At 40.6% G+C, this 72,089-nt stretch overlaps 2 protein-coding genes across 3 annotated transcripts; one reads left to right on the forward strand and one right to left on the reverse strand.

Annotated features, from left to right (window-relative positions):
* Positions 1-6,010: 6,010 nt before the first annotated feature.
* ZDHHC7 (zinc finger, DHHC-type containing 7) lies at positions 6,011-21,307 on the forward strand. The gene is made up of 7 exons (XM_010013865.1): positions 6,011-6,099; positions 9,709-10,031; positions 12,759-12,883; positions 17,804-17,900; positions 18,347-18,428; positions 19,601-19,731; positions 20,793-21,307. The coding sequence occupies exons 2-7, from the start codon at positions 9,726-9,728 to the stop codon at positions 20,967-20,969; spliced, it is 918 nt and encodes a 305-aa protein (XP_010012167.1). The 5' UTR covers positions 6,011-6,099; positions 9,709-9,725; the 3' UTR covers positions 20,970-21,307.
* Positions 21,308-27,325: 6,018 nt separating this feature from the next.
* On the reverse strand, positions 27,326-51,026 carry LOC104400925 (hepatocyte nuclear factor 4-beta-like). 2 transcript variants are annotated; one of them, XM_010013866.1, is made up of 11 exons: positions 50,857-51,026; positions 50,542-50,545; positions 43,980-44,180; positions 42,027-42,121; positions 34,312-34,418; positions 33,051-33,206; positions 32,494-32,581; positions 31,544-31,696; positions 29,555-29,791; positions 28,811-28,924; positions 27,326-27,791 (listed from the first exon to the last, which is right to left on the reverse strand). In XM_010013866.1, exons 1-11 carry the CDS (start codon positions 50,969-50,971, stop codon positions 27,655-27,657), a joined length of 1,407 nt encoding a protein of 468 aa, XP_010012168.1. In that variant the 5' UTR covers positions 50,972-51,026; the 3' UTR covers positions 27,326-27,654. The 2 variants fall into 2 exon arrangements, with proteins under 2 accessions (XP_010012168.1, XP_010012170.1); XM_010013868.1 differs by lacking the exon at positions 50,542-50,545 and having other exon boundaries at positions 27,655-27,791; positions 43,980-44,151; positions 50,857-50,971.
* Between the last annotated feature and the right edge of the window lie 21,063 nt (positions 51,027-72,089).

Consider the following 72,089-nt stretch of genomic DNA (forward strand, 5'->3'; position numbering starts at 1 on the left):
TTTACTATACTACACATAGGGTTGTATAATGGTGTTGGGATGCTGAATTACAGTGATGTAAGTGTTCGCTTTGCTGAAGACATAATTAGGTTGAAGCCACTGTGGCTGTTCATATTAGCAGATCTTTTGAAGTCGGTGCTCTCTGATTTTGAAAATTTGCAGATAAAGTAGAGCCCTACTGATTTATTAGTAGGTGAAACCGGTGTGAGATTTTAGTGGGCTTAGATTGGAGTTAAATAGCTGAAAACTGTTTGTTGCTGAAAGAATCTGATAATACTTTTTATATCTAAAACTTTCTTGGTTTTGCTCTGGTACAGTGCATTTTGTATCATATATATCTGATGTATTTCTTTCTTATGCCTTTTATGAAGACATAGAACTTTAAGGAATTTTGCAGCAGCTGAAAGACTGACAGTGAAGAATATAGAGGAAGAGTGAGGTTTTAAATGTGTCTGATGTGATGAACCATTGAAACAAAGGCTTTAACACTCTTTTAATAGATATTGAAAATTGCTGGTGAAAGTAGTTGAATTTTGATCTGACATTACTTTTTGGAACCTGGAAGAATCACATGTGGATGTGGATATAACAACTGACAGAAAAATGTGCTTGCCAGCTTGATATCACAGTGCAGTGAGTATGTGTGATACCCAAGCTATCCTCAGTTCAGTGTGAGGCTATATCACATAGCTATATGGGGTATAATTAAAGCACATTTAGCTTTAAGTAAAATAAATAAAAATATGATAAATCATATTAATGATAGATATTATTTATATTTATACAAATATAATTAATATACTTTAGTAATAAGCTTTAAATGAGTATTGTTGGTTTTATTAAACATAATAAATATATATGCTTTCAATTAAAGCAAAAAACTAGAATTAAAAATTTATACTCTAAAGTAGAATGTGATTCACCCAGTTGCCCTTGGCAAAGGAATAAAACTTTTTCTACTTAACTATACTGATATTGGTTTAGGTATCTAGCTTTCTGGATTCTAATCTGAACTGGAATCTGTGGCCCTATTCCAAAAGAGGTAAGATACAAAGCCCAGCCATAGATTGTGTTCATGTCCTTCTCTCAGATGAAGGTTGTTCTTTAGCTCAGAAGTGCTCTGTCCTTGCTGTTGGAGCTCAGTGAATTCTTTGTGTATCAAATGTAGTCAAGGGGAAGAATTTCTTATCAGAAAGATACCATGCTGAACAGTGCTTGTGGAAAAGTGATTTGGTATCAGAAATCTACTGTTTATTTCTGATAGCAGACCTCTTAAATATTTTTTAAAAGTACATGTTCTGAAGACACATCTAGATGTTTTTTTCCTTTCATTTTGTGTAACATGTTTTACTTTGAATACTCATTGTGGGTTTTGAGAATGTTTATAAATACGCTATTGCCACAAAGACTTAAGTAATTAAAAGACCAGCTTCTGTGTAAGACATTCGTACTTATGCTTAAGTACTTCTTCTATGTACCCTTTTTCTGAGATTATTTAGAAGCAGCATATCCCCTTTTCAAAGCTGAGAAGAAACAATTCCAGTGTTTTTCTGTGACCTGACACTTGCTGTGTAATAAGAGACTGACATAAGGAGAATCATTACAATAGCTTGAAACTCGACTGTATTGGAGATGTACGTACTGAAGATTGTCTCTTGAATGTGTTGGCAGGTGTTTGCATATAAACAGCATCACATGAGTTATGTGTTTCCACTGTAATGTGTCATCGTGCTTGCTGTAGAGCAGATAAGGGTCAGTACAAAGAAGGACTATGAGGCATGAACAAGAAATACATGAGATATATACTATATTTAGTATATTATACATATGCCATATTTATTGTACAAAACCTATTAAGTTAGAGCAAAAGCAACAAGGATTTAGAGAGATGGTGAGCTATGCCACTGAAGGCATGTGATAGATCTGGGGATAAGTTAACACCACTTTGGGGTTGTATCATGGGTTGCCATCACAAGCTATTTCAACTGCTCCTTTCCAGAGCTGCCTGTGCTGTGTTACATATGTCCCAGATTCTTGAAATTGGGCATATCTCTTTGTAATTTCAGATAGCAGAAGTTGAGTCTGTCAGGGCTAAATTGGAAGTGTAGCTGAGGAACTGGTTCTTCTGAATACTTGTTACCCTGTCCTCTCTTACGCACATTATGGTTGCTGAGAAGCCCTAGCAGAGGGCTCCTCATGCAGAGCTGGGCTGCTGCTGGGGCTGAGCTAAAGGGTTTTCAGTGCATTCACTGGTTGATGTAGTTATTAGAGTCATTTTATTTGTCGTGAGGTTGTTTGCTAGACTAGTCACTGAGAAGAAGTTGAGACAAACCAGAGGTTACTTATTAAATGGCTTTGCAATTTGGATTGCATATATCTGTAATAAAAAGTAGTTTATTCACCTAAATTAGGCATGATTATGTCTGGACATTATCTGGTGGATATTTATCTGTCAGCATTGAATGGTCCAAATTGTCCATAGTATTGGATGCAGTAGTAGGTGTGCCCTTGTGCTTTACTTAAAATTTCTGTGGTTATTGAAGTTAATGTTCACACTGTAATCTTTTAATGGAACTACAGTTTGGTGATTTTGATTTGCCACCAATGCTGTTCTTTCTAGGTAGAATTTAAATCCATCATGTGTAAGTGCTGTGAGATTATTATTCTAGTGTGCAATATCTGTTAATGTCCCTGCGATTATTGACCTATCAGTGTGCAATCAAAAACGTTGGAGTAATCTTTATCTACATCATATCTGAAATATAAGGATTCTTATGAATCTGTCCACTGTATTGCATGAAGGAAAAAGTGACCAAAACAGATTTAGGCTTTGACAGCTGATGGATTTTTAGCCGGCATATAAATTCTTGTCTATATATCTCTTAATAAAAAAATTAAAATAAAATTTTGCTACAACAATGTTTTTCCTTTCTTCCTCAAAAAATAGCAGGGAAAAGAACTGTGCTTAACCCCGAGGTGCCCTTTTTGTTTAATTGACAGTGCTGGGGCCTCACGATACAATAGTTGTGTTATATCATTTGTCTTCCTAATGCCCTTGGTAACCTTCCTCCAGTAAACTTAGGGAAGGGAGAGGTTTACTGTTGCAGTGGATCATTAGCCCCATTGGAAAACTAAAAACATCTTAGATGCAGCCATTTTACAAGACATCTTTCCAGTGATCATGAGTTTTGTAAAGTAACTTCTTCGAAAGTTTGACGTTTGGGGTTTTTATGTGTGTGTGTATATATATATATGTGTGTGTGTATATATATATATATAGTTTCAATAATACATCTGCATTTGGGCCTGCATTTCATTAACAGGGAGGTGGAGGTCAGATGAGACATTCTCAACCTGAGAATTTCAAATAACCCCTAAAAGTGGAACTGCATTGGATCAGGTTTAATACAATCACCTGTGCAAACAGATGATGTTTTGCGTGAAACATTGGGTAATTAAATAATTAAAAGGACATTAAATAATTAAAAGTTCAAATTAAAAGCAGTTGCTTGGCATATTAGATGTTGAAGTGTAATGCTTTGTCTTGGAGGCTTGTACTTTAAGAATACAACAAAGACTCAATGTAAATTTGGTTAGGACAGGCATTGAAGCAAATAAATGACTAGTTTAGAGGAAAGCTGTGAGAATCTCAGTGGGGATGCTTAGCTCTTCATGAAGTCTAAATGCTTTTCAAACATTAAAAAAAATGAAGGGGACCAAGGTGCGGGGTAATGGTGTAGGCAGCTGGAGAGGAGAACAACGAGCAGGAGCGGGAGAAATTACATGAGAGTGACTAAATCTATTATTCTCACAAAAGCTGAACTGTGGCACTTCCACATAAACCAGTAACCAATGAGGCCATGGTGAAATTTGCTGCTGAAATTTCGCACAGAATTTAGGATTACGGAGCCGACTGAAAAAATCATGTTCCTGTCTTCTCAGTAAATTCTCTGTAACAATTTGGAATGATTACTCTGACTTGTAATATTTCACCTGCGGAGGCTTAGCGTGTCATCTTCTATTGCTTGTCATCTTCAACTCGAAGAATGGGTGGATGACACTGCAAATTAATGTGATACACTCAACTTCTCTTTTTCTGTGTGTTTCTACTTAGCTTCCACTAAATGCCATGTCAGTGACAAGTTAATGATTGTGGATTTCAAAATGTTGTGAAAACTGGTTTAACAGAAGTATAAAAGCTTATTTATAAAGCAAAAAAGAAAGCAGTCTGTAGCTTAATGCAATTATATGTGCATAATCAGTGTTTGCGTTATCGTGTAGGCTTGCAATAGAATATATGAGTTTGTTTAAATAAGACAAGGGGTTTCTCATTTTCAGGGGAAGTCTGCGTTGATATAATTCCCATTGAATTGGGGAAATTTGAAAATATATAGTGAAGAACTCCAACAGTAATGTTGTTTTGGAATACCTTTTTCTAACAAGCTAGTTTTGGATGCTTTCATTTACAAGTAGTAAGTGGTGGTGCATTTTTTGTAGTTGTTAAATGTCAAAATACTTATGTTTCTCTCAAAATACATTAATTTTAATTAACCTTCCAAGTGAAAGAGTAAATCTTCCATGTCACAAAGCTTATTTTGAATACCAGAAAATAAAACAACTGAAGAAATAAACCTAGGTACTTTAGCCAGCTTTAACCAGACACAAATTCCAAGTTCTTACTCTAAGCTATAAAACAAAGCAAGAAAATCTTCCTTGGTCATGTATGGCAGATTTAATTGCCAGGCCGATGTTATGGTTTGCAGCAGTAGCACTAGGTGAGACAACAGCAATGGCACTCAATGTCGTTTGCATACAGCAGGGCTCCCAACTTAATTTGGCAGAAACCAGTGCAGCAGCACTTTCTGTGCATCATGTGTGTGGTCACAAACTTTTCCAGTCAGAAATTCAGGCCCACACCTTTTCTGTTCTCTTCCCCAGATAGAAATCTAACTCAAGGTTTTGTGCTGGATTCCCACTCCAAATGCCTTGTGGTGATTTCCAAAAGTTAACTTCTAAAATTTTCAATCTTTGAAGTACCTCGTTTTCTAACTAAAGTAAGTTCATTCTCTTCTTCTTTCACTATGAAAAAGAAATCTTCTACACTTTTAAGACTACTGATGCGCACTTACTTTGCACAGTCTGTGTTGGATTTGAGTATTATGTCCTAGTGAAAAGGAAGGGCTGTGATTCAAGATAAGGGAACGTTTGTATTGTCAAATTAAGTAGGGTTAGAACAGCTTATGCTAGCATTTCGGTTGTCTGGTGATTATTTGTCTATATGGTGGAATTCTAGCAAAGAGAACTTTCTAAGTGTATATTCTTTTTGGCATAGTTGTGGGCCATTTTCTTTTATATGCATTTTCTTTTATACGCATTTTCTTTTATACGCATTTTCTTTTATACGCATTTTCTTTTATACGCATTTTCTTTTATACTCATTTTCTTTTATACTCATTTTCTTTTATACTCATTTTCTTTTATACACATTTTCTTTTATATGCATTTTCTTTTATATGCATTTTTTTTTATATATTCATTTGAGATAAACCATTTTTTTCCTGTCTTACCTTACAATTATAAAAATAGTGGTAGGCATGTATATTTGTTATTAATACCCTGCTACCAAAAACCTTGCTGTAAGTTCGTACGACAATCAAATAAGATTATTACTTTTTTCATACTCTATCTCACAGACATACAGGCATGGGAAACAGGAAAAAGAAGTTGGTCTTTGGATTCATTACTTTGTAATGCTGAAATCTGGATACGTAACAAAAACAGTGAACAAGACGTATATGAAATTACTTGAAACACTGTTTAAAGTGGTGTTGTTTTGTTCTTTGATAACTTAATCTAGAAGATTTTTTCTTCTTGGTCAAAAGCTTGTTTGCTGTATGTACATGCAGCATATTTCAAAGTGCTACTACCTATGTATATTATTTGTGCTTAATGCTATTTTCCTAATGAAACAAGAGTGCTTTACTGATCAGTTTGTTGATGATATCTTTTCAGATTACATCAGATATGACTATGTGAATAGCCTAGGATAGCTGGAAGGAAGGACGTGATGTCAGAATAACATACAAAAACATTTGTAAGGTATGTGGGGGTTTTTCTGTTGTGCTAAAAATTTTCTGGTTCTCTTTAGTACAGTTAAACAAAATGAGACCACTAATTTTATGCCATTTTATTTGTATGCAAAGGAGTTGCTTGCAGAATTGATCTAAAAATTCACATTTGTTGTGATTTATTTCTTATTTTCAGAATTATGTAAGGTAACTTGTTGATTTGAGCAGCTGAAAACTTGCCCTAATTGAAAAATAATTATTTTCTTTTTTTCTTCTGAGGTATTGCACCTTAGCTGGGAAGAATTCCAAATTTGTGTTCTATAAGAAGTTTCAGAATTGGGAGGTTGGTTTCAAGTCATTGATTCCTCTCAGACACTTGAAAACATCTGGGTAATGCTGCTTACCTCTTTAGAAGAAGTTTGGCTTTTTACAGCCTTTACTGGGTATTTTGTGTGTCTGGTAACTTTGTTTGGCTGTTAGCTCCTCATATACTTCAAGGTTTAGTTGAAAGTTTATTGTAGATACTTTTTTTGGTGGGTACTTTTGTGAGAGAAAAAGTAAGACAAAAGCTTTTGTTAGAAGTTTTATATGCCCATTTTTGATGAAATAATAGCTGCATGTTCCAGCTGCTAAGTACGTAAGCTTCCTGAAACTGGAATTTTCTTTTACAAGTCTTCACCACAAGGAGTGGTTGATGTCACAAAGTGCTATTGAAATGAATTGGCATAGATTGTAATTTTAACCGTAAACATTTACCAAGATTAGGATAACTCAAAGTGGCTGAAAAGTGGGCCTTATCCAGGTTAAGATAAGCATTAATTGCTTTTAAGGGAGATTAATTCTTTCCTAAGGTATTTTCCTAGTGTGTAACCACCTTCCTCCATGGCTTAGCTGCATTCTAGTAAGAGAGGGGACTTTAGTGTAACCCAAAACAACAACAACAAAAATGAAAAAAATTCTTACCCCCGCGAAAAGCAAAAACCCCCAATGTTTGGATAGAAAACACAGTGTAGCTCATAGGAGTTTTAATACTGCATTGTTAGTGACCAGATCTAAGCACCAATGCTGTATTTCAGTTTATTCTGTTTCAGAGCCAGAAAATGTAGCCCACACTTAACTATGTTCTATGAGCATCTTGGTTATTTTAACTGTTGCTCTGGGATCTCTACACTGCAATCTGCATGTCCTTGTTTTCATTTCTAGTCTCTTGGATTATTCCTGCTTAGTTCTAGCATTAAAGCTTAAGCATCAGAAGGATTTACTGGGCAGAAGGTATTTGTCTGATTCCCGTTAGATAGGACCAAAGAGTTTTTAAAGGGTTTAGAAATACACAGCTTCATCTGCAAATGATCTTAGTGTAAGAGGCTCTTTACCTGGTAATGGACACTTTGACCATTTTAGACTAACAGAGTGATCCTATATTCAAGGTCTCGGGATGTAAACTGAAGTGCCATAATTCCTACCAGTCATACGTAGGCTGCCTTAATAAGAAATAAAAATGCTGCTGTCATAAATCAATATAAATGCTTTCAAGTTTCCCTCAAACGTGGCCTTTAGTTGCATGAATCAATATGAATTTTAGAACACAGTATACTTCTAAAGTAACAGGTTATTCTTGATGCATAATGTTAAAGCTTTATTTTGTCTCCCTTTTGTTGATAACACTTCAATTCTTCCCTATCTTTGCTTGTTAGAGATGTCTGGAAAATAGTGCTGTTTTCATGAAAACTATCAAGTTTTTAAGGTTTCAGACTTGGTTTTGTTCCATGTTGGAACAACAACAAAGTCCTAGAAGGGTTTTCATGAAATTAAATCAATGTGTTCTTTGAAACTCTGATTCATATTATCCATTGTCATGCTAATTTAACCACTACCATTGGTTTCCCTGAAGTTTGGTCTGATCAGAATAAGTATTGTAAGTTGTCCAATGTATCTTTGTATCAGGTTTGGTTTTTTTTCCAACACAATAGCGCTTTTGTCAACAAATGTAGTTGCTTACTAACTTGCAGTGGTTTTTGTTGTGAACAATGTACTAAACAGCTTTATTTCCATTCTGCATTTCCTTCTGCTCTTCCCAGGGCTGCTGGAGCAGTATGAAAAGCCAACAGCCTGGTGCCATTACTTGCTGTTTTCTGAGAGGCAGGAGCTGTAATTTAATGAAAGCTTTGCCATTTTAGTTTGAGATAAAAGAGATTACATTTTAAACAGAAGAGGAAGAATGGTTTACAGGCACAACAAAATGGAAATGAAACTGTTCTAAAATCACTATGTCAAGCATTGAAGTTGCATGATTGTGGTGGGTTGACCCTGTCTGGGTGCCAGGTGCCCACCAAAGCTTCCCCTTCACTTCCCACCTCAGCTGGACGGAGGGGGAGAAAAATACAACTGAAGGCTTATAGGTAGAGAGAGGTCACTCACCAGTTACCATCACAGGCAAAACAGACTCATTTTAGGGAAATTAATTTAATTTAGTACCAATCAAATCAGAGTAGGATAATGAGAAATAAAAACTTAAAAGCACCTTCCCCCTACTCTTCCCTTCTTCCTGGCCTCAACTTTACAGCCTGTTTCTCTACCCTTCTCCCCACCAGTGGCTTGTGGGGGTTGTGGTCAGTTCATCTCATGTGGTCTGTGTGGATCCTTCCTCCTCAGGGGAGGACTTCTTACACTCTTCCCCTGCTCTAGCTCGGTGCCTCTCACAGGAGATAGTCTTCCACAAACTTCTCCAGTGTGAGTCCTTCCCATGGACTGCAGTTCTTTATGAACTACTCCAGCATGGGTCCCTTCCATTGGGTGTAGTCCTTCAGGAGCAGTCTCCTCTTGCAGGGTCACAAGTCTTGCCAGCAAACCTGCTCCACTGTGGGCTCCTCTCTCCACAGGGCCACAGGTTTTGCCAGGACCCTGCTCCAGCACAGGCATCCCATGGGGACGCAGCCTCCTTAGTGCCTTCCCCTGCTCCAGTGTAGGATCCTGCACAGGCTGCAGGTGGATATCTGCTTTTCCATGGACCTCCATGGGCTATGGGGCCCAGGCTGCCTCACCGTGGGCTGCACCACGGGCTGCAGGGGAACCTCTGCTCTGGTCCCTGGAGCACCTCCTCCCCTCCTTTCTCACAGTGTCTGCAGAACTGTTTCTCTCACATATTCTCACTCCTTTCTCTGGCTGCAGTTCCACAGGGTTTTTTTTAACCCCCTTCTTAGCTATGTTATCCCAGAGGTGCTACCACTGTCGCTGGCGGGCTTGGCCTTGGCCAGTGGTTCGCCCATCTTAGAGCTGGCTGCATTGGCTATGTTGGACATAAGGGAAGCTTCTAGCAGCTTCTCCCAGCAGCCATCCCTCTAGGCCCCCTGCTACCCAAACCTTGCCGTGCAAACCCAAGTGATAAAATATTCTAGTATTATAAAACTCAGAAATTGGCTTACAAAATTGTATATGAAACTTTGTAAATTAGTATCTTTTGATTACAGAAATATTTTATCTTTATGTAGTCATAGAATTGTTCAGGTTTTGATTTAAAAATATAATCTCAGTAATCTATTTTCAACTAGTGTATGTTTTATCTTACAGAAATAATAAACAAGAGCAGCCTGTATTTCCAGTTTCCTGAAGTATAATAGTGGTATATCTTTGCTTCCTGCAGGGCAAGGCCAGAAAACCATGCAGTCATCAGGGCACAGATTCCGCGATGTTGAGCACCACCCGCTTCTTGCTGAAAATGACAGCTATGATTCCTCTTCCTCAGAGGCTGACATGGCAGAGAGGGTTTGGTTCATCCGAGATGGCTGTGGTATGGTCTGTGCTATAATGACATGGCTTCTGGTTGTCTATGCAGACTTCGTAGTGACTTTTGTCATGTTGCTGCCTTCCAAAGACTTTTGGTACTCAGTGATCAACGGTGTTCTCTTTAACTGCTTGGCAGTACTAGCTTTGTCATCGCATCTGAGAACTATGCTAACTGATCCAGTAAGTATGCAATTGTTCCTTCACATTGAATTGTTCTCTCATGTAGCTCATTGTCTGCAGAGATGTGGACAAATGGTATCAGTTGTCTCCTGCTAGGAAAAGCAGTGTTAGATTCAAAACCCTCAAGGTGAAGGGATGGTATCTGTACTTCTCCTGTTGTTCCATTGAAACCTTGAATAATTTTTGACTTGAGGAGCAGGCAGTATAAGATAACGTAAGAGGGAGAGGTAGGGTCACGAGAAATTTAGTTTATTTGTAAAATATTAACCGAGGTTCTGAAGAAGCCAATAAAGGTTTAGTCTTTTCTTTCCAAATTTTTCTTACTTTTGTTTGTCAGATATATTCTCAAAACTTCACAAGAAGTTGTGTTGAATTCTTTGAGATGTGTATTACATTTATGGCACGAGAGAACTTCTAGAGGTAGACATGCTGAAAAGCCTCAGTCACGTATTGGCATGAAGAAAGAACTATTGTCCAACATGATTCTGTGATTATTGTGTTTAAGTACGTGGAGTCAGTGGGAGGGGAGATTTAAGTTGAACCCATGCTGGAAGAGTGTAGGTGTGAAAGGTCTTGAAAGCACTCATTTCTTACAATTTACACTCTTCAGTTCAAGAGTTCAGGAGATGAAATTGTTTATTTTGTATTAAAATCTATTAGTCTCTGAAGGGAATAAATCTGGGAAGAATGGCGTGGGGGGAAACACTTCTGTTTTCTACAGATCTTTGAGTTGGTAACAGTGTATACAGAAGTTCTGGGAGTGTTCAAAAAGATCATCAGGGTGTTGTAGTTAATGGTTTCCTAGGTCTTTGATGTAGTTCTGAGCCCACACCCAGTGATGAAATGTGCCGACTTCTACAGACTGCAACAGCTAAGAAAGTTAATGATTTAAGGATACATTGCTTAAGAATTTGTCCTGGTAAAACTGTGTGTCTTCCTACACCTACGTTCTTCATGGATGAAACATAATAGAAATTGAAATGAATCACTGCCTTTTTTTTTACCACTCTTTTCCTGGTGACTCCTGGAATGGAAGACATGATCATGTGATAGAAAGTAAGATTGAAGGAAAGAAGGAATAAACTGCCTCAAAACACATATGAATTATGTAACTATTAAAATAATTTTTTTTTTCTTATTGAAAGGAATTGGTGACTCTCAGACAGTGTGAAAGATGGTTTTGAAATAGAGCATATTTTTATCAGCAAAATGACAAAAGTTGTCTTTAGTGACAGGTGGATGTGAGATGTTTTATAAATGCAGGTATACCTGGAAGAAGATAAATTTGTCCTTTTGAAGTTCTCTCTGAGATAATTTACCATGTTTACACCGAAGTATTCACTTCAATGAGAACATTCATGTTGCAAAAAGCACTTCAGCAATACAGTGTGAGAGTTTAAGAAACTCTCTTTGAGTTTGTGCCCTTACAGAGGCCAGCTGGCTCGAGCATGTAGCACCACTTAGCCAAAGAGTTCATCTAGGGCAGAACTTGGGCTGTGTCTCAGGCAATACAAACACGAGATTGTTATTCCAGGCCGTACACAACAAAAACTTTCTGCCAAAGTAGAGGGGTGTTTTGCAATTGAATTTGAAGTGCCTCCTGTTTTTTTAATTCTGTCTTAAAAACTTTCTTACGGTGTCTCTGTAAATTCATGGTGTTGCCAGTGGGCTCTTTGTGAATGAGAAATAGAGTGTTGCAGATGATTTAAGCCAACCTGGAGAAGATTCTCTCTGTGTCATGTAGGTGCTGGCCCGGAGGAGTTGGTACAGAAACCCCATTGCACTTTGATTTCGCATTCCAGTTTATTTTACAATCACTTCCTGTCACAGATAAGCCTTTAGCACTATATATAAGTAAGGTGACACTGGTAATGTCCATTATTTTCTTCTTCCTAATCCAGAGTTAGATTCTGATCTCGCAAGGCTCTCAGTTGGTACTGTTACTGAAGGAAGCAGTCATGCCTGCTGTTCCTGTCTGTTCATCGTCTTCCTCATTGTGTTGAAACAGCTCTAATGCAGCTCTGTGGTGAACAGCTCAGTGACCTTATCACTATAAAATAATTTGTTTTCCTGATGTGTTATTTTTCTTTTGGATCAGTTCTTGCAACTGTTTACCATGTAGCTACACAAACTTCCACAGCAGCAGAAGGCAGCAAGCGACGCTAGATGTAGAATAAAGAAGTCAGTGGTGGTTCATGCTGACAGTGTCCAAGCTAAAAGCTTAAGTATAAAGTTAAAAAAGGTGACTATTGGTTCTCAAAAACCGGTATACACAGAGCTAAATCTTGGGTTTAGAGATTTGAAATAATCTTTTAAGTAGTTGTTGATTTAACTTTTGTGGATGTCTTGGCCTAATAATCAAACATCACAACAATTAACATATGCTTCTGTAAGAAAGTATGTCTTCTTGCCAGCAAATATTGTACCCATAGGGCTTGTATCTACATGTAAAGATATTTTATGTATGCTGGTGACAGTAGATTCTATCAGAATTATGCTAATAGTTGGCCACAGATGAGTCTTGCTGAAATGAAAGTGAATTTGAGGTCAAGCAGAGGTAATATATTCATTTGGAAATGATTCTGGCTTATAGCAGACTAGCGTTGAATAAATGACCTTATTTCAGCAATTATGCTGAGATTACTGTTATAAAGTCTATAAAATGTATTTTTAAACACTCTTAGAACATTTAAGAAGCTTTTTCTCCTTTAACTGAAATTATTTCAGGGGGCTGTACCCAAAGGAAATGCCACTAAAGAATACATGGATAATTTGCAATTGAAACCAGGAGAGGTGATCTACAAATGTCCAAAGTGCTGTAGTATCAAACCTGAACGTGCACACCATTGCAGGTATGCCATAGTTTTAAAGCAGTTATGCATATTGAGTCTTTGAATAAGATTCCTGACATTTGTGTTATTTTTTTCCCCACAAGTTGCTTTTGGTATCCAGTAAACTTTCAAATTCATACACTGCAGAGTATTTTATAAATGTAATGTACTATGGCCAAAAATGAATGTGGGTGAGAGGGAAAAAGCAAGATACTCAAGAGCTTTTAAAAATAACCATACTGTGGTGTTTTAAATAGTTTTAGTTCTGTGAATATTTTTTCCTGAGCATCGTTGTAATTATTGTGCCATACTGTTGATAATGCAGGGTGAGGGAGAAACACAAGGAAATTTCTTTTAGAAGCTCATTTAAGAAATGTCTCCTGCAAACCAAATTAAAAAAATACAGATGAGATTTAAACTATCGCTTTAATTTGTGTCTTCTTGTCTTCATCGTGTGTCATTTGAAGTTACATGTGAATTGTCAGATTATTTTACCAAAGTGATATGAATAATTGTTTAAATGCATTTCTGCTTATTGAAGATTCATTTTAATAAGGACAGAAGCAGTGATAATTTGAACTAAAGAAAGAGATAGTGAATATATACTATAATTCTAATTCTCAATCTTTGGAGTTTTCAGGCACTGTGGATATGCATTTGTAGTGTTTATTATGTGAGCTGAGAATAGATATGCCTGCATAAATAAGACTTATGTAAATATGTAAATGTTTCTGGTGGCTCTCTAGGTGTAAGGAGTGATATGTATTGAATTGTGTGGCGTGTTTCTCTGAGTTAGTGCCTATCAAAAGAACAGAGTGAAGTCTTGTCAGGACTCAAATTATTCTGTAAATTTGTGGTTTCTAAATTAAATGTCTCAGTGTATGTCACTTATCTTTGTGAACATTATGGCTGCAGAGCTATTTCCATTATAAATACACAGCCACTGAAATCTTGTTGTTTTCTCAGATGTGAGTGGGCTTTTGTATCTGGAGTGTGAAGGGAAAAGTTCCATGTATAAATAGTCGGTATAGAATTATCTTCAGCTAGTTTGTGTTGTAGGTTAGCTTTTGCATGGATGCAGGTACCAGGCCTTCGTTCCTGTGCAGTGAGTTTGGTTCTGGCTGGTTTTACTAGCTCCAGTAGAGCATTACATGAAGACAGCTGTACCCATTGCTTGCTGGGCCTGGGGGTAGAAGCAGCGCAGCTGCTTTCTTGTGGCAAAATATAAGCTGTTAATCTCTGGGGACCCCAGACAGCTTTGTGCAGTCTGTTCATTGGCATTGTGTTCATGGGAAGCAGTAATGGGACACCCGAGAGCCTCTGCTGACTGTAGATTGGATCTTGCAAGTTTTCTCATCTTGAATTTAGGCTGGTTCCTATGGGACTTTGCAGGTCTCTTTGTGTTTTCCATATCTTTGGTCCTGATAGGATTTACTAATTTGGAAGTAGTCTTAAATTAAGACATCTTACGTTGAGCTCGGCATATGAGCAGACAAGCTGAAGTATTGGAAAGCTGGGCTGTGATCTCGTGGGCAATGTTTATCTGTTAGACCTGGAGCTAGCAACTATATAGATTTTGGATAAGTCTTGCAGTCGTTTGGGTACCTTTGGGCCATCATCCTTAGCAGGCTCTGTGTTATATTGGATGTTTCAGTAGCCTGTGATCTCAGTTAAGGTGGTGTTGATGGAAAAAATATTTTTTTGTGGCAGAACTAAGTAGGGACTTCAGGTACATAGTTTATAGCAAGAGTTTGGATGACATTTATTGTTAAAGCAGGGCACGAATGGGTAGTGTCTACAATGAAGGAAATCTGAGATACTTTCAAAGGATTTGTTTTCAGTAACCAGTGGCTTAGGGACCTAGCTTTGAACTTCTTGTGAATTGTTTTACTTTTTATGCTGTGGTAAAATACACTGTGAGGTGTTCCATGTAAGGGCAAAGGGTGCATTTTGGTGCTTGTGTATTGCATAACTGCCTTCATAGAACATCTGAAAGAGAAGGCCAGAGCCTGAAAGTGTATCTGTGGTAAGCCTGCTGTCATGTTTTTCTCAGTAGTTGGATATCTGGTTTAATTGTCTTTCTTTCTTTTAATCTGATTCTTTGCCATGGACTTAGCACTAAAGTAGTTTACTGAATAGAAAAAAGGTTTGTTTGATTATACTGCCAACTTTTTATTGGCTTACAAACCCATTCCAAGGACATTAAAAGTTTGGTCTAGTCCCAAGTAGTCAAAGTGGCAATTTGCTGATGGAAGAGTCTTGAAAATGGAAATTGAAGCTGATTCCTGTTGGGAAATACTTACACTCAAAGCTACAGTGTTTTGAGTAGTAAATTATTAACAGAAGAGACTCTTATGATGTAGTTATGAAAATTGTTGTGCAACACTGCAGCAGAGTTTCTTTTGTGAAGAAAAATAGTTTCATAATACACATTAGTGATGGCAGAAAGAACAAGAAGCTTTTATTTACAGCTAAGTAACTAGCCTCAGTGAAATATGTTAAACTGAGATTTTAGTAAGCAGTTAACGTTTTCAACATAAGGAAGAGGCTTATCCTGAGTGAATGCTATCTCATTTTCACTGAAGGAGCACAGCTGTCATTATTTCTAGCCTATTCTGAGTGCCTGCATTCGTGTGTGGAGAGCTGTTACCCAGAAACAAGTCACTGAGGTGTTTGCATCAATCTTCCTATGAATTTCTGTTATCCAGACCAGTTTCTCTTAAGCGATTAGCTGTGTCTTTCTGAATGTTACCTTTGGCATTCAAATCTGTAACTGCATCTGCTGTTGCCTGAGTGCATTCAGCAGCAGTGCCAAGCTGGAGAAAACTGTTCTTCATCCACAGTTCTCACTACCATATTGCTCCTTCCTCTTGTGTAAGGCGTGTGTTCGTACACAGTGACATTACCCAGCTTGCAGCTAATAGAATGACTTCCCCAAACTCTCGCCACATAAACATCTGTGTTTGGACAAGGAAGGGACTAGAATACAAGTGACTGGGGTAGGAAGAAGGCAGAACCACTGTGTTAAGCATTGCTGTGTGTTTGTTGGCTGGAAGTGTTTGTTGAATCGTGGTGTAAGATTAGAAAGGAAGGCAGGGTTCCAGACATCTGATGTCTTGGAGAGCTCTGTGTGGGCTTGTGTGAAATACTGAATGAGCAAAAGTGAGTCCTGCCCACCTCACATCTTCCAGTGTTTGCCTTGATTGAGTCTGGGTATGATTTTACTCAGTATTTCACATTAATATTCTTTTCAGAGTGATAGCGTGTATTATATGTTACATTTAGAGGCTTGCATGGTTGTGGTTGCTGGAGTTAGCTCACCTTCCCACAGAGGTTGGGATATTAATGAGAGGCTGAACTTTCAGGCAGCAGTCTGTGAAATGAGAATCTTTTGGTGAACCTTCTGAATGCCTTCTCTTCAATGATACCTGTTTCTTCTGCACTAGAGAAGAGAATAAGTGTGGTGTTTAGTTACGGTGTTTGGTTTTTCGTGTGTAACTGGCACTACTAGTTAAATTACTAGCTAATTTAACTACTTTAATTACTAGTGAAAAAGTAATTTGCATCTGAGGAAGAATTGTCTTTACCATCCATAAAACAAGAGGCACTGGGAATGTAGGGGCTGGGTTATGATAGCTCACGGCAAAGTGAGCTTCTGAGGAGCAGTGAGATACTCGGGATTCTCCCATATAATCTGAACAGGAGTATGTTCTGTCTCTTGCTGAATTACCTTAAAATCATGCCTATATGACGACTTAAAAATTATTTTATACCTTAGAGCATTTATTTCCCCACACAAACACCCCTCTCTTCTCTTCAGTGACAATCATCTGGCTTTGTTTCAAGGCTTGTCACTGCAGCACTCATGGATACCATGCATAAATAAGCATGCATTAAAACTTCAAAGGATTTTAAATAATAGTGCCTGCATTTTTTAGGCTTATTTGCCTTTGTAACTGCAAAATGAAAATGATTAATATTTTGGATTTTCTTCAGGAAAATCTGGAATATTTTCTATGTGGCTATCTCAAGCACAAAGCTAGGAAAATTCAATATCAGCATTACTTAAGCTGAAGAACTTAAAGAACTTCAACACATGTTGCGACTGTTTTGTTTCTCTTGTATAACTTTGGCTGCAGATGCACCTGAATATAAGAGGAAAGAGCCCTCTGGTGCTGTATGGCCTAGCACATTTAAAATGCAGTTAATGAAGTATTTGACTTGTGGAAATAACCTTGGCTCAAAACTGGGCAGCACCAAAGCAATTAGTTGCAGAACCAGCAAGGAACAGCAGTGTTTCAATATTCATTATAAGAAGGCAAAGAATGTGTGCTGCTTACAGTTTCAATATTTTTGTTTTATGTTGAGGAGGTGAGGAGTGGCATTGTAAGCTGTTGTATAGTTGAGATTTTGCTGGCATATGTTTACAGTTGTATGGCCAGTTGAAACCTCAATTTCTCTCTGAAGATGTGAATTTCTTTTTTTTTTTTTTTTTTTTAAATGTGATTCACAAACTGAATTTATGACTTAAAAGTCTGCAACATTGAAATAATTACTTTGTTTGAAAAACAAAAAATCTTCAGAGGGGAAGATTGTACTGAATCTAGAAAGAACTAAAACTTCTTTCATGCAGTGCTACAAGTGTCTAAAACAAGTTACTGGATTCACTTGATTGTGCTTTTGGATAAGCAATGATTCTCATTTTAATACTGTTTTTTCTTATATGAAGAAAATCTTATATACACAGTCAGTTCTGCAACAACCAAAACCTGAATTGTGAGTGAGCAAACAGTTTCTTTAAAGAAATGCAAATATAATAATCCTTAGCAGTTTGTCAAGAAAGAATTCAGCAGATCATCTTGCAACCACTGGATACCCTTGTTGCAACATTAAAATGTGAAATACTGTTCCTCAACAGAAGTCTCTTTTTCTATCCTTCAGTATTTGCAAACGATGTATTCGAAAGATGGATCACCACTGCCCATGGGTGAATAATTGTGTGGGGGAGAAAAATCAGAGATTTTTTGTTCTGTTTACGGTAAGTGAAAACAACAGCTTGATTTCAGTACAAATATACCGTGATTATAACAATTTTGGTTGTGTTTAGAAGAGAGTAATGGCTTAAGGGCACAATTGGGTTTTGATTTTGTTTTCTTCTGTGGAAGATATTCTCCAAGAAGTTATGTCTACTCATACTCATTTTAATCTTGTAAGGTGTTGCTATTTTAAACTATCTTAATTTTGTTGTGTTTTACATAATAATTGGTGAAATGGTACTATGTTTAGGACGCTAATCCTTACACTTTCATTGTTACCCATGTTTTTAGATTCAAGCTTAATTAGAATTTGGTTGTACATCATTGTGTTGAATTAAAAATTGAAATAGAAAGTATATTTGCTGTGCAGTTGTGAAGGCTGGCTGAAAGCAATGTCTGCTTTACTACCTGGCAGCAGTAAAAAGTAAGCATTTTCTCTTATTTCCAGATGTATATAGCCCTAATTTCAGCTCATGCGCTCATACTGTGTGGGTTTCAGTTTTTCTCCTGTGTCCGAGGGCAGTGGACTGGTAAGCAAATACTTAACTTTCACTCTCGTAATATAGCAGATACTAAGGAAAAGTTACACCTATTTCAGTCCCATGTATGAAATATTGTAGGACTCCAGTCTTTTTAAAGTGAGGTCCTGAAAATATTTCATACTTGTTTGTGTTTACCCATCTCTATCTCTTTTTGGTTCCCTTTATTTTAGACATTCACTGTAAGAGCTGTTTCTGCATAGTAAAAGATTTACTACCTCTGTAATAGGAAGTAAGCAGATAGCTGGTCCTCTGCCACCTCAGTGCTATATTACCTGAAGCTGCCAGCTGGGCTTTGTGTGTCGCAGCACAGTTCCGTGAACAACAGATTTTCTTCCTCATTTTGTTACTGGAGCCAACTGCGGGGCTTCTGTAGAAAAGATATTTCCTAGATTGTCCCAGTTGTTTGCTTAGGCCCCTGACTTGGCATTTCTTAATGTTCCAGTGTGCTAGAGCTCGTTCTGACCTTGTGCTTTTGCCAGAAGGTGGTTGATCATATGTTCTTCCTAGTACCTGGAAAACCAGGGGAATCCATGTGACTTTTTTCTGCTGAATATTCCATTAAATGGATGGAATCTTAGTCCTTTTTTTCACTTGAAACATTCTACTTTCTTTATACTATCCCATTTCTTCTTTGTTTAACTGTAATCAGTTGATTAGTTATCTCCCGAGATGTAAGTTTAAGTCAGAATCAGCTTACTTTGTGTGGGGAAGTAAAAAAATATAACAGCAACTGCAGCAAAATGGAACATCTGTATTAACTACCAAGTCAGAGCTGGCAGTGTTGGTGGTTTTTACAGTGTTTGTTATGCATGAAACTTCAAGCTGCTCTCATCTTTATATACATGCAGTTCTGAGTACTTAAATTGTCTCATGTGCAAACATTTATTTGATATCCTTGAAATACTGAGACAGGATTGCAGCAATGCAGTACCATATGCTTTATAGGAAGCAAAAAGTGTTACTTCCATAAAATTCTTTATTTCCTTGGGCAGCAAATAAAGCTGCTGCGGTGGCTAGAAATTAGAAGTTTGTGTTAACTGTGAAGTACTCTTTCAAGTGTCAGATATTTAGCTTTTATTGCTGTTTGTTGAAGAGATGTCTTAGTGTGAACATGCTCTATAGACTTTTATTTATTGTAACTACATATATCATTTTCACAGAATGCAGTGACTTCTCCCCACCTGTAACTGTGATCCTGATGATCTTCTTGTGCCTTGAGGGTTTTCTGTTTCTCACTTTCACTGCAGTCATGTTTGGCACCCAAATCCACTCAATATGCAATGATGAAACGGTAAAGACCTCTACTTTCATATGCTGTAACAGTTATTCTAGGAAGATGTGATTAGACAGTATTTGATTTGATGAGGGGAGGCTGTTGCTTTGGAAAAAACCTCAAATCTTCATTTATTTTATTTTTTTCCTGCAGTTTTAAGGATTGAAATGCTTTTTGGGGTTTGCTTTCTAGCAGGAGTTCTTACATTATTTGCTTTTCTGACCTAAATTTTGTAATTAGGTTTTCAATCACAAACACTGCACAGATTTTGGCCTCAGTTTGGGCTTTACTTCTCATCTGTCACAAACTCCAGATACCTGCCATGAGAAATACCTGCTCTTCTCAGGCTTGCACTTAAACTAGCTATGTTGTATCAACCCTTCAGGCTTTCCTCTACTTTGATACACTTTGTATTAGAGTATCACCATAGTTTGTACCTTTGGCTCCCCTGCCCTGCATTGTTAAGCCTTGAAAGGATGTTTTGTGATGGGTAATTGACTGGAAACAGAAGGAATTTGAATCTTGTGACTGCTCAGAATTTTCTCACCTGAGGCTGTTTAAAAGTGTATTTCTGTACTGAAAAGTCACTGTGAAAAAACAATTGGTAAATATCAAGCCTTCATTAGTGGGAAGTACAAGAAATGATCGTCAAAATAATGCATTTGGGAGAGTAAGCCTAGCTTCAGTAATTGCAGTACAAGAGCCTTCTTGGAAGCCTTATTGTCTCATTTCATTAACTGAGGAAACAACTTCTAGTGTAGGTATACTGTGTGCAGATCCTCTACTGTAACATCAGCTTTTCTGGTCATTCTGTCTTTTAGTTTGAAGAGGTAGAGGTAGACCAGCCTTCTTGTACACATTTTATGTTCTAAGTCTTCTGCCCTGTTCCTAGAGGGGTAAATCAGCCACTTATTGTTCCTTACTAAGTAAGTAACAGTAACAAACTACTCAGCTCACAGTTCAATGTATAGCTAATACATTGAAGGAAAGCCAAATGGTCATTAATTTCAGTAAGTGCTATTAGACTTTGCTAAACTGTGGACCTAACAATGTGTCGCTCCGTGTGTGTTTATAAACAGGAGATTGAACGACTGAAGAGTGAAAAGCCAACATGGGAGCGGAGACTACGTTGGGAAGGAATGAAATCTGTTTTTGGGGGTCAGCCTTCACTCCTGTGGATCAATCCTTTTGCGGGATTTCGAATCAGGCAACTTCTACTGAGAGCAAAGAAAGGAGGACCCGAGTTTTCTGTTTGAGTCTAATTATGCTGGAACTTAGAAGAATACTATATAATATTTATTTTGGGGCCAGAGAAGGCTGTCTACATATAATCTCTGACCATGTGAAACTGATATCAGACATTTGCTTGTAGCAAGCAGAGTTTTATACGTTTATCATCACAGACATCTCATTAACTTTCAGAGACGTGAACTGGATCTATAATGGTCTTAACAGCAAGATTACAAAGGAAAATCACGTGGTCACACTAAAGAAGCCAAATGTTGTCATGCTACTGTAATTTATTTTGAGATTTAATTTTTGTTAAACCCTTTTCATTTGATAAATGGGGGATTACCTGTGTGTTTTTATAAAAAGTATGTACTTAGGTGCAGTTGTCAATCATAAGGAGGAGCATTATGGTGAAAGTTGCTCTCAAATGAGACCTAGCCTTCTAAATCCAGTTTTCAGGGAATAGTGGTTTGCTCAGATTTAATTTATATTTCAGCTTGTCCTAATAAACAGAGCTTGTGTCCCACTTCAGGCACACATTCCTCACATGCAACTGATTCAAAGGACAGGTGCACACAACAGCATAACACATAAAGAAGCACTCTTACACCCCTGCCAAATGTCTTCCCAGGCTTACAAAAAGATGTCTTGTGTTTGGCAGTATTAATCACATACAATGTTTAGGTAAGCTCTAAATCTTCAGTAAACGCCACTTTTGACTAATGGCTGTGGTCCAAATTCTGCCCTCAGATATGCATCTCTAATTCTTAATGCATTGATTCTAGAGGAACTTAAATGTAGATGTTTGGGGATTATATCTAGTCTTCTGCAGGGATGAGTGGGACCAGTGACTGTATCCTCTTCTGTGATATTAAAATGAATGTACTGCAGATTGGAGTTAATTCACAGGAAACAGTTGTCTTTGTAAGGTCTTGCTCAGTCTTTTTTTATATTGTACAGATGTACAAAACAAAAGCTGTTAATTTAATGATCCCTTAAACAAAGACATCAGAGGACATCAGAGGAAAGAGGAATGTACTTTCTCAAGTACAACAGATCTTAAATGTAGAAAGATCTGCAGTCTTGGGTGACATGGTTTAGTGTGTGGTGTCCCTGCTCACGGCAGAGAGGTTGGAACTAGATGATCTTAAGGTCCTTTCCAACTCTAACTATTCTATGATTCTATGATTCCAACCAAAACTAGGAAGAAATGAGAGCAATATATATCTAGAACTGCTTTATGTGGGCCTGACAAACAACAGTAGTGCTAAGAAATGTTTATAAATCTTCATGTACTGAAATACAACCTGCAAGTAATGAAATTCAGCTAAAAGTGGATTCTTTAAAAATTACATTTAGACTATTTTTTGTATTATTGTTAATCTGTTCTGTAAATTACAATATAAATTATAAATCAGGAGCCTTGATGCATAGCTTGAAATTGTGCCTAGAAAGTAAATAGCTCCCTGTTCTGGGACTTGCCTTAAAATTGTTCTGTTCTTGCTTTTGCTCTGCCAGTAGCACTGATGATCTGTCCCACCTCAAGCAGTTCAATGTGCTGAAGAATCTTGCATTATAAAGTTTATGTACTACAGAACCTATAATTCCTTTTTTCAGTGACCTGCTTCTTCATTTCTTTGTAACTGTTTGTGTCTTCTTGATTCCAGGTTCATCAGTTTTTATACCATTGGGTGGGTGAAATTACTAAGGGATCAATTTCTTATCTGTGGCCCTGAGAACAAAACAGTGCAACACTATGTAATATGTTCACTCTGCCTGGGCGGGTTGATGTGTAAGACTGGAGAATTCCTAGGCAGAAAACGATCAAAACTATGTCTCATGTAGCTGAGAGGGAAGTTGGAAGTTCCCAAGAATCTTTGCATATTCAGTTGCACATTTGGAAAGATTGGGAAGAAGTCTGGCTTTGTCATGAGGCTCTTAATGTGTATATTGTTTAATAAAATATCCTGATGAAGATCAGAAAATATCACTTCAAGCAGTCGAACCCTGTGACTTAGCAAGTGTGTGCGTGTGAAATCAGGTTTACTTGGCTTTTCGAACCCTTGTTACATTGTAATTTTTTTAATGTAAACCAAAAATAAAGTAATGAATTGAAGTCTTAGTTGATAAAATTCAGCTCTATGTGTCACCTTTTTTTGCACATGTATATGTACACATATTTAGCTTACAGCAACTTCAGGGTGGTGGTCTTGCCTCGTAATTTATATGTACCTGTATATCAAGCAACATGATAATGCTCAAAGTTCAAGATACTGCTCTGGTTCTTAAGGATTTTAAGCTATGCTGACTGCTTACCTACTCTTAGGCTACTAACTTCTTGTTAGTAGCTGTTTGAGGCAAGTGGGATAACACACAGCGAATACTTCACGTTTGAAAGCTCTGAACAGAGTATCTCAGCTTTGCACTTTTGAGGGATCTGGGTACAATACAGGTTTGGATTCCCCGGTTTCTCTGTTTCCACTAGTTCTGCAGCTTCAGATACAAGGACAGCCACCTATGCAGCCTACGGAGCAGCAGTGTTCACATAGCTGTTGACAGAAAAACTGACCCAGCAAGGGTGAGGGCGAGGAGGAAACAAGGTTTACAAAGGCAGTAAAGGGTGGAGAGGCTGGAAGCAGCTCATTTCCCATTTGTAATAATTCTAAGAAGTCCTTTGGTACCTTTCCAGTGTATAATGTCATGCTTTGGTACACTGCTGTTTCTTTGAGGAAATTACCTCCAAATACATGAAGATAAATGTTGTGCCACTGCTGCTTGTATTTTTCAGCAAGTTAATGATTTGATTATATTTGTATGCCAAAACAGTTAGGCTCTGCTTTGTTTACATATATTTTGGGGAAGAGCTTGTTTACTCTCCAGAAAGAACAGATGTCTCTGCAGATGGATCCTGCTTATTTATCTCCTTTTTGTTTTCTTGTTTAATTTCTAGTAGTAATGTCACGTTGTTTCATGAACTCTTTCTGAAGTATTAGACTGCAGTAGTGGCAAGTGGAAATTCATTTATGGACTTCTTCGTGCCTATCCTGTGCGGAAGTGTTGTGTTTCTATGATTGTTCTCACTTCCTTCTGTTGGCACTGTATTCATGTGTGAATGTATTCGATGCTGTTGGAGAGAGAAAGTGACATAAGAGGTTTTGATATACAGAAATTGGACTGTAAAATGGTTTTTGAATCTGTTAATAAGACTAAAATGAAATGCCACCAGGATTACAGCTCTATATTTTCCTAAGTGTTATTCCTGTGAACAGAATGCAAAGCGCTCTGTGGTTGAATATGGATTGGTGCTTCTTGGTTGATGAAATCGTTACATGTTTTTGCTTGCGTCACCCATTTTTTTTTTGTGTTCTGAATATCTTCATGGAGAAATACTATCATCCATCCATGGCAATGTTCAAGGTCAGGTTGGACGGGGCTTGGAGTCAACTTGGTCTATTGGAAGGTGTCCTTGTCTGTAAAATCATAGAATGGTTTGGGTTGGAAAGGACCTTAAGATCATCCAGTTACAACCCCCTGCCATGAGCAGGGACACCTCACACTAGACCATGTCACCCAAGGCTCTGTCCAACCTGGCCTTGAACACTGCCAGGGATGGAGCATGCATCACCTCTTTGGACAACCTGTGCAAGGACCTCACCACCCTCACAGTAAAGAACTTCTTCCTTATATCTAACCTGAACTTCCCCTGTTTCAGTTTAAACCCGTCACCCCTTGTCACTACAGTCACTGTTGAAGAGTCCCTCTCCAGCATCCTTGTAAACCCCCTTCAGACACTATGGCAGGGGGTTGGAACTGGATGAGCTTTAAGGTCACTTCCAACCCAGCCCATTCTATGATTCAGTTTTTGAAGTATTGCCTGACTATATTGCAGCAGCATATATGCTACTATAATGCACATTACTCGTGTCAGACCGAAATAGAGCTCTGGAAAATAGCCAGCACAAATCAAAGCAATCACAATCTAAGTTTCTTAGTAATACAAGTGAAACTTTGCACCTCTGAAGTACTTAAGCAATTTCTCTTAATACTGTAGTGCAGGATAAAGGTAATGTAAGACCTAGATTCAATGTTAATAAAGCCAACTGTTAGAACTGGTGAGGAAATTGATGACTTAAAGAGGTAAAACTTTATTACCTGAGATGCACAATTTATGTTGTTCTGACAAAGCAGCTAGCATCTAGCCAGAAAACTAAAATATATTGAAATGGTGGCTTTTAATCTTTTATTTTAACAAAATCAGGATTCCAGCAAAGCAGAATTATAGTAAAATAGTTACTTTCAAGGTATGTTTGTGTAAGAATATTGGTTTAATTTCAAGTGAGATTGACAGAGGGAAGCCAGAAAGAGATTTTTTGCTATGAATCTGTTATGGTCCTTAACACAGGCCCCTTGTAAGACAGTAAATTATTCTTGCTGTGAACCTTCACCAGGCTAGCTGAACACTCAAGGCTGAATCACAATGTTATTTTCCTCTATCAGATAATATCTTAGATTGATAGCACACCAGTCTCAAGTGAAAGCTGGGCTTCGCAGCCACAGGTGATTCATTTTTTTAATGAAAAATAAATCCCGAAGGTATTTGCAGTGGATTTAATCATTAGAGAAACTTGAAAATTTAATTTTGATTTAAAGAAAAAAGGCAAACTGTCCATATGAAATATGAGAATATGCATTTTTATTTCCATCCTAAATTTATTTTCTTACCATTAATGAGTATAAATGTACATTTAATTTCTAGAAAAGTAGCCTACATGATGGAGGAACCGGAATTAATGTTAGCTAACTACTATTGCATCTGTCATGCAGCAGGAAGGCTTGCAGTGGAACCTGGTTTCCAGATATAGCTGTACCAAATCAAAGTTATCAGCTTATAATGCCGGATCAAATTCATCATAGCCAGTAGAAGAATAAAGCATTGTGATCCTAGGTGAAATTCAACCCAGTCTTCAGGGCTTTTCATATCTCTCTTGTGCCATAGAATGGCAACTCTAAAACGTCTCCCCATTGAATGAAATAGAAAGCATTTGCCTTCTGATGAAAGTTCATATCCCCTTTCCAACTTCTCTTTCAATCAATAGGATTGCATGTCAATAGAGTCCTCCAGCTGAGGATCTCAAAGTTCTTCACAAGCAGTAATCAAAGAAGCTTCACAAAGCAGTAGCTGGGCACAGTCATCTCATTTTTGCCATGAACAGGGATGCACATGGGCTGATGGATTTGTGGAATGTGGCAGGACTAAGAATTCTCCATCATGTCCTACTGTTCAGTAAGGCTGCTCCTAATCCCTCAAGCGCTGTCTGATGGAGGTCTCTGGACTTCTATACAAGTAAGGTATAAAGTAAAGGTAGCTCCTAATCCCTCAAGCGCTGTCTGATGGAGGTCTCTGGACTTCTATACAAGTAAGGTATAAAGTAAAGGTAGCTCCTAATCCCTCAAGCGCTGTCTGATGGAGGTCTCTGGACTTCTATACAAGTAAGGTATAAGGTAAAGGTAGCGTTGTAGAAGTTTAGCAGTCTAATAAAGTCTAATGCATTCAAATAAAGACCCTAACACGGTGATTGCACTTTAGGCACATTGGAGGTTGTTAGACTCTTGTGCTTTTAAGGTTTTTTTTTTAAGTATAATTTTAAGTAATTGTAACACGGTTATTAGTTTGTCACCTACCACTGATAAAGTTTTACATTAAAACCTTATGTCTTAAATAAAAACAGTATTTTTATAAGTGTTTTTTTAGGAGACCTGCTGCTTCCTTTTTTGGCTAACTTAGAAGTTTAGGTTGCAGACATTACAAAGATACATAAACTACAGCAAAAATCATATTTATGTACTGGGAAATAAGGGGTTTTTTCCTTGCATTTTTGTTACTACTCTTGCTTCTTCCATATATGTTTACAGTAAAAGTTTACAGAAGAGACAAAGCAGTGATTTGGTAAGTCAATAGCTTCCTGAGCTTCTGGCCAGTTGTGGGTTTTACCAGAGCCAGCAGCCACAGGCTGATACAGAGATCCTTGCTTCTATCCTGGAGCTGCATTAGATGCACACACAGAGTAGAGGTTACATCAGATGGCTCACAACTGGACTCTATGTATATTGGAAATCATAGAAGATTACAGAAATGTTGGAAAAAAATAAATGACCAACATTAGATGTGGAACAAAATACATCTACTTGGTATAAGAAACCATTGGCCTGGTAAGGGTTAAGATATTCTTCCTAAAGCTTAACATGCAGCAGGAGAATGGGAGTGTAATTAAATTTTTAATGGGAATAGACCTTTTCATACTGACAATTTAAGATAGACTGCACTCAGTAATGATTATCAGGAGCTGTGTAAGGCATTTGGTTTTACAAAGATAGTGGCTGAAGGCTTTAAAAGGGTCATGATCACACCAAGTTAGGTGGTAACAAATGCAGCCAGAAGCTCTGCTCCAAACAGGTTATAGTCTTGGTCCTACTGACAAAAGCATTAGTCCAAATCCCTTATGAAATTAGGGTGATGGTGGTGGGAAGACCGGTGGTGAGACTCCTGCTGCAGTCTGGCACCTGGTGCTTGACTCATGGATGGGAAAGAGCGTGACTGACAGATCCGGGTACAGGCAGGGGATAGCTGTGCTTTGCCTCTGAAAGAGAAAGGGCCCATTTCACTTTCAGCATGGTTTCCACATTGCTCCCAGCTTCTCCTTCCACCTCTCCCTATAGAATCTCCTGCTTGGTTATCACTGTCTGAGGCAGGAGCTGTGCTACAGCGTTGGGTCCTGCACTAGAGCCTAGTTTATAGTCTTCACTGCCTGTACTTGTAGAAGGAGATGGAAGGGATGTTTCAGGAGATGCTGTGGGAGAGAAAAGAAACAGAATTAACAGGGACTTGGATGCTGTTCAATAGAGCAGTGCCCAAATAAAATCACAAAACTATCCTGCAAACCAAGGAGCAGGAGCTTGTAGGGATGGGGCAGGGGGATCCATCCCAAATTCAGGCATGTTCCAGCATATTCTTCCTTTCTGGTCTGTGATGAGGCACAGGGTGGACTGGTAAGCGCATACCAACTCTTAGCATTTTGTACCTAGGGAAATTCCCCTCACTGCTTTTCAATCCTTTCTCTCCTCATCACAGGAGAGCTCTATTTGCTGGCCACTCTACCTCATTTACAGAACACAGTGTCCCTCTAACCTCCCTTGCTGTAAGGCATCTTAAAAAAAAATCAAACCAAAAAGCTAAAATACATGATACCAACATTTATATGGGTGAGAAATGGCAAATTTGCTGCAAGCGATAGGACCGTAACTGGCAGAAGGCAACTGTGTGTGCCAGACATGGTGATTACATGGGAATGATTGTTGAACTGCAACTCATATTCTACTTTATTCTTTTTTAATTGCATGGTCCATTTGCTGCTACAGTGGATAAATGCCTTAACCAATAGCCATTGCCTAGCAGCAGTGCCTGGAGTGGTTGAAGATGGTCTTGTATTCTGGTCATATTGTTCTGTTTGACAGCAACCAAGATGCTTTACATAGGGAAACCCTCGCCACTAATAACCATCTGTGCTGCTTTGTGGCATTTCCCAGTGCTGCCCACATTCATAGAAACGCACCGTCATCAATCTTGATCTCTTTCTTTTTTAAACTTGTGGTGTGTAGTAGCATCTCCAAATCCCTCTGGATCATGCTATCGTGAAAATCTCGGCTTCCCTTTAGAACCATGTAAAGGAGTCAGCAAAGTGGGCCATGAACTCTGACTCAAGTGTAATGCTTAAACATATAAATAAACTTGAAGGTATTTTTCTTAACTGCTTCTCCTATCCAGTACCTTCATTATGCTGACACTAGTAGCATATAAATGGACACGTACGGTCTGGAGCAGTGTGAATCACAGAGCTCATGTTGCTTGGGAGGACGTGTCCTGGCAGCGATTCCAGGTTGAGGTTGGGAGGTCCTGACTGGTACTGAAGGTCAATGGAGGTTCCTGCAGTGGAAGTGGGAAAGACATCATTCTTCGTGTAGTTATAGAGAAGCCAGATGCTCTGGGCCAAACATCTTTTATGCAGAGAATGTGGAAGACTCCTGTGGAGGTTGTCCTGGCTTGACTCTGCTTCCTTCCTGCTCTCAGCATCCTCACTGGCTAGGGACAACCTCCCGGAATGGCTGGGGTTTCATCTGGTTTTCAGTTTCAGAACAACTGCACTGTTATCTGTCTCTGTGTGTCCCCCAGTTACTGCTTTTATCAGGGTTTCCCATAAAGTTACAACTTTTACATATTGCTAAGAAAAAAATGTGTTGTCTTCTTGCAAAAGTTTGGTAGGGTGCCTAAAAGTCAAGTGTCCACTGGCATGGAGCACCACAGAGTGTACCCGCTGACTGATCCTGGGTCAGATTTTCAGAGTCAGGCTGGAAAGAAAAGGCTTGGGAATTAAATTGGAGTGAGAAGAACCAATATTCAAGCTATAGTTCAACCTGAGCTTTCACTTCCCTCCTCCCAAAACCAGGTTCTCTGTACCATATGTCCTCCAGAGAAGGACACAAACCCAGACATCAAGCCCTGTAAACGGCTTTGAAACAGGACAACTTTGCTGTTGTTTCTCAGCAGGGTTCATACCTCCCAGCAGCATCTCCTGCAGCAAGCTGTCGATCCTGGCCACCCCAAAGAGCTTCATGAACTGGACTTGCTCTATCATCTGCCAGGTGATGCTCTGCAGCGGTGGCAGCAGGAGGAGGATGTCGCTGAACCGGCCTCGGGAGTCGTACTGGCGGTCATTGATGTAGTCTTCTAGGTTGACTTGGACCTGGAAGCGCATGTTCTTCACCTTTGCGGGCTCACTCAGGCCCTTACAGTCTGGGAGGAGGAAAAAGGAAGGTAATTGCTGGCCTGTGTAACCAGAAAGTGTTGCCCTGTCAGTCAGGCTCTGCAGAGGGGAAAGGGTGAGATGGCAGTGATTCCCTGACAATTATCTGTCAGTCTCCAAGTTTGTCTGACAGATCGGCATTAGGCTGCCACTACTGTATATCTCACATGGAATAGGGAAACAGTAAGAGGAATTTGTGGGAGAAAAGTCATTTGAGGGGAAATTGAGGTGACACAGTAAGAAAATAAGATCTTGCTTCAGATGGGTACATCTGGCTATTGCCATTAGTGAAGAGGAAGGATTTAGGACTTGACCCATATCTGTCCTTCCAAGGAAATGGCCTGGAATTTTCCCCTGAAAAGAGTCCCAACCATTGCCACTAAATCCAGGCAGGTTTAGTGCCTATATGGTGTAAATACACCCTCTGCAGCATCAGATTCTTATCTTGATTTCCTGTCTTTGACCTGTCAAATCTGTTTCTCATGCACCACTGGTCCAGCTTTGCCTAAGCAAGAATGTGCGCTCAGAGTAGGATGAAGTGCTGGGATTTACAGCATTCCACTCTCCTGCTATCTAAAACTGAGATTTCTGGCTCACTGGACCATTTTCTTCACTTCCTAAAAGAATCCACAAGCACCACATTTTCGGGATCATCATGAGAAGAGATTAGGTAAAGTGGTTATCAAGTTAGTGTATGTCAGCATGTAACTCTATAGACATGCCTACTTGTTAACATGAATTAATTTCTCTTCTGTAGAGCTTTGCACTTTTTCCTTTCAGATGTAATCCCAGCGCCTCACTGTTGCAATGATCTAAAGCTTTGCTGAGATACTGATCAGCCGAGAAGGTAATTTGTCAGACTCAATTTGATCATACCACCCTTACTCAGGTTTACAGCAGACTCTTTGGCGAACCAGAGTTCATGATGTTTGTAAAACTCCGATGACTTGATTTCAAACCAGGGAACACAATAAAAAATAACTAATGGAAAAGACTTTTATTTCTCCGTGCTAATATATGTCAAAGACAAAAAAGCTTTGTTCTGGACTTGGGGTTGTTCCCCCATCTCTTCTCCAAACTACAATACATACTCAAGGGACTCCAAGAAGTGGCTGTGTGTGCTGCAAGCATGTAGAAACAGGGAAGTCGGGGGGGAACCTGGGCTGAGACAGAAACCCTCGTGCTTCTGGAATGAGAATACAGCATATGAGAATATGCCTCTGTGTGCTTCCCTATTCCCCATCCTGTACGGATCAGCCCTGCCCTTGGTCAGTACTGGCTGCCAGCAAGATCCATTAACAGACATCCTTGGTATCTTTGGGTAGTCTGAACAGTCCAGCTTTCTATGGCTTTTAAGGCTGCTTTCTCTGATGGATGCTCCACACTGCTGCTCAGTTGACTCACTTCACTTATGCATAATTCAGTATAGGCATGTATGTCCTTAATAGTCATCTGCTTCATTTCAGACTGATGGGCTTTCCTGAAGCTAAGCTACGGGAGGAGCAAAACTCCTTTAGGGTCTGCAGAGTCTTGCACATGGGTCTGGCTGGAATTGCTTGCTAAATAGCAAAATGTTCAGGAATAGCTCACTTCTAACATGTCCTTACTGCACTACTAAGCATTGCTCATTACAGCAGAGGCAGGGTGAAATGTAGAGCTGCTGCCAAGAGGTTTTCCTGGTTATTGAGGAGCCCTCAACTCCTGCTCAAGCCTCATGCTTGGCAATCAGGAATGAAACTTACCTGGATCAAAGAAGATGATGGCTTTGAGACAAGCATACTCATTGTCATCGATCTGGATGTCCCGCAAGGGCTTCACCAACTCATCCAAGATTCTGGTGGCCACACGAGCGATTTCCAGTTCTGGGCAGTGCATTGGAATGATGAAGTCATTCCCTGAGGAGACAAGAGAAATCCTTTGTCACATTTTCGCTCTAGCTCTGCAGACACAATCACATCCAGAAGTTACCACAAGGCATGTTGCCATAGTCCCAGTGCCCATGTGCAGCAGATTTCCAGTGTGCAGCTTCATACTTGAGATTCACAAGTGAGAAGCAAGCCATGAATCTCATCCTTCGGTCCTTATTTATCTCATTTGCACGTCATGCACCCACACTGTACTCAAAGCCTGCTCCACGTTCTGCTCTGGTTTACCCTGTTATACCTAGCATCTGTTTGCAAGTGGTGTGGCATCTTTATTTTTGGCATGTGTTTTTTTAAATGAAGTTCTCCCTCCCTCTTTTCTCTAAAGTGTGGCTTTCCAGGCCAGAATTCTCATTTTCACAAGAATAATCCTGCCTGTGTTTCTGGTGGTAGAAAGGAAATACCTATTTGCACTATCATTTTTAATAGACCTTTCTGCTAAGATTTTAAGCACCAATACCCAAAATACCCCATTGCCTGTGTCCTGGCAATTTCAGTTACAAAAAACAAAGGCAACTCAGTTTGAGATGCCATTTAAATACTCGTGGGTTTCTCACCCACAATTCCAAGGCAGTAAGGGAACTGTTGTATATGTCCCAGTGAACTTGGTTGCTCATTTTATACTTCTCCAAAGACCTTTTCAAGCACTTCAGTCTCAGGACAGATGAACAGACCATGCCCAGGAGTGCAGAGAGGTTTGCAGACAGGCAGAATACTTGGCAATAACTTGATTGTGTGAATTATAAAAGGAGTGCACTTCATTACATTACCTAATAGCAGAAAATCAGTGTACGGTATGGACCGCTTGGCTACCCCGAGGAGAAGGTGTTCCCCCGCATGGGCTCTGAGCAAGGCAACCTGGAGGTGGCACAAAAGAAAGAAATGTACAGATAACATACAATTAGGAGTAATTAGAAGTTATTAGTATATTATATTATTAGTATAGCTTCACTTTTCAGAAATGCCACATTCATGGCAAACTAAGTAAAAAGTTGTTTTCAAGTGAAAGAACAAAGAGGGGCATGAGAGCTTACGAGATAAACGGCTTTTATATTCAATTATCAGGTACTAATAAAGGGAAAATTAGTCTTTTTTGACTGGGTCCTTGTGCAGACTGGAGTGATTGACTATTATATTTTGGGGGACTTTAGCTACTTGACTTATTTTTAATCAGTCCCTTGTCCTTTGTTATTATTTCTCTCCCAATAGTTTATTGCTCTGCATAGGGTGATCTATACATTAATGTCAGATTCTCCGGCTGAAAGGTCTGGCTGGCAATTCCCGTTGAAGGCAGTGGCTTTGCAGGGATTAAGCATTTGCATTGTACCTGGTCATCCAGTGGGAGCTCACAGAACGCTGGGATGTATTTTGCCCATTCAACCAACACCAGAAGCTGCTGTTTCATAGATTCAGACACATCGTTGATGGTAGCCACTTTCTTCATGGCAATGTCCGTGCTGTGCACTGGACTCAGTGATGAATACTGAAAGAGAAGTGACCCAGTTACACTGAGAACAGATCAGTGCTTTCTTGCCATCCTGTAGAGCAACAATTCATTGATAACAGGGGAGCTTTCACAGATGGTCACCTCATCAGGTCATTGAAAAGAAAGACATTTGGCACTGTGGTTGCACACTTACATGCTCAGCAGTGCATCATCCCCAACGTACAGCCCTCAGTGAAGCTTCCACGAGGTGGTGCTCGGTCCCAACAGACACCCCTCCCTCCTCCGCCTCCTTCCCTACTCTCCGGGCTGGCTCAGGATAAAATCTGATTGATATTCCCATTCCTAGCAGTAGCCAGCAGCACTGGGTCTCAGCTTTCCATCGACCACTTGAGCCAGCCAAATGCATGACATGCATCCAGCCTTTCTTCCCCCAAGTTGCTGTCTGGGACACGAAACACCCATTTCAACCTCTAAAGAGCTGCGTGGCGGGGAGAGGGTTAAAACAGTACTTCTTGAAAAGGAAGTGGACGCATTGCTGCATGTAGTGTGCAACATCTGGACTGAGTGTTTCAGTGGAGAAATGATATTTGCATAAGAATTTAAAGGACTCTCAGGGTGAAACTTATTGTGGAACATGAAGTGAGAAAACAATCAGCATTAGCCGAAGCTCAGCAATTTTATTATCTATATTTTTCTACCCTAACACTATTGCCCTGCTAAAGCTACAAGAAAAGACATAATCAACCTTATCAGGAACAATATGTTCTGAGCAGGACGGAGTGTGCAGCAAGGAGGGATAAACTGCTGTATGAAATGCAATCAGGTTTTAGGGCGCAGCAACAATTTAGGCTGGGGCAGAGGGGACCCAGGGTCTGCAACATCCCTCAGACTTTCAGGTTTGCATCTCACTTGCCAAAGGCTTCATCTGCTTCTTGCAGGACATGTTGCCTTGATGAGGCACTGATGATTTTTACTGCTGGTTTTGGCTATCTCTAAGGCATTTTCTTCCCTGTGGCTTTGTGCAAGAGCCATCCAAGGGCAGAAAAAGATCCAGTTCTGGTTGGTTTGGTGACTTTGTAACTGCATATGGGACAGCTGAAGGTGATGTACTTGTTTGGAGGGCTGTCCCTGCATTTCATACCTGCTGTGCCATGGCCTCTGCCTGAGTGAGCACATTGATGGAGAGCGAGCTGTTGTCCTCATAGCTGCTCCTTCGAATGCTGATCCTGTCACGCTCATTCTGCACAGCTGAAATGAAAGTGAGCAGTGGTTGTGTTAGCAAGAAATGCCCCACACAACCCATGGCTGCTGTAACTTGTGGTCCCCAAACAGCAGTGGATGGAGTTTCAGTGCCCATGAGAGCATCCGCTCTTGTTGGATGCTGGAATAAGATTAAGCAAGCCCCAGAGGAGGGGAAAAGGCCACCAGAGAGGGAGAAGACAAAGCACAGGAGCAACAAAGGGAGATCAAGCCATTTGGCAGTCTGAGCAACCCTTATGGGATGTCAGCTTGTCCCACTGGGTTTGATGCAGTTCAGGGGGACTTCGGGGATGTAATGTAGACACTTTTCACTTGGCCATGCACCCACACTGCTGGAGTCCTGGCCTCTGATACTCTCTTTGCCATGTCTGAATGGAGGACTCCCCTCCTGCACTCCTGGTACTGCAGGATGCTCTTGAGGTTGCATCTCATCTTACCACAGCACTGGAGAAAACCATCCTCTGATCCCACCTCAAAGCAGCGTGGACGTGTCCTCTGCTCCTGAGGCATCAAAGAACATCTCCACCACTCACAGCAACCGAGAAGAGTCATCTCATGAAGGAAGCTCCAGAGAAAGGAAGCTTAAATTCACTGATTCCCCTTAAAACTATTCCCTCAGCCTTGCCTATCATGCTGCTGATTTCAATGAGTGTGCAATCCTGAGGCACTGCTGGCACCCAGCGGATGGAACAAACCAAAGCCAGGGTCTGGCTCCAGCTCTGTTGGCACTCTGTGCAAAACACTGCTGCAAATCAGCTCTGAGTGTCCTGACTGTCCGTAACAGTGATAAAACACTCCTTGGACACACCACAGTGACCACAGCCCAGTGATCATCAGCCCTGGGCCTTTTGCAAATAGAAAGATATGACCATGCCATGGTGAATTAGATAAAAGAAATGCTCACTTTTTGAGGCCCATTCCATCCTTTAAACCATCTTTCCCCCGAAGCACAAGCTACATGTAGCTCCATGCTCCATCAACCCTTCATGTTGAACATAAGGGATTTATTGCACTTTGACAGCTTATTTTTGCAACTCAAGCTCCAAGAGCCGATGACTCCACTGCAGTCACGAAGTAAAACAGCAGCAGAGAAAAAGTAGGATTGGTTCAACCTAGTTTTCAGTGTTAGATTCTCCAGTAAGCGCTGCTGCACCCCTCCAGCAGCCAACAAGGCCATAGGGGGCTGGATGAAGGAACCCAAATGGAGACTCAGCATTTTCCTGACAGCTTATATGTCTTGCCTATGTACAGTTAGGAAAGGCAATCACCAGGTCCTTAAAGAGGAGGGAACAGGAAGATGTACCATGTGGCGATAACGCAGCACATCCCTCCTTCTTCATACAGCAATTCCAGCCTCCTTTTCAATTTATTTAGGGGGAATGACTCAGACATAGCTGTCAAACTCATTCTGCTTTAACCCACTGGAGGTGAAACAATGTGGTTTTGACCCAAAAGTGGCCACTGGAGATCTCTCCAACAACCTTTTTCATTTCTGCAGAGTCATCAAAACCATTTCGCCATTGCTCTATTGTGACTTTGCCTGGCTGATGGGCCTTGCTCATCACTCTTCTCGTGGGGCAAGTTTCTCTGAGTTCATGCAAAGGAGGAGACGTGGGCACCGTTTTGCTGGGAAGGTGGTTTTTTGTCAGCTCATGTCCAACCACTGATCTGTTTTCCTAACTGGCCTCTGAGAGGCCAACAAAGTCAAAGGGCAGAAAACAAGCAACAGTGACAAAAATCGATACCCCCTGTTATCGGCAGGAGCACAGGGTTTATTTTCCAGGATTTGGGGCTCAGCCTTGCAGTCTATGGGGACCCATTCACTGCTGAGCTGGTCCAGGCATCAAAGCCAGTTGGCACCCCATGATCAGCCTTGCCTGAATGGCTGCAAGAGGCTGGATGGATGCAAGATATACATATTACTGGAGTCTTTTCACGCTATGGATACTATGGAGAGGCAATTACACATCAGTTTAGAGAAAAAAAAACACTACAGCCCTTGGAAGGCTCTACTAACCTGCCTTAGGTGTCAGCATACATTACCCTGTGCATGGGGGGCTGATGGGAAAGGCTGTTCACCCACCAGGGATCTCCAGCACTCTGAAGATGAAGGTGGTTATAGGAACCATAATCTATGATTAACCTTCAGAATAGATTAAACCTTCACATCTTTTTAGGTGCACTAGAAAGACAGCATCCAGCATTGAGGAGGAACAAGCCCGCTCAAATCAATGTCATCACTGATATCCTTGGAAAGTCCCCACCTAACCTTCTATGCCTGGTTTCATATCAGATGCTCCACCACATAGCTGTCCTGGGGCAATAGGACTCTTTTTGCTCACTTACAAGAAAAGGTACAAATTTTGCTTTACCAGCTGAGTTACACATCTTATTTAGGTAAATCCTATGAACCCAGACAGACCTGGTCTTAGTCCCCAGTGACAGACACCTTTAAGAAGCCTCAGCCTGTTTTTCTTCTGGGTCCTTTTATGGCACATATTTCAGTGCTTCCCTCATGCTCTGATAAGCTCAATCTTCAAGTGTAAGTGGATGGTACAGACCGACTTTCTCAAGGTGATTTGAGTGTTATCATTGAAAGTACCCAAGATGTGATGGAATTAGATACAAAAGGGAGTTAATGTTTCACCTGCCACAGAATTAATCTATTACTGTGTGGTTATTATATTGCTATATTTATTGTCTTTGTAAAAAGGAAGGGATAGGTCACTCCTGGTGAGGCATCAGGAGTGCTCGGGGGGTGTGCTGGCACTGAGGGTGCTCAGGCTCAGATGTGATCTTGGCTTTGCAGTCAATAAAACCCAGCAAACTTGTAGGAAGGACAAAAATCCCAGTGTTTCCCAGGGACTATTTCCAGTATGTGCCTGTCAAAAGCTTTGCTCCCCCTTTTTTCCTGTAATCCTGTAATCCTCACAGCTCTCCAGCTCCCAAAGCCAGTAAACACCACAAAAGTCTGCTGCAGCTCTGCAAGAGAGGACGTCAGTGGGAGAAAGTCCCCACGATGCTGCTGGTCAGGGACAGTATGACCCTGACCTATACTTTCCTCTGGGAAAAGGGGAGAGAGGATGAGATAATGCCCCCGTCTCCCTCCAGGGAATTGTCAATGGCTGAGGCATGTCCTGACTGTGGGAAGTGGATGGGAAAACAAACATATTCTCCATTTGACATGGAGGAACCATTGGAGGGGTTTTGTTATTGAGGGCAAGGCAAGGCCCTTTTTGCCATGAGCGTGGATGGCCCTTTTTGCCATCAAGAATGCTGGCAGCCACCAGGTTACAGAGCGCACACGGCAGCTCTTGAGCAAACAGCAGTGTGTTTGCAGGATTGCAACAAACCCCTGTTTCCGAAACATTTTGTCCTTGCTGCCTTGCCACATCAGTACAAAACCTGTGATGAGGAAGCTCCAGGGAGTCCAATAAATACGGGCAATAGCACTGATTGGAAGAGGACAGCAGCAAACCAGTAACTTTCCACAGCAACTGCAGAGGTTAAAGCCCTGCCTACGTGGGAATTACCATTTCTATTATTACTCCACTAAAAACATCCTCATTTAACACCAGTGGAGTTGGAAATGTGTTAATAAATAGCACAAAGAGAAAGCAGGAGGAGGCAAGTGCCCCAGCATGGTGCTGGCATTCACCAGTACTCTGTTTCTGTCTGTAAATCTGTAGGTTTACTACTTCTGCTGCCTGGTTAATTTATATGCACAAATAGTCTTTTTTCCCCAAGCTACCTCTGATTTTGGAGGTGTGGTTTATTTTATTTGCAAATAAATCCCAATGGTACATGCACATTTAATGCTTTCCTGGGCTTTTGGCTCAGTTTATGACTATCACAAAGTAGGGAAGATCCTTTATCTTTTTCATTCATCTTTGCAATAAACTGCGGTCCCAGCCTTCTGAAAGCTGGCAGAAGAGATGTGCAAATAAAAGGTATGAAGCGAGATAGAGGTTCTGTGATACCCTAATAAAACTGTCCTATAAACCTGCCCAATTTAAATATAAATTAAAAAATAGCCTCAAATCCTCCTACTATGTTGTGTCAGTAAGTGATACAGTAATTCTTTTTACTTCTGCATAGAAGTTAGGGAGTCTATGTACATTTACAAATTACATTAAGGGGGATGAAAGGTTAAATATTAACCCCTCTTTTTTCATCAGCTAACTGGATCCTGACAGTGCAATGCTGGCATTTCAAAAGGCTTCTACGTTTTCTGATGCACAACTCCATGTAAGTAGATGACCTGGCTCACTTGAAAAATCACACGCTGCTAATTTACTCAGAGTTAAATGTCATCTCAGTAAGAAGGTAAAAATGCTGTTTTCTTTGGGTGTTTAACTATCTGGTCCACTCCTCGTCCACTAATGCTGTAGTGACCAAAAACCTGTCTGGTAACATTGTGCAAAAGAATAGAAATCGGAACTTCTCCTGTGCAAAGAGAGAAAATACGAGAGAACAGAGAGAAATCTTCCAAAACACCTAAACCCCACTGAGATGCAGTCCCATTCGTAACCACAAAAGAGTAAAAGAGCAAATCTCCTATCAAAATCTTAAATCCTGATCATAGTGGCCTTTCAGGAGTTAAGAATGGCTTTGTGTTCAAGCAAGCCTTTTCCTCTGTCCTCATCCCAACTTTAATGATTGTTTACTTATAGTTATTAAAGTGAATTATTGATACCAAAAATGTAATTGGGATGGGAGTTTTTCCAAACTAGCACATTTCCAGGAAATCTGGGAACTGGACTTTCCACAAGACTAAAATTTTGGTCCTTTTGTGCTCTTGCTGACATTGATGGAATCTGGATCCCATCTCAATGCACAAGCCTGGAGGCATAGCCCTCATGCATGGGACAGTCCTGGTCCTTTCCAAAAGCAGGATCAAATTGAGACTGTACAAACAAGACAACCTAAAGGACTCTACTGATGCTTTCCTCAAGAACCTCCACCCCGCTGCTTCAAACCCATTGTGCACCTACAGCTCGGCTGCACTGCTCTCCCAGTTGAGACCCTGACGCAGACCCTGCTATCCCTATGGACAGCCAGTTTAAAGCTAGCTCAGGTGTCTGTGTCATACTGCTTTTTCTTTGCAGAACTTTCCCTTCTACCAGGCTATACAACATAGCTCCTCACCATTTCTTATCTACTAGAGTTGTTTCCAAAATGGAAAAAAAAATAAAAAAGGAAAAATCCACGTGTCACATCATGTCTTACAACACAGGAGATTGGAAAAAAGTATCACTCTGGGTCCAAAATTCCAGTTTATCAGTCGGTTTTGCTGGGGAACAGCAAGTTTCCAGTATTGCACATACACCCGTTGAGCAGTGGGTCAGTGGCGTGCTGGCCATGGGGAGCCTGTGAGGGTGACACAGCCCTGCTTACCCCACCCCAGGTGTATTGTCACACACAGGCTGGGAAAAGGATCGTTTCCAGCTTCTTCCCCTCTACTGTGAATGAACAATGCTATTACCACACCCTGGAAAGTCTGATTGCTATCATATGGGCTGGCTGGAAAGTGGTGCGCCAGAGAAAGAGAGTGCCGAACCCTTGCGTGCCAGTGCTGGGACAACGGGATATGGCAAGTGTGGATGTCACAGCTGTGGTCTCCCAACATGAACTGGTGCATTTGTATCCACCTAATACTGTCCTATCCCAAGACATGTCTTCCTTTTTCCCTAATGCTTCGCAATACTGTTTAATATTAATCTAAAACCACCCTAAAGCAAATATCTGTGTTCTTTTTGTGCACACAATTGTGCAAGAAGATTTCTTTCACAGTCCTGCACACGTGCTTTGGATATAGTTCTGGTCAGCTAAGCTGATTTCTGCAAAGCAGTTGCTCAAGGTGCTTTAAAATCTTCCTTACCAAACACATGAGCAGTTTGTGAGCACACGACCTGGCTGTGCACTCATAAAAAAGTTTCAAAGAATGTGACTATGTGGAGCTTGACATGAGTCATCTTCCATTGAATGCAATCAATAATGAAGGCAGGAGCCAAGATTTTATAACTTTAACCATAAAAACAATAAAAATCACGCTTCAGCTCAAAGAATGGGGCTGATAACCAGATTTCATCCTTCCCAAGCTGTGGAGCTTGCTGTATTGGCAGTTGGTTTTATCCCCATCTAGAAATGACCAGATCAGCTTTGATTTGGTCTTTATTAATACGAGGGCTGTTTTTTTTTCCATCTGCTGTATTTACTCCATTTCTCCTCAGCTAAAGCAGCAGGCATTTTTGCTACACCCATGACTTATGCCAGATTCCAAGCCACCTTGTTCTCCAGGAAAACATATGGTCAGAAGGTTGGGAAGATTTTTTTCATCACCAGTGAAATCTCATGAATTACCAGAAATCAGTGACAAATTTCCCCTTGGTTTCAGTGGGACCATGACTTCACCCCTTGGGTAGGGGGTGTTTAACTCTGTGGCATGGAAAGAAACTCTCAAGTTCCTTTCCAGTTCCTCGTCCTTTTGCTGTCAGTGGGTTGGAAAACAGAACAAATGATGGGTGAAAAGTGTTGAAACCATCACCCAATGACCTGAACATCAGGAGGATATAGCATCTGTGGTGGGTTGGGCCCCCACGTTGCTATCCACTCGGTGTACAAATGCAATCTCTGCCCAGAAAGCTTGGAGTAAGTAAACCAGTGTTATCCATGCTCTCCCACTATGCGCACACTGAATGAGTAGAGATCAGAAATGGTGATAGGTCCCAGATTTTCCCAGGGAAGCTGACTCTAGTGAGATAAGGCACAGGTGAATAGAAGTGGGTTTTCTCTTGCTTAGGATTAGGCCCTGTAACACTTGGTATTTCCTTTAGTGCGTTGGAAGGGTGCTTCCTGATGGTCACTGCTACCCAAAACGTTTACAGTGCTCCAACTCCCTCTTAATACAGCCAATGTGAAGTGCAACAAAAGACACCTGCCAATACTGGATTGGTCCTTCAGAACTGGTGCGAACAGTGGCTCTATCGTCATGCTATAGCTACCATGAGGACAGCGCTACTGAAGGTTTTGACTCTGACTCAGATCCCAGCTCGTGGGACACTGGAGTCATCTGCCTCTGGGAGTGCTGCCTGTGAGCTTGTACTGTGGAGGAGGAGCTCTTGCAGCATGAGGCATCATGTTTGGGCTAAACCTTGTCCTGTGGGTTGCACCAAGGTACCTGAGCATCAGCCAAGTCAACCACTGAACCCCACTCTTCAGTAGTTGACTGTTGGCATTTATGAGGATGGCAGGTCCCAACTGAGATTGTCATAGCTAGCAGGTGTGTAACAAAGGAATTGCTGTTGTGAAGAACTTAAGAGACCACGTAAACCCTGAGGAAGCCCATCCCTTCCCCAGTATAAAAATATCCTAAGTAGACCAGCCTCCCAGGACAGGTGAATACTGTTGTAAGCTCTCATTGAAATTTCCATCTGATAGATGGAAAATGGGGCTTTCAGTAGCAATAAGTTTCTCACTGTGACACACAAGCATCATCTCTCTGGGCCAGGGCTGCCACTGCTCTCCACCATGATCTGCAGTGGCAGTAGGGCCAGAGACAGCAGCAGGCAGATTTAGAATGCTCTTTGTGCCTACCTTCTTTCTTCATGCCAGCTCTGAAGCACTTCTTCAGCCTGCAGTACCGGCACTGGTTCCTCTTGTCTTTGTCTATCACACACTGTCTGTTGAACCTGGGAGGAGATGAGAAATAAAACATGGAGCAACCATGGCATCTGCAACCCACTCACCCTGAGCAGCCCCAAATACAGTCCCAGACCTCAGTGAACTATGAGCTCATTGAACCTAAAGAGAGTTTGCAAGAAAGGGACTGAATCAGTGTTGGCTTGGCCCAGTTCCTCATCTTCCTCACTGTCACTCCTTCCAGCTGGGAGCACAGTGATTTCAGACCACCCACCCTGTGAGGACTGGGATGGTTTTGGCTGTGAAAGCGTGAATGTGACTCAAGTTGTGCTGGAGTAGGAACTCCATCTCCCACTTCCAGACAATTATTGGGTGTTCAGATTGTTTGATCCCAGTTGTTAACACTGCCCTGCTTTGTGTAGAATAATTAAATTATGGACCACAAGCCCTTTTTGTGTCTGCAGCTTAGTTTTGAGGCACATGGCTTCCTAATTCCTATTTACTTCAATACGGGATTTAGGAACCTATGTGCTTTCAAGGAGTGACCCACGTAGATTTGGCAGCTCTTTCCATGGTGGGTGAAATGATGGAAGAGGAATCTACCACACAGAGAGGAGACGACGTGGGTTGCTCTGGAACCATCATCAGGTTGTAAAAGCCGAGGCGCTTTCCCAGATTGGTAAACAGCCAAAGGTACAAAGGCCCAAAAACTTTCCAAGGAATTCATGTCTGCGATAAACAGCAGAGCTCCGAGCTGGGCTAAGTGCAGCACTGCTCACCAAATAAGGATGTGCAGACAAGTGAACATTTGCCATTTGCTTGGCTTCAATGCTGTGGATCTTCCCTGAGCTGCCAAATATCACAGAGATTCATGGATTCCTGGAGAAGAACAACAGCTCCATCCCAGGAGAGTAAGAGCTGAGATTTCAAAGAAATCAGTAGTAGCTATTGCCTCATCCGCCGGGAACCCATGATTCCTGGGATGGGCACTGTGCATGTGAACACTCCTGTCACCCTGGGGTGTCTCATGGCTGGAGTGATAAGGACCCCAGGAACATTTTGAACAAAGAGAGTGACTCACATTGCAAGAATTTGAAACGCCCTTAAAGGAGGAAGAGCTTTGGAAAAGGAAGAAAACTTCCAGGTTTTAATTAGAGATGAAGGGCTAGAGTGTATTCACTTTTTCCCTCCCCCTTTCCTCCTGTGCTAAAATAAACACCATTTTTCTAAGGTCAACCAAGATAGCTGCTTTATAATTTATAGCCTCCTCCCAGTAAAAAAATGCTCTCAAATATATACCAAAGTGGACGTGAATCATCGCTCGTCCACGCTCAGTCCTCAGAATGATTGTAAAATCATCAGTGATACGTCAGCATATAATAGCTCAATGCATTCAGAACAAAAATGGAGCCGTAGGGGAGGTGGAGGCTTTGGAGGTGACAGGCTTTTAAGTCCTTGTTGGTTTTTACTGGGAAAATCAAGAAAGGCTGTGTTTGAGATGAAATCTCTGGAGCTTTGGTTCTATGCCACCTTGGTTTTCCCTTGCTTGGCTGTGATGAGGTGTCACTCCACACCCAGAATCTCTACTTACGTATTATATACACTGGGCAAACCTCAGGACTATAAGTGTCCCTTGATTTACACCACGGGGAAAGCAGTGGCAGTGAACTCAACAAATGGATTACTCATTGCCACAAAAGGTGTCAGTGTCCAAGATGAGATAGGACATAATTTACTCCTTAGCTCCCTGTCCTCCAGCCATAAACTAAACTGCAGCATTACTGTTAGCATTCGCAGCATGGTAATATGGCATTTGGGATAGGGGCTACATAGTACAAGCTGATCTTCACCCCATGTAATTTACAGCATCAATAAATTGCATTTATGTATTGTGGAAAGGGCAGGTACCTGCAGGAATAGACATGGTTCTTGCGGACGCTCCTCCTGAAGAAGCCTTTGCAGCCATCACAGCTGGATGCCCCATAGTGTTTGCCAGTCGCCCGGTCCCCACAGATGGAGCACAGGGAGCTGATGTTGTTAGTGAGCAGGTTGGTGTTTGCTGATTCATTTGTGATGGTCTCTGTGGGCAGACAATAGGGACCATTAGACCTCTCCATGATGGAAACCAGAATCAGCTCAGGGCAAGTTGCTTTCTTTAAGCAAAGCATTCTCTAAGCCAGAGCCACACACGTGTGCACACACAGTCTGTGTTGCTAGTAAAGCCTCCAGATTGATGGTGATGGTCTTCTCAATCTCAACTGAGAGTAACCCAGTTGCTTTGCTTTTGGTATTGTTTTCTTTCTTTGCTTCAGCAAGTAGAGAGATTTCAAGCTGCATAACCCAACATGCTCACGTGAATTTAACAGTTACCACTACTTTTCTTGTCAGATGCAGAGAAACCTCACCTGGATGTGAGATATATGCTTTTGAGGGATGGCAAGCCACCTCCTCAGTCAGACACGTGAAAGACATAGTTCAAAGCTGGTGACCACAGAAGGCAATGAAAAGAACATCATTAACCTGAATAGATGGAAAGTATAGAAGAGACAGCAGAGGCAGGAAGAACTACTTTATGTACATGACAGAGGCATTGGAAGTAAAAGGCTGCTCTTCCGAGATCCTCTGCAGCTGGAAGACAGAGACAGCAGCTCACACAGGGATCACTTTGGTTCTCCTAAGTGTGGTTCCTGCTCTGAATTGCCCTCTGAAGAGGGCCAATGCTTTACACTGGAAAGCAATAGAGGGTTGCAGTAAGATTGGCCTTCTAAATTAGAGACCTAAAATTAGGTCATATGAATACCCTCTGTAATGTCCTCTGTTTGCACCCACTCATTTGGGGCAGGAATAGTTCTGCCCTTGCCTGGCCTGGTCTGTGTGTATACACTGCTGAAAACTCCCCTTTAAACTTCTCCCTTGGCCTTAACCGCCAGACTCTCTGCCCTCTTAATCCTCCTAATTTGAGGCACAGCTTGGGGAAGGAAAAGTAAAAGAGACGCTTGAGCAGACGCAGATGACAGTGTTTACATCTCACCGAGAGGAGGAATGTTTGTGGAGTCCATCCTGACCTGGGCACTCACTGCAGAATGGCTCTATGAATTTATCACACCTCTGGGAGTGTGTTCTTCGCTCCAGGGGAGCGGATCTCATGCTACAGTGACCTCAGAAAAGTATCTGGGACAGGACACATCCTGCCTTGCAGAAGGGACAGGCAGTGATGAGAAAAACTCAGCTGCTCTGGTACTGAGCAATGAGAAATCCTAGAGAAGATTATTCAAAGGGGAGGAATTGGCATCTGATCTGGACAGTCTAGAGAGATCTTTCTAATGCATAGTGCATAAAAATAGCTCTGGGTAATCCACACACAGCATGTATATATACAGAGAGAAGGGCTATTTCTGTGTAGGAATACACATCAAAAATTTATAGTGAAAATATTTGCTGTGCAAAGAAAATTGTAATCAAAAGCCAAAAAAAGCTTTAGTTTTTCAAAAGCAGGAAAGTTTTTTAGCTAAGGCTAAGATATTTTTATCTAAGACTTCACAAACAAAGGACAGACCTCCTTTCACACACACACCCCCAGAAGCTCCTTTTGAGCTATATTTGCCTTCTAAAATATTGATGAATAAATATTTAGGTTTTAGCAACATGACAAGAAAAAATGACATCAAAATCATTCTTAGGTCATAATGACCTGCCTCTTCCCAAAATCCATGTAAGATGATTCCAGCTCTGACATTTGCCAGCAAGTGGCACTTGGGCCCTTTGAGGACATTGTCTGTGTCAGAGATCCCTAACGGTAATTTACGTCCATTTTTGTGGGTTTTTTACAATGATCCTTTATTTTATTTTGATTTATATACCTCAGTATTAAATGAGCAGTACTAGAATATTCCTTCGAGGATAACTGTAACTAAATATTTATGCATCTGTTGCTTCATCTATTTATTTTTTGAAGGAACATATTGACCATAAACAAATGCACTGAGTGTGCTGGATTCCATTTAAAAAATCCACAACAAACAAACATAAGGAGGCCAATTTTCTCTCCACTTTACTCATACTTTCTCTACTGACTTCAGAAGAATCAGGCCAAGATCATACAGTTTGGATCTCCAATGGACCCTTCATCCTTTACATGGGTCCAGATTGTAGAATGTTCCTGGTGCTGTAAAAGTATTTACTCACTAGAGATGACTTCTTTCACTTATGCTAGTAGGATATGTAAAAGAGCTGCTTGCTGATATAAGGAAGAAATTAATAATTTGGCTTTAAAGCAAGTATTACTAGGGGAAGAACCATAAGCACTGAGTGTGTGAGGGCCCATGGAAGTTAGCAAACCACATTTTGCCCTCACTTGTACCCATGAAAACACAAAGAAACCCATGGGCTGCCTCTTAGTTGGGTAGCAGATGCATGGCTAAAAGTTCAGTCGCTGTTAGGTAGCCATGTGTCCTTTTCAGCTTGGATGTGAACAGAAATTAAAAAGACAGTAAAGAAAAGGAGAGCCTAAGCCAGTATGCACATATTAATTAGGATTATAAAATTTAATTACAAAATCCTGTCACTAACTAATGGTGAGTTCCAAATTAGCAAAGGCACAACCAGTATTGCATGCATCAGGAAACTGTTTCAACGTGTCTTTCAAACCTAGCCAGTGTTTGGGAAATGTCTGGGTTTTCCCTGGGCTGATCGATGCTAGGAAAGGCAGAGGAAAGCCAGGATTCCTGCCAGCACAGTTGCCTGCATGTGAAACCAGCTGAAAACTGTAGACCAGTTCCTTTAGCCCTGCCTAACATACTGCTCAGAGTTCATTAATACATTGTGCATCTCTAGAAGGGTTGCTACCTGAGCTCAGCACCATGCTGAGATGGGATATGGACAAAGTCCAGGTGGTTCACAACAACTGAAACAAGCTCACAACTGTCCTCACCGCCCTGGAGAGAGATGCTCAGAGATATGCATTGGTTATAGATACTCATCATTATGGTATAACAGAGCAGTTCCTAAGCCATGCCACAGCGCCTCTGAAATTACTCCTGGAGAGATGATGATGCTCTCCAAGAGGAAACCATAACTCATCTTGACATTGCATGTGTCTCATGGTTTTGGCCAGACTTCTCACTAGGACTGTCCTGGATATTCGCTGACAGAAAAATCTGAAGTTTAAACCATCTTTTGTAAGTTGCAGCCTGCAGTCAGACCTGATTCAGAGCATGAAAAAGCCATCAAAGATGTTTTGACAGTGCCTGACCATCCCTCAAGCTGCACACATGCCTGTAAGGATCTCTGATCCTTTTGGATGGCCTCTTGGTCATTGTTACTGTAGGATTTGTGGACACTAAATCAAAGTTATGGTTTATATCTCAAAAACTCCCCCTCTATTTGCTAAAAGCTGATATAGAAGGCAGGATGACCTGCACAATGCCAGGGCATCAGTGCTAGCCCCCAGCCAGCCTGACATTTGTGTGCACAGGTTTTGCAATGCCAACTTAGTGCTGATTGCAGTGTCACAGTGGCTTCACCAGCTTTAGGGTCAACCAAGCTCGCAACTAAAATGCACACAAATTCTTAGTACTCACTGCCTCTGTATGTAAGTCATTACCTAACCAGGACTGAAATGCAGACACCAAGTTTCACAGTTATAGGAGATGACAGTGGGATGGTCTTAGTGAGGATGCTGCTGGAAAACTGTATCTGGCTTCCATTCAGAGCTGGAAATCTGCATGGTATACCTGACCTCGCTGCTGCTTTTCCTTTCAGTTATGTTACTGACTGCATCACTTCTAGATGCATTGTGTAGGAGAATTACCTTGTGATACTTCCCTGAATGGCTTTTGCTTTTATCTACCCAGAAATCCAAGCCAGTCTTGGTGTGCACAATTTGCAGCTAACAGATCTCCCAGTTATGTGTACTGGACTAGAATGTAAAGAGATCATAAATGTGGGTTTAGGGCATGTACACACAGTCTAACTTGGTGGCCAAAGCCAGCATTGTGAAACCTGTGTATACAAATGTAGGGCTGGCTGGGGGCTAGCACTGATGCCCTGGCATTGTGCAGGTCATCCTGCCTTCTACATCAGCTTTTAGCAAATAGAGGGGGAGTTTTTGAGATATAAACCGTAGCTTTGATTTGTTCACAAATCCTACGGTAACAATGACCAAGAGGCCAGCCAAAAAGGTCACAGCCCCTCACAGGCATGTGTGCAGCTTGAGGGATGGCCAGGCACTGTCAGAACGTCTTTGATGGCTTTTTCATGGTCTGAATTTGGTCTGACTGCAGCAGGGCTGGGAAAGGTGTTTCTCCAGCCTAGCGCCAAAGCCCCAAGAATCAGTGTGGTGTTTGAGTGCTGAGACAGGAAAATGAGCATCACTGCAGGACAAAGTGTTTGCTGACACTTGACTAAAGAATTAGTGCAATATCTCAATAATGCTTCGTATTTTAAACAGTGACAACTCTGACAAGAGCATGAGGAAATGGGTATTAACAGCACATAAAAACCAAGTGAGAATATGGCTTCTAATGCCAGCCAAAGTAAAGGAAACAAGTTTGTACAGAATGGGAAAATTTCTGCAGTTACAACACATATTTTATAAAGACAGGATTAGCATTGATTTTTGTTCATTTCCTTTTGCCATTTTTTCTATTTAAAACAGACCAGTTTTTATACTCTTCCTCCACTCCCATAGTGGATTCTATTCTTTATTTTAAATTAGTCTCAAAATATTTGGCAAATTATGGGCTACTTAAAGGTGGAAAATCCAAACTGTACATGTAGTCAAATCTCAAAATTATAGCAGCTTCCTGAAGCATAAAGCTGATCACCACAAGTGTTCCTCATCATTAATCAACCTAAAATTTTGATGAAATAATGTTCCAAAGAAGAAAACTATTAGTTTCAAGAAAGTTTGACCTTTTTTGAAAACAGTCTGATTTCCACTTTTAATACTGTTCAGAATGAAAGAAACAGTCCTGAATCCATTAAAATAAACATTTTAATTTTTAATATCATTAATAGCATAACATTTCAATTAAATAACATCAAAATAAACATGTTCTTCCTGATCATGTTTATAAAGAACAAAGCTGCCATTGGATTTAGTAGGGGAAATAATCACAGGAATCTTGCATAATGAGAAAGATACAGCTTAAAACAAAGTTACACATTTGTCAAAAATGCCTAAAATGAGATTATTTCTTAATTCTGACATTTTAAAAAATATTTCTGAAATGACAGACTATCATCTGTGTGACTTTGGGTTACCTGTGGGAACTGAACTCAGCTGGTTAGCAACGTATTTCTATTCATGGACATTTCAGGTCTTTTTTGAAGTTATTTTTACAAACTGCAGAAGAGGACACTTACCCAAGACAAGCAAGCTACTTTCAAAACAGCTAGGTTCTGAGAGAATTGGTTACTCATTAACAGCTAGACAAATAACACAATACTGAGGTAGATAAACTTCAGAAAAGAATCAACCTGTCAGTTCCACTGCATGAAACAACGGGGAGGCCCAGATGGGATTTGGTAGTTAAAATTATAGCAAAATTATATTGAATTTTAAGGAGATTTGTGCCATTCTAAAAAGTAAAAAAATATCCCTTTGTTCAGCAGTAAGTGGCAAAAAAACATCTGTGTTAAATAACATTTTTGGAGTAGGATGGCAGATGGAAACCTTTCTTCAAGAATAAGAAACAAGATCCAGTCTATATCTGGAGCTGTCAGAAAAACAATATACTGAAAATCCTTTCTCTGGGGACAAACCAAGTTTTTCTTGAAGTCAACTTTAAATTCAAATTTATTTGGGCCTTTAACTTTACTTGTCTCCTGACAGCCCTCCGTGTCCCACAATAATAAGTCTAATAATTTTATATTGTAGATAATAGCCCTACTGAAACTCTGATTTCTTTTGATAAGACAGCTAATGAGCAAACATGAGACCCTGAAAATCCCGTCTTAATTTCACTAAGATTCTTAACAAATTCAATGAAATGCTGCCAAAACTCTCCAAAGACATTGTTAACATTGGAATGTCTTTTGGTACAGGGTTGGTTTCATGTTATATGACTAAATGTCTTTTATTTTTCACAAAATAAACCACTAATTTCATAGAACAGTGTTGTCAGAATACTTTTGACTGTTCAAAACCTAAATATCACACAAAATGCTTTCTTTCTGTGAACAAAGCAGAAGTCTCTGTATATAAACATGCCTCACACCCAACTTCTTTGCGTGCTGTACAGGCTTTTAGACCATCTTGGTAGCCAGGAAAATATGCAAGACAAGTAACAATTTGGATATTGCTTCTTGGTCTAAGTACCTAGGAACAACTTAAATTGGACACATGGTGCATCACTTGAGTAACAGACAAATGCCATTTGAGACAGCATTTTTTCCAAGGATTAAAAATGAACCTAAGTCATATATGGCAACAAAACACACATTTTAAGGAAAGAATATTGGTAATAACTCCTCTAATACGTCTCATGGGGGCAAACCTGTGGTGTGCTGTGAAGAGCTCTACCAACTTCTGAAATGCTTTATGGGTCCTTCAGGACATGACGCTCAGCCCACTAAGGAAAAGAATAACTCAAAATGGGACTGGCAAGTGAAAGGGTCCCCTTTCAGCCCAAACATAACCTTAGATACAACAGAAGTTGACAAGTCAGCTGCTTAAATATTATCCCTTTCACCCTTTGCCCCACACCTCCTACCTGCCTTTCCTAGGTGTTCAGCTTTATAACAAAGGTAGTGGAGGTTATTCAAGAGAAAGCGAAATCTTTACCGGTATTACTGGGGAGCATCCGAAGGTTGTCAAATTCCAGCATGGTGTAAGAGGAGTCCAAGGAGTCAACGTAATCTGGCATATCCATGTCCATGATGGGCTGACAAAGCTTCATTATTACTTGTCAACAGCAAGCGAAGCAGCAAAAAACAGCCTTGCTGTCAATCACGTCCAAGATTTCCTCTGCAAAGAGACACCCCAGCCCTTGCAATGACAAATCATTACCCAGCTCTGCCCGCAGTCCCCTCCCCGTGCCAGGAGAGAAGGGATGAAGCCGTTCCCTCTCACGCTTACAGTCCCCTCCCTTCCTGGGGTGCATCTGTGCTCTCTCAGTCCTGATTATATGATATAGATAAGGCCTAGAGTCAAGAGACTTGGATTACATCTTTGGGTCAATACAGCCCTTTTTATGGCTGTTCCTGCACAAACATTTTGAGAAGGGCTGTGAGAGGCATTCACGCACATGCGCCATTCTTCCAGGCCAATGCAGTGGTCATGTCAAATAATACCTGTGTCAGTGTCACCTTGCTCAGCTACCAGCTCATGGGGAAAGAACAAATGATGTCACTTGAAACTGGTGAATACAATGAGTCAGTGTCACAACTGGCTGAAGAGTATCAGGATTGAGAACCTAAAGCATAACCATGAGATACCAATGGTGCTGCACACCGGTTGACACCTTGAGTTTCTTCTAGAGAGTAAAAATGAAGCTTCATTACAGACACATAGCCAGAGAGGAGTTGACTTATACCACCCACCACTCACTGTCCCTGTCACCTGTGTCTTCTCCTTCCTGATGTCACAGATTTCCCATTGAGAAAGAACTTTGTTGTGGTTGTGAGTTGTTAGGGTAGAAAGTTTCAAGCTATGGCAAATGATGAAAAATGGAAAAGACTGGAAGGAACCAGGCAGATTCCCTTGCAGATGTGTGGTGTTGCATTTCATCTTGACCCATGCCTGGCTTTTCTGGAAAAGGCCTGTACTATGGAAATACAATTCCAACTTCTACCCACAGGACTGTGGTGGTTTTCTTTTTAATTTACTGAATTTTGCACAGAAGTTCTTTCCTTGTTAGGGCTCATGAACCACACTGCAAAAGACTGGAAATAAAACACGGCCATACAAAGTGATATAGCTTGAAGTGCTTGGCTTATTCCTGGTTTCAACTTTCACCTGCCTTTCCTGACATTACAGTTCCCTCTCCAGTGACGTTGTTTTGTGTCAGAGGGTCTTTCCTTTCCATGAGCTGTTCTGAGATCCAGTTCAACATCCTGTTGAATCTGGAAGAAAAGAAGAGTCTTGAGAAATACGGAGACATGTTGCCAGAAAAGGAGCTTTGGCCAAAAGAAAAAGGTTGCCAGACTGCCTGAACTCTCACTGAACCGAAAAGTTGGGTGGCCCCGTGTATCCTAGCAATCTTCAAATAGCACGAAATATGCCAAAACTCAGTTTTGAAATGTCTTGCATATACTCATTTTGATTTCATCCCCATTTGATTTCTTTTTTAAATGGATTTTTCCATATCCTGGGGACTTACAGTGGATATTGCAATGGGTTAACTCTAGATAGGCTTTTATCCTATAATGATTGTGTGTAGAAACACTTAGCTTTATTTTCTTATCATTTCTGGGACATAAAATAATTTAATGTGCCACAGATATCTGTTTTTCCTTCTTTCCTTTTTTAAAAACATGTTGTAACGAGTGGTGCACAAATGACTCCTTGGTTAGATAAGATGTTATGTTTTTATCCTTGGACTATGCTCCCAGGCTTTCAGTAATGCCAGCATCAGCTAAGTTAGCATCTGATTAGTCGTTCTTGCCTCTTACTCAACGTCAGTCCTGATTATGCCTATTAATCTGGCACTTTTTTTTTTGAACTGGGCTATAGGCAGAATCCTACCTGATTGTCAGCACTCTGCTACTATCACAGCTAAGAGTTCTCACTTCCTGCAGTTCCAGGGGAGTTTGTATGGGTTTCTCACCTTCAAAGTATTGATATTCACTATGCTTTCAGGCAGCTGTGGTCCAGAGAGAAGAAATCTAGGCTCCTGCCCTGATACTATTGGTTTTAGAGATCCCTCAATATTCTTGATGTCTCAGCCCAAAGTGAAGATTAAGGCTTTTTACCAAAGAAAGCTGGGCTATGAGGATGCACTTAGACAATTTTCATTCTGGGAATGAGAAAAGGGTATTGGGAATGAGAAAAGGGTATTGGGAATGAGAAACGGGTATTGAGAACAACAAAAGGTTTATAAAGCAAATTTCACAGTTCAGAACTAGATTTGAACATCACACCCATATTGATAACCAGGACTGACTTATAATGGAAGGTGATGTTGGAGTGGTTCTATGCGGCATCTCTATCTATTTCAAACAGATGGCAGTGCCCAGTTCCAAACTACTCCAGCACAAAAGCAACCCTGAAGAGTATCAAAACTTTGCTGAGGGTTGAACAGTTTCTTCTTTTTCCTCTCCCTGCTTTCTTACATCACTTTCTGAGTCACAGCTGCAACTCAGCTGTGATCTGTTCCAGGCTGGAACTGAGTCTTATTAACATCAGGAGAAATCTATCTCACTTTGAGGTGTCCTCACATCTGCTCAGTACTGTTCATTATCACAGTGAAGCAGACACCTGTCCCAGCCAAGAGCCAGAAATCTCTAGCTGTTTTCATCACCCTGTGTAGGTGAATTACATACAGACGTAACAGCATTTCTTGCAAAACAGCTTGTTGGTTTTCCAGTGAGGGGGCAGGATTGGGGGTGTCTGTCCTTCCTTTGGGTGCTTGGGCATTGGCTCATTTGCACAGGCAGCTTAGGTGTATGAATAACCAAAGGCAAAACTGGAGGGTATAACAGAGTCTTCCCAGTTTGCAAATTGATGTCAGTCCTCCTCCATGTGGACATAATCCTCTTTTTAATATATTTTCTATTTATTTCTTTTTTGACTCATTGAGGCTGTATATAGCTGGAGGGTGCAGGGGAAAAGGGAGAAAAAAACCCAGGGTTATTTTTAATAAAAATAGTATGAATGTTCAAAGACAGTGCTCTGGGAATAATCAATATAGTTTCCCATCTGTACTGCAGAGAGGACAGAGGGCAGGCCCTGACAAAACACATGGTCCCAATAAGTCAACATGCTTATTCCTAGAAATCAAATCTGGATGCTTTTGGGACTGCTTGTTAGACAAGATGAAGTACAGAAAAGATAAGAACTCTTTGATTAATTAAGAGAGAACACAGATCACTGCAAGCAAGCCAGCCATCAAAACTACATTTCTTTGGCAAGGTAGGCAGTGGGAGAAGATGTTTGCAAGTTATGGCAGCTGCACATTGATCTCTGGAGGTTGGTTTTTAAAGGAAAGTAACTCTGTGCTGCATATGGGGAAAGGTGTCTGAGACACTAAAACCTAACAAAAGACTTGTTGCTATGCAAATGATGAGGCAGACTTAACCCACTAACTGTATTTTTGGCACAGAAGTTCTCCTCTTTTATTCTTAGAACTACATTTAAAAGCCCTACCACTGTTTTGATGATTTTCTCCACCTGAAATGCAGCAATAATTATACTATTTCCTGAACCTGCAGGGATTAGGGAGCATAAATCCATCAATGTTCAGGTAACTCTCAGGTACCAGAAGCAACAGTAGCCATAAAATTACCTACTTGAGAGAGGGTGTCTGGATAAAAACAGTAATTGAAAGAGAGAAGCCAATACAGCCTTTTTTTCTGGGTGAGGTATAATTAGAAACAGATTATAAACAGTGTGAAATCGTATGATTAGCATATAATTACAATGGCAGACATGACAAATTTATCTGGACCAGATGCCTATTACATCAGTTCCCTCCTTTCAGGGGTGTAGTTTCTTATGGCATGTATCACTGAATGATAACTGTGATATAGTTAGCAGCAAAATCTCTCTTTACGTTTTCAGGTATTTGTTATTACAATGAACATTATATATCCACAGTGCTGTGACTTTCAAAGTATAGTGAAGGCCTGCTTGGTTTTCCTGTTATTTCCTAGCAACATTTTGTCTATGTAGTGATTATTCATAAAATAAAAACAGTGTGTTTTAAACTCATCACATGTTTAAAAAACAGGACAGTCATGCAGGTACCTATTGGCAGTGTCAATGTCATGGCAGCCTAAGATGAAGGTGAGAGGGCTGAGCATGGAGGATGCTGATGAGGTTTAAGGCTAACGTTCAGCATCCTATGGTGCTGGACAACAGCCATATGGACCATCACCAGTTCCAGCCTCACCCACTCTCTGAATAGGTTGAAACCCAACAGAGGCAAATTACTCCACCAATAACATCAAAGCTGAACCATTTATTTCTTCCAGTGCTGTGAAAGAGGTATATGAACAACGAAGGGGAAATGAGATCCTGCTCCAGTCCTACCCCCCTGCTTACTTCTCTACAGTCCCCAAAAGCCTGCTACATGCCAGCTGATACAAGTCCTATTAAAGCTAATGTCAACTGACCAAGAAACAACGTGTCCCTCTAAAAAATGCTAACCAAAACCACCAACACATTTTGGGTTTGACTTGGTGGCAGTTTTATACTAACACTAGTTTCATCCCCTGCTGGAAACCCATCCTTCAGTAGCTGTGCCTTAAAGACCTCCACATATAACAGACATCCTCTAGAGTCCAAACCCACCAAATACAGGGTTGTTTAGAGACATTCCAAATTTCTGGACTAGTTATACCCTGAGGTGGTGAACAAAATCTGATGAAGGACATTGTCTTTTTTCTGTGATGACTTGACAACATCTCCAGCAGGGATGGTATGAACCATACAGCCTTCCTCAAGTCCCCATGATGGACATGACTGATGGACAATGGCATGATGGTCATGGGAAAATATCACCCCTCATACAAGAGGATGGAAAGGAGAAAATCAAAACATCAGGAGTTTCATTTCCTTTCTCTCCAAGCTTATTTTGCTTTTCTGTTGCCAACACATTTATTAAACATTTATTCAACATTTATTCATTTTGCTGTTAGATCAATTACGTTCAATCTTCCTTGATAACCCCTTGGGGAAAATAGAAAGTTTAGCAAACTCTAAGCACTAAGCCAAAAAAATTCCTTTAGGATTACAAAAGCCCAACAAAACTAAAAACCCACAAAAAACTTTTTCTAACAGGTTCAAACGATGGATTCTGGTCTTTACAAATTGTCAAGTACAAATCACACAAAGACCCTACTGCCAGCAATGACTTCAGGTTGGGCAATTCATTAAATTCCAAGTTATTTCACTGATGAACTGACTGTTCAGAGGAGACGAAGCCTGAACTGGATTTGGGGAATAAATCTAAGATGCTTTACATTGTCATGATGACCAAAGGTGAGTTTGATGGCTTGTTCTTTCTGAATTTATATAACTTTCATTCTTGGCTACAGTGTGTTTGGCCAAGGCCAGAATTTCAGAAGTGCTAAGTGCTCATTTAGGTTTCTAAGAAGGAAACAGCCTGAATTTCATATCTGCTGAGAAATGGCAGCTCCCACTGGGAATAACGACTGCATCTGCAAAGATATCTCTATGTAGCCATAGGTCACTGGTGTCTTAGATAAAAATCCCCCTTTTTGGACACCTGAGTAAAACCTCATTTCCTCTTCTTCATGAGGTCTCCTGGAGTCTGATGTCCTTTGCAAATCTATCTCTTGCTGGCAAGCACTTCATCTGACACCTGGGTGCACCACTTTGAATTTCTCTTCTTTGTTTTCCATAAGCAGGAGTAAGTAAGAGGAAATGCCTGCAATATTTTGGAAACAGCATATTTTGTCTCACATCAGCAATACCTCTACCACTGGGTATTCCTTAGGGATATTTCAGAGGACTCCTTGTTTCTTTTCCTTTCTGGAAAGAGACCAGTTGATCAACACGTGAAATAATTCTGAAAAAGAAAAGGAACAAACTTCATTAAGTACTTCTTAGGTAGAAGAAGGTTTATTGGTTTCAAAATGATTCCTTATTTGTAACTGAACTTTGAAAGTCACAGGAGAGGGCAGGGAAATGAAAATATTTAGTAATGAAGAACATGAAAAGTATTGGAAGAACAGAAACAAAACATTTTTGGTCTTATTTTTGTTTGGAAATGAAAAACACAGATTCTGACTTAAATTTGAGGCACTTGGCAACTTGCTTTCTGCTCAGCACATGTAGCTGAGATTTCAAAAGTCATAATTAGTTTTATTTAGCCTTCTACAATTCAGAGAAAAAATTATGTCCCAGGTAGTAAAATTGACAAATTTGGGGGAACAACACATTTTGACTGGAAAGATAAGAATTTCAGAATAGATTGAATCTTACACCATCAACCTCTGAAAACATTAACAGGTTAAACTCCAGCTCACTTACCAAAATTAACATAGAACTTATTTCAATGAACTTATCTTAGTGTCTCACAAGTGCGCTTTGTGATATGTCACTTTCTAGCAGGGAAATGCTCTTTCCATTTACTTTCTGCAAAGATGACATCCACTTCACACGAGTGTTTTTTAGGCTGTGCTTACATGGGAAAATCCGAACTCAAATAATAGCAGGATTTTGAGCTGAACTTTGCTCTGGTTTACACCAATCCAGCCAAACTCCTACAGACTCTCAACATACTCAACATTGAATAGAAAGCCAAAAACACACATCGGAGCATGTTATCCAGAGAACCAAAACACATGAACAAAATCAAAGGAGAAGTATCCAACCTTCCAGTCCTTCTCTCATTCATCCACTTTATTGCCCTTGGGATGAGATGTTCCCCCCATATTACTCTGGATTTATGTGGGTGAAGAAATACAGACTACTGCAGTAAGCAACTCAGTTCTCCTAATTTCACCATCCCGGACTAAACCTTCATAACTGAATCGGAAACATCAGTGTCGCTGCAGCCACTAAATTAAAATTGGCATGTCATAGAATAATGGAATCATTTAGGTTGGAGAACACCTTTAAAATTATTGAGTCCAACCATAAACCTAACCCTGCCAAGTTCACAACTAACCATCCCCTTAAATGCCATGTCTACACACCTTTTAAATACCTCCAGGGATGGTGACTCAAACACTGCCCTGGGCAGCCTGTTCCAGTGCTTGACAACCCTTTTGATGAAGAAATTTTTCCTGATACCCAATCTAAGCCTCCCCTGGTGCAACTTGAGGCCGTTTCCTCACAACCTATGTCCAGAGGGTGATTCATCCCAGACTAAGACAGGTCTCCAAACGATTGGGAATGATTTGCATCATGATGGCAATCTCTTGAAATGGAGTGCATGGTGACTGACTTGCACTCGACCTGCAATCTTTTTGGAAGGTGAAGTCACATAAGAAAAATTCCCCCTTCCAACAGAGAAAACAGCATGTAGAGCCATCAAGAATTAGGCTGGATTCCTCATCCATGGGTGACATCAACCTCTGACTAAAGCAAATACCCCAGCCTAAACAAGGGCTGGCAGCAGGAGAGGAGAGAGGAGCCAGGGAAAGGGGAGCAGTATTACCTCACCCACTGCTGCTTGGAGTAGGCATGGGACTCCTCTGGATCACTCCACTGCCTGCTGGCAAGATTTTGGCTTTTCTTGCTGAAAATGACATGCCATTAGTCAGGAGTAACCAACCTTGAAAGGAGTATTTGCTATGACTCCCATCTCTCCTGCAAACGACATTCCTGACACTCTGAGCTTTTTTGGTTGCAGTGTTGACACTTCTTCAGATCTGTCATTAGCTCAGCTGCAGAGAAAACAGAAACGTTATTCAAGACCCAGATCCAATGTGGGAGGTTAGGAGTGCAAATTCTCACTTTGCACTAAAAGCACGCTGAGTGTTTTATGTTACTGTTGTTCTTTCTATTTTAGGGGATGCTTTTATTATTTTGTAAACCCTTTCTACCGTATAAAGCATCCTTTTTAAGATATTCTTCTATCAAAGTCATGTCATATATCTTAAAATGTAATCTCCCACATTCCCAAAAATTAACCTAGGAATTAGATTTTGGCTTATATCTTACAAGTTCCTAGTTCTAGGTCTAAAAGCATTTACCTTGTCCCTCTTTTATTTCTCTATTTTAAGACTTATGCTTTACCACTCTTAGGATTGAAATTTCACCAAAATCTACTTTTTCTAGTTGTAAACTTTTTGTAAGCCATTCTTCTCAGTATCTGCATTACATGAGATAAACCAACAAATTCTGACTCCTTAGCAGAGAAGCACCAAAACTGAGTTGACCTTTGGCTGTGACCTTCAGAATCATCATCTGTGTTACAGTAAATGGAGGAGCTAAAAGTAAGTTTCCTACCAGGGAAATCATGCTGCATTTTGTTGCGTAGTTTTGGTTTCTGTTTGTTTGACCTAGATCTTCCAGCTTTGCTGTTTTTCAGTTAAATTAATAGTTCAGGACAGATACGGTCCTGAGCTATGGTTCCTCCTTTCAGTGTTGTCTGCTAAGTAAACCAAGTGCAAAGATACAAATCTCAGAAAGGACAGAAGACATGCAACTTAAAAAAACCCAAAAACAAAACCCAGATCAAGTCCACTTTATCTGCAATAATTCATAATATGTTTGCACTGTTGATCTCGCAGGTCTTGAACAGTCATAAAGATCTTGTTGGAGAGTTATTTCAGGGTAAGAAGGAAAAACCTTCAGCCAACATGTGTTGAGTGGTCTGGAGAAAAACCTATTTATGTAGGGGAATGGAGAGCTGAAAGAGGCACAAAACCCAAGAAATATAGATGCTTTTTTTTAAATGATGAGTTATCTGAAATAGTTGTATCAGAATTAATGAGGCTTTGGGGATAATATGTTTGAGTCTTAATGGATAGTATCAAAGGGGTAAGTCAAAAAGAAAAATGAGAAAATTAGTAGGAAAAGATGGTTTAAGCTAGAAAACTGAGGCACAGGAGCAGCCCCCATTTTATATGTTTTTAAAACAAAGGATAAGGAGACTCAGTAGTTCTTAGTGCCTGTCTCTGTTCTCCAGCTACTCATCCAGAAGTAATCTTTATGAAACATCTCAACTAGACAGTGAAAGATAGAAAATGAGAATCATCAGCAAATATTTAATCTAGTACTGTCATTCAGTTGCTTATCCTGTAGTTCCTTCACAAACAAAGCTCTGAGCAATATTAATGGCACTTCAGTCTCTGTGAATGAGGGAAAGAAGTGCTGGTGTTGCTCTGGATGCATATTTGTGCCTTATAGACTCTAGCACTCTCCAATGTACCCATCATCTCTAGAAAGCTATCAATCAGTCCTACATTCAACAGGGACTTCTCATTTTTTCTTATTTTTAATAGGCATATCTTTTAAAAATGCCTTAGTGACCATGAAGAAATCTGATATAACGTAGTGATTCAACAACATCCATAAACCAAGAAGTGGTTGTTCATCGAAATCAATGAATACCAGATGCCTCTTACACGACTCCTGAAGTTTCAGGATTACTGCGTTCATCTATAGGTGGATGCATTCTGCTTTCCTCATCGAAAATGAAAAGCTATTTTAAAAGTATCTGAGGCAAATTCAGACAGAATTTTCTTTCTAACAGATTCTCCCACAAAAAAGTGGTAAGGAGACATATTGACATGTTGGGAAGATGCTTTTTATGACTTTAAATTTGAGAAAATATTGTAAACATCAAGCTATATTTTCCCCATAATATCCATTTTTGAACACTTCAGTGTCTTCCAGACTGCCTTACTCATAATTGCTGCTGTCTCAGACTAGTGGGTCTGGTAAAAGAAAGTGACTGTTTACTGAGTGACAAATACACACATACACAAAATCCCTGGTTTCACAGATGTTTTCAGGAACCTATAACCCTTGATAAATCTTTGCAGACCACCAAGATGAATACTATTTGTGGATGCATTTTTGAGGTTACCAAACTGGAGAGGTATTTGTGGCTGCGGTCTTCGCCACTCACATGGAAAAGTATGTTTTCCTTATATCCATCATATAGGCTATATTTTGCACATCTGTCTTTAATTAGACTGATTTCATATCTTAAAGAGTACATGACATCAAATGAATCATTTAGAAATTAGATTTAACCAGTAAATGACACAGTCTTCTTTTTCATTCGTGAGTTGCCAGTGTCAAAATTCCCCCACAGTTTTTAGCAAATCTTCTGGACCTGAATATGGAGTAAATGTCACAGTCTCAGGGACAGATCTAGTATGCGTTTCTATGCCATATAGTAATTTATGTGACCAATGGTCACACTGAACCAGACCTTTTATTAGTGAGTAGCACTGACAACAGGAGGGTTTTGCAGATCATAATCTGATGGACTTAGCTCAGTAAGACTACATGGATTCAAAAAGTATCAGGATCTAGTCTAAATCTAATCTAAAGAGACACATTATCTGGTAAGTTACACTAAAATCTTCGTTTTATCAGAATGACCTTATGGATCTGGACCAAGTTTCTGTATCATCTACTTCTCAGACCCATAGCAGTCGTCTGACGAGCCAGGTCCTTCCCAACCTGGAGACCTGAGTCCATTCAGAGGCACATATTTACCATAACATGTATGATTGATAGATTTGGGACGCAGTTTGAGAGGACCGCACCAAAGAAGCAAACTCATCTTTGTTCTCCACAGACCTATATGGAAAGGGATTTCTTTTACTACTGCAATGAATATAATCACAATGATTTAGGCTGAGTGAAATATGGATCATCCTGCAACACCCTCCATCCAGTTCTTTGCCTCAAAACCAACTGTCTGCAACCTTCCAAATGCCGAAGTCATTCTCAACCTGAATCACTGCATGATCATTTGCCTTTGCCCAGTCATAACAGGGGTTTAAAAATAGTGTCTCATGACAAACTTTAGTTTCTGAACACTGACAATGTTTTGGAGAATGTCTTTGCCAACACTACAGTCTGTGTTGCTAGACAGTGAGTAGCAGGAAACAAAAAAACCCCTCAGTTTTTCTGGTTTTGTCTTTTCGCCCTCCCCAGCTTTGGTCATGCAATAATGAACATTTCCTAGGAGGCTCAACACTTGCTTACCTTGACAGTCAGGGCAGTTAGTTACACTTTAGCTGTTGTATATAATATATATAATATATATAATGTGTATATACGTTGTTATGTGTGTATCTAAGTACACTCGTGGGGTATAATGGGGTATAAACATCATCTTTCTCATCCTTCCTTTTCCTTCTGGCTTATCTGATGGCCCAGAGCAGAGATGACAGGGAAGTCCCTCCTTGCCCTGTCCTGGGTTTACCCTGTGGCTGTTAAACTCAGCAACAAGCTGGCATACCTTGCCCTTTTATTTTCTATATCTATCTATCTAAATTGCATTGATCTTGCCTCCTCACATTATGTAAAATTTAAAAGACTGAAGGAAAAATTTAACAGAAGAAAAAGTAATGAAAGACAAATGGAAGGACTTTACCAGCAATAATAATAATAATTACTTTCAGGAGCCCATGTGCAGGGAGAAGGAGGGGCTAACAGAATGATCTGTGGGGGCACAGCTAAAGTGCAATACCAGATAATGTACTTAGAACTATTTTTCCACTGCCATGTGGAATAACCTAATCTCTGTCCTCCTGTTTGTTTGGCTTTTTCGCCCCCCCGAGATTTCAATGGGGAGCGGGGGAGAGAACCAGCCTTAAATCCTGGAAGAGCTCTCAAACCTAAGCTTCATTTCTGATTTCAGTTATGTTTAGGTAATAACATGGGTTTGTTATTCTGTGGTCCCTTGCTGAAATAGGTCAGTGTGGCCTCCTCAGTTAAAAGCTGCTTGCCAATTATACTTTGCTTCAGGCCAAAATTCTGTATAAAAACACCAATGAAACATCAGTGCAGGAAAAGGCTTTTTATTGCTCTCACTTGTATTCCAGCAGCATTGAGAGGATGGATGCTTCTAGAACAGGTGCTGCTCAGAAATGCAGTGAGAAACAGAGGTAGGAAGGAAAACTAAAGAGTGAAAACAGACGCCAGGTCTGTTCAGTCTCAGACTTTCTCATCAGGTTATGCCATTGAATTGTGAGATGTATGTGAATCCAGATCTCACAGTGTGGGAGAGAGTTTAATCATGCATCTAATTGTGCTAATTTAAAGAGGCACAAAGGAGTTGATCCACAGTCCTGATTCCTTTGTGCAAAAGAAAAAAGACCATGGCAATTATTAAAATTATTTAGCAATGTCTTACAAGCCAAGAGACTGTCCATGGACGTGAAGTGAAACACAATCACCATGGACTGAAATCAGTCCATTTTGGCCAGAATTTCACTGATGCTTATGCAAGGTACATATAAAAGAAGATAACTAACACTCTAGGACTCTGTTTTCCCCATTTTATAAAAAAAGGTCATCTCTTCTTTTTCCAAGACATCTCCAGAATTGCCGCTTGCTTCCAGTTAGGACTTTCTAACTTAGATTGGACCCCATGAATAACCAGCCTGATAGCAGTAAGCAATTTACGCTCCATAGCTGTAATATTCTATTTATGCATGTAGTCTTCTGGTCCATTTTTCTCCATAGAAGAATATGCAATACTGATAGATTACTTTTCTTTCTTTTTTTTTTTTTTCCAAGGGAGCTGATAAGAACACATCCAAAAAGCAAGTTTCTGTAGGTAACAGCCTCCTTTCATAAATTCTTATTGCACTGGAAATATTTGTATTTTATTCTGTAAAGCAGAGACGGGGAGTAGGAGAAAGATATATTGCTTAAGCACTTCATGCCAAACAACAATCTCTTTGTACTCTAAATTGAAGAAAAATTGCATTTAATTAATTTTTGTCATACTGGAAGAGGCTGGATAGATTCCTTCACCAGATTGAGTTATTCCAGCTGTGCACTGGCGTTACAGATAAATGAGTTTATTTCAAGATACTGAGAAATCAACCAACATTTGCTGTATGCACAGTAGATGACACTCTGAGATGCATTCTAACCCCCACACTTCTGAACAAATATATTTAGTCTTTTTACAGAAACATAGTCTAATCCTTGCTTGAAAAATAAATCCCAGACAAGAACAGTAATGCCAAGGGGCTCTCAGTGGAAACAATGCTTGCTCAGCCAAGACAAGCTGGAGAAATTAAATACTGAAGTCCACATCTTCAAAAACTATTTTTATGTCTATATTCTGTTAGCATTCAGATCCCTATACACTGCGATGATCTATAGACAGCTAGATTCAGGCTAGTTTACCCCAGTGAGAAATTACAACAGCCCAGGGGAAAACAACTCTCTTAGCTACGTGCATGTAGATTTACACCAGCACTATTGAAACTGGCTTGCCTAAAGCAGGCATATTCTGGATTTACCATAATTCCAAACAGAATCCAACCCAATTAAATCCATCCAAAGCACAAAGAAATCTTGCTTGTAATAATGCATGGAACAGGCACAAAAAAGCATGCAAGGTACAACATTTACATTGCATTTAGTATTAATTTTTACTAGCAGAAGGACACTCAGCATCAAACATAGATACTGCTGAAGGTAGTAACCTTTACTGGTGCAAATAGAGACTTTACAACACAGTGCACACCAAATATCAGTTTGGCCAGGCTAATTTAACAAAATCCACTTTAAGCAACTTGATGAAACAGGAAAAGATTTATCTGATGTTCAGCCTTTTCTCTTACTCAAGATGGCAGCAGAGATATTATGAGTCACGGCAGGACTGGGTCCTGGGTTTCTTTTCTGCACCTCCAATAGGACTGTTCTCGAGTCCCTGGAAACAGATTCATTTTGGACTGGAACAGGGCAGAATCTAATAGAAAATCAAACGAGAGCTGGGAGATGTTTCCGGGTGTTACTTACTGTGTCCTGTTGCTGCTGGCCATCTCCACTTCTTTCCACAGAGGAATACAGGATGTTTGCACAGCCTTGTTAGAGAAACTACTTGTCTTCAAGTTGCAATGTCAGAGAGGCAAACTGGAGGAGTATCCTGGAAAAGAAGACATGGATGATGTGAAACAAATGTTTTCCTTTAATTGCTTATTGCAGATGCAGCCCAGTAACTAATTCACCTGTTAGTTTCCCATAGGGAAAATTACTCTCCCCATGATCCTGGCCAACTGAGTTTATGTTTTCCATGCCTCACTATACCCATCTCCACTATGCCCAGCAGTATTCAATGCTTTTATGAACAGGTGTATCTTTCTGCACCTCTGTGCACAGTTAGGAAGTTTTTACAAGCTTTTCTTATGCCATCATTCAAAGGTAAAGCCTCTCTTTCAACTCTTCCCCAAACACATTGCAACTGGTTGGACTTTTTGGGCTTGTGAAGCTTTCAAAGAAAGGCAAAGGTCTCATAAGTATCAGTAAATACAGGCATTTTTGATGTAGTTATTTATATACATAGGTTCATGTGGCAAGGAGAGTTTGTCAGAGAATCTGTAAATGTTAATTAAAAATAATAGCAACATCAGGACTGTATATGTGAGAGCAGATCTTACATGTCTGTAAATAAGTAATGTTTGAAATCCCTGTTTCTTCTAAAACCACTTTTGTCGTAAGAACTGGTCAGAAAGACACTGTGAAGGTTTCTGAATATCCAGGTAAGTTAAGGCTGAGTTTTGATTTGCTTATATGTTGCTATTCTAAACCACATTTAGCATAGACCAATAGCCAATGTTTAGTTATCACTGTCCCCATACATTTCAAGACTTGCACTCAATTATGCTGGTCAGTTAGGACAGAAGCATGTGACAGCAATTTCTGATTGTGTTTAACATGTAAGTAACAGTTCAAAACAGCTAACTGAACCAAAACCAGCATAAGCTTCAAGGGTTCTCTGCTTGTCATCTACACCAAATCAGCCCTGGAAGATGGAACAGCTCATGTCTCTGATGTTCCAGCAGTGGGACTGTCTTTCTCAATGCCAGGGAAATTTGGCTTTTGTGGGGTGGCTGGTGGGCAAGTGATGGGAGCTGAGAAATAGTCATTGGGTGAAATTGATAGGACAGGAAAAAGAACGTGACCTGAGGTACAAGCTTTGTTATGGTCCTCATTAATGCATCCTTCATCTTTTCTTCTTTTCAAGGGAGCTACTTATTTCTGAGCCTCAGGCGAGAGCCAGAGCCAGCTGGAGATAATTTAGTTCTACTTCACTAATGTTGATGTCTCTGGATTTAATATTGGCTCCTCTGGAACCCGACGATGACTCTTTGGCTTGGCGAGGTGGCTCAGGTATTTATCCTGAGCATAATATTTTGTTAACCAACTGGCTGCAGATCTATTTCAAATACGAAACAGAAATCTGGTTATCCAGGACTAACAAACGTCCTCAAGCTCTTCCACTGCTTAATGCTCAGCAGCCTCCAGCTCTGGGGAACATCTTCAAAAGCCTTTCAGTGAGAAACTTAACTAATGCCTGCTGGAGAAACACACAAAAGCAAAACGGAGTCTTCAGAAAGAAAATACAGTGGCAGGAGAGATGGATGGATGCTGCTGGGAAAGGAGGAGAGGGAGCTGCAGAGAGCGTTGAGCTCTATCAACAGAGGACACCACAGACTTCGCTCAGCAGAAACAACGTCCAGATTCATCCAGCCAAAACCCCACTGCTGTCCCCATGCCTAGTGTTTCCCATTGCCCCTGTGGGGCTGTGAATACCTGACTCAAAGGACCTAAGCAATGGCCTAAGGATAAGCTGGGAGAGAGCTCAGATAAAGCAAGTCTTATTAAGACTTAATAAAAAGTTGAGGCACATCATGACAGCCTTTATTCATGCTGTCATGCCTGGAGACAGGCATGAAACCGAGAGCTGAAATCCCTGCCAACCCAGAAAGCCAGAGTGGGATTCAAATACTGTCCCATGCAAGACTGCTCAGGTAATATTTCACCTGCACTATTGCTCATTGGCTTTATCTAGGGATTGTATCAGCTTTGTGTTGTTTGCTGTTCCATATGTGAAGGATAATTTGGTACAGAAGAACATTGGTGGTGGAAAGGAGACACTAAGCGTGTCCTCATCAGTTTTATACAGGCCATTGGTGTTATCAGAGGAGCACGCAGACACACAGTGATTCAGAACCTGTAGAAACCAAGCCCCTGTAAGCTTATAGAAACTGTAGCTTGACCTAACAGCATCTAGACTTCCCTCAAACATGCTCAACAAGCCCAATTTAAAATACCTTTTTTTATTTCATTTCAAACAATTCAGCTCCAGTTTGGTGCCTGACTTACACACTGGTCTGGTGAGAAATGTTGGTGTGACATATATCAAAAATTGAGATTTATTTTATTCAAGCTCCTCAAAATCTCATCTGTTAGATCAGTGGCTGTCACTATACTCACTTACTTGAGCAGGTAACTGCGGTCCTGTTACTTGCCCGTGGTGTGGAAAAGCCCTGGACATAACCCAGAAGTTCTGATGACTGCAGTAACTGTACCCTACCCTGTCTTTCATGAAGAAAAATTAGCTACAATACTTGAAATAAAAGAAGTAAAACCAATATGAAAACCTATCAATTTGAGTTAAAGGAAAGTAGCTGTTCATACTGCCCATTTTGTGAATAACCTTATTTTCATGTTTACTTTTTGACAGAAGTCTAAATTATCCCAAATTTTATCAGAATAAATCAACTAAATAAAAAGAATGCCTTCTAAAAGGACAGACATTCTTACCAGGCATCTGGAATACATTATTCTTTTCCAAGTAGCATTGTTGATACTGAAAGTGTTGTAACAATATCCTTTTCTAATGTGGTTCTGCAGTGGCTCCATCCATAATAAAACTAATCCATGCCAAAGAATCCACTTAGTATGACAAGATCCCCCAAACCTGGATTATTTGTGTAAGAAAGACTTTAATTTGACATTCTGAGTTTCTCAGTCTGGTGAAATTTCTTATAATATTTTTAAAGGAGACCAAAGAATGAGCATCATTTAATCTGGGGAAATGCTTTTGCTGATCCATACACCCTCCAAATTCTTGTTAATCCTAAGGAGAGATGGAGACTGAAAATAAGGAAAACCTCCCCCATTTCCTGTCTTGAAAAGCCTAAAATAACCATACCTTTTTTATTTTCTCAAGTATTTGGTCAGCTCTGCAGAATGGCTGAATTCAGAGTTTACCTGGATACCACAGGAAAGGTGTAATATACATTACTGTCACGGAAGAACACCACTCAAAGCACACCACCTTTACACCAAGATACTCAAAAAAGTCTAATAATATTGAGGGCTCAAACAGAGGCAGCTGAAACTAAGCTACCCAGCAGAAAGAACTGAACACTCACCAGTTTTTAGCTCAGCTAAATCAAAGAGCAACCTCCAAGTTCCCAAATAAAGGAATTTCCATCACATTAATGATGGTCAGTGCTGGGAAAGTGTCTTTTTTCCTAAAAACATCTCCACTTCTGCTTCCTTGTATACGTTTATTTGTAGTTATGTCTCATTTCCCAGCACTGTTCCATCTTAATCCTGAAAGAAGTGATCAAGGCTATAGAGATGGGTTCTGAAAAACTGATTTCCCTAGGAAATCAGACTTAAAACTAGAGAAGTTCCATGGACTTTGTCACAGACAGGTTTTCACCCTGCTTTTTTCACTCTCTTTATGCTGACGTGCTACCTGATCTGTCCTACCTATCCAACTTCAGTTTATCTAGCTGTACACATTCACGATAATACCAAAAAATAGCTGTTCTTTGTAAAAGCTTTTCAGAGCTTCACAGGACAAAAAAAGGATTGATTGCAAAAACCAAAATATCATCGTAACAGAGCCTGTTAGATGCTGGAGATTACCAGTTCCAGCTGTTCTATCAGCCAAATACTTCCAAGCAATTTAGCCTACAGCAGCAAATCTCAATGAAAAGCTGTTCAGAAAAGGGGATGAGAAGACTCAGAGCCACTTTAGAACTTTGAAGTTTTAGACTTCACCATCAGTCTGCTCTTCCCTGAGGTCCCTTTACTGTGCTTCAGTCCAAATTCCATCCCCTCACAGAGAATTAAAGAGCCCTGGGTGCAACTTTGCATTGTTGTTTGCCCACACTGAGAAACGAAGCCTGTGATGCGCGAGAAGCCACAATACCAGCAAGAAAATGTTGTCCGTGTGGTTGTTGGTAGCTGCTGCGACAAAATATGGCTTGAAGTCATAACAGGACCTGGGGTACCCTCCCTCCACCCCTGCCACCCTTGCTGAGATCCAGCTGTGAGTCTTTCTTCTTGTTTTCTTTATTCTCTGGGTTGCTTGATAACAAAGGTTCTGCCAATCTCCAGTTAGAAAAAATGAGAGCTCTTGGTTTGTGCTCTGGCTGCCCAGAGATAGGGCAGTGATTTATCTAGCCAACATGCCAAGACCTTGGCAACAGTGTCAAAAGCTAGTTTATAATAAATAACTCCTCTTGGGCCATTTCCTTCACTCGCCAAAGGAGGAAAAGGAAACAAAAATGATAAAAAGCCCCTCTCCTTTTCTTCAGACACCCGTGATTTATTATAGGCAAAGCGAGGATTCCAAAAACATTACTCCTATAAGGGAAGGTAACTCAATCTCTAGCAAAAATAAACAGACATATTTAAATAAATTTTCTGAGAACCATTGCTGCTCTTTTCACAGAAGTTGGGGGAACATTTCTTTCCTCTGGCATTGTGCTACTGCTCAAGTTGTTGCTAAGAGACTGTTCTGAAGACCCAGGGATCTCCTTTGGTTTGGGTGGCCTGGTAAGTCATCAAAGGATAAAAGGCAGAGAACAAAGGGATAAATTAAAGTGTTATGAGCTGCAGATGAAATGCCTGACAAAGGCTGGTTTGCTGCTTATGGGAACTGTCTTTCTGCATCGGAGCAGGGGTTCACCCAGCTTGATGCCCAGGCTCCCAGTCCAGCTAATGGTGAGTTAAGAGAAGGGTAGATGTGTAAGGTCTTTCCCCGATACACTCTCCCAGAGGTCAGTGGTTTAGGGATTTCCCACAGCTCTTCCATGTCTAGTGAATTCAATAAATCACAGTACCATTGAGGCCACATACCCCACTGGCATCTGAGGATTCCACAGTGAAGAATAATGTCTCTCATGGAAGCCTTGGGAGGAAAGCTCAAGCCACTGAAATAGAAATGGCAATACAAGCCTCTCATTTCATTAATGCAGAGGACTAAAGCCCACTTTAAAAGTGCACATAACAGCAAACCCTATGCAATAACATTCTTGACTCACTCAGGAAGCTGGGCACCTTCTTTCAGCTCTCTCCATAACCAAGAGATAAGCACCTCTTTCTGCCCATATGAGAATCACATCATTTTCTACGCTCTTCTGGCTGGAAAAAAAAAATCAATCTTCTCTAGGTCAGAAAAAGAGCAACAGCAACAGCACACATGCATATTATCATAGAATCATAGAATGGTTTAGGTTGAAAAGGACCTTAAGATCATCTAGTTCCACCCCCCTGCCATGAGCAGGGACACCTCACACTAGACCATGTCACCCAAGGCTCTGTCCAGCCTGGCCTTGAGCACTGCCAGGGTTGGAGCATTCACAACTTCCTTGGGCAACCCATTCCAGTGCCTCACCACCCTCACTGTGAAGAACTTCTTCCTTATCTCCAACCTGAACTTCCCCCTATGAAGTTATCACCCCTTGTCCTACCACTACAGTCCCTAATGAAGAGTCCCTCCCCAACATCCTTATAGGCCCCCTTCAGACACTGGAAGCTGCTCTGAGGTCTCTACGCAGCTTCTCTTCTCCAGGCTGAACAGCCCCAACTTTCTCAGCCTGTCTCCATATGGGAGGTGCTGCAGCCCCTGATCATCCTCGTGGCCTCCTCTGGATTTGCTCCCGCAGCTCCCTGTCCTTCTTATGTTGAGGACACCAGAACTGGACACAATACTCCAAGTGAGGTCTCACAAGAGCAGAGTAGAGGGGCAGGATCACCTCCTTTGACCTGCTGGTCCCGCTTCTTTTGATACAGCCCAGGACATGGTTGGTTTCTGGGCTCAAGCACACACTGAAGCCGGCTCATGTCAAGCTGTCATGTCACATCAACCACCACCCCCAAGTCCTTCTCCACAGGGCTGCTCTGAATCTCTTCTCCACCCAGCCTGTAGCTGGGGTTGTGCCAACCCAGGTGTAGGACCTTGCACTTGGCTTGGTTAAACTTCATGAGCTTGGCATTGGCCACCTCACAAGCATGTCCAGGTCCCTCTGGATGGCATCCCTTCCCTCCAGCATATCAACCGAGCCACACATCTTGGTGTCATCGGCAAACTTGCTGAGGGCGCACTCAACTCCGTTATCCATGTTACCGATAAAGATGTAAACACAGGTCTAAGCACTGATCCCTGAGGGACACCACTCATTACTGGTCTCCAACTGAACACTAAGCTGTTGACCACAACTCTCTTCTTATCATCTGAGGTGCTCATTTGGGAGATGTGTTAATTTCAGGCACCACTCTTGATAACCTGTGTTTCATATTGTTCCTTAGTCAAAATTCACAAAAGGAAAGGAAATATGCACATCCTCTTTTCTCTATATAAGCATGTTACTTCAGGCATTGCTACAGAGACACACCTCGCAGTTTGGGCCCCAACATCTTTACTGCAGTCCCTTCAACATATAGGGGTACATATAGACTTTAGAACTTTCAGCAATATCAAGAAACTTGTGGACAACTACCTTCCTGTGTCTCAGAGGACAGGATCCAACCCCTTTTCACTGAGGCCTGCAGATCTTCTCTCCCCTGTAAGAAAATGAGAGGGAGAAGTTTAAATACCACCTTCTTTCCTCCTCTTCTGCATTGTCACCATGGAGGCAAATTACTTAATCCGATAGCAAATGGATTAATAAGAGTTTGAAAATAAATGGTGACATTCAAGGAAAGTCAGGTCACGGGCATCCAACCCAGTGAAGCTTACAGAGAAATGGTGTCTACCTGTCAGTAAAGACTGCCTACTGGTATTTAGGTCATGCTTTTCCTCCTTAACATGCACACAAACCCCCAACCTCTGATCCCATGAGGCATGGAGAACACCAGCCAATTGCCAATGCCCTTTGAACAGCCCGCTGTGATTTATTACTTCGACTGAGTGTGGTCTGGTTTGCAAGGCACACCTTATGACTCCTTTCTTACTGGCCTTGCTCTTTGCTTTGCTTCCTTTTTTTCTGAGCCACTTTTTCATTAGGAGTTTCCATTCACTTCAGTAATATGAATCCCATTCTCCCCGCTAAGATAAGACATAATTAATGGCGTAGGGCAAATTAGTCATATAGTTGCTTGGGATTGCCATTGTTCTCTTACATGCTGCTGTGAATGCATAGCATTGA

Source organism: Nestor notabilis, unplaced genomic scaffold, assembly GCF_000696875.1.
Source record: "Nestor notabilis isolate BGI_N333 unplaced genomic scaffold, ASM69687v1 scaffold15984, whole genome shotgun sequence".
NCBI classification, from domain to species: domain Eukaryota; kingdom Metazoa; phylum Chordata; class Aves; order Psittaciformes; family Psittacidae; genus Nestor; species Nestor notabilis.

Excerpts from the sequence above, each read along its gene's own strand:
- ZDHHC7 (XM_010013865.1), top strand. The coding sequence starts at position 9,726 with ATGCAGTCATCAGGGCACAGATTCCGCGATGTTGAGCACCACCCGCTT. Across the intron at positions 18,429-19,600 it reads TGTCCGAGGGCAGTGGACTG|AATGCAGTGACTTCTCCCCA; the intron begins GTAAGCAAATAC and ends TCATTTTCACAG. Across the intron at positions 19,732-20,792 it reads CAATATGCAATGATGAAACG|GAGATTGAACGACTGAAGAG; the intron begins GTAAAGACCTCT and ends GTTTATAAACAG.
- LOC104400925 (XM_010013866.1), bottom strand. The coding sequence starts at position 50,971 with ATGAAGCTTTGTCAGCCCATCATGGACATGGATATGCCAGATTACGTT. Across the intron at positions 42,122-43,979 it reads AACCATGTCTATTCCTGCAG|GTTCAACAGACAGTGTGTGA; the intron begins GTACCTGCCCTT and ends ATCTCCTCCCAG. Across the intron at positions 32,582-33,050 it reads AGCTCCCACTGGATGACCAG|GTTGCCTTGCTCAGAGCCCA; the intron begins GTACAATGCAAA and ends TGCCACCTCCAG.